Here is a 72089-nt window from a genome sequence, read left to right as displayed (position 1 = left end):
AGGGACAATAATTCCTGTTCTCCCTTTTACCCAGTCCCTGGTGATTATTGCTCTACTTTCTGTCTCCATGGAGTTGCCTGTTCTGGACTCTAATAGGTGACGGCAAAATAGTGCCTGTGATAGAGGCTTGTATAGCTTTCTGAGCAATTATTAACTTTTTCTGTCTCAGAATCTATCTTAGAATTTTGATAATGTGTTATGATAAATAACTGTTACCCATTTTAAACTTAGTAGACTACACAGACGAGTCTAAAAATGCTTTTGAGTCATCGCAGGGACGTGCCTGCTAAATAAGGACTGAAACATTTAGATACAGCAACTTTTGTGGCTATCTCCTAAGTTTGATCATTGAACTCATTAGGTGCTCTGTCTTCAAAGAACAGCATTGTTAATTGCGATTTTACCTGCTAGAAGAAACGTATGTCGGACCAGGCAGTGTAGTTAGTAATAAAATGTCCATGTCAATGACTAATAAAATTACATACAGATTAATGAAATAAGACTTTGTGTATCTGCTGATATTAATCTAAAAGTCTAATGAAGGGAAATGCTATATCTAGGTGAATTCAAGAGTGAATATTCACTGACAGTCATTCTAATAAACGGTATCATTTGGGAAATAGTACTACAGTTAATACCTAGGACATTTACTCACCTTTGTAGTTTTCAAAAATATATTGGTGATCCAAGGAGAATCAACAGATTAAATATTAGGAAGGAGAAGAATTTGCCAAGTTCTTTTTTTTTTTTTTTTTTAGCAGCAAAATAGTATGGACTCATGAAAGAGGAGTAGGGAATGTTCATAATGGAGTAGGATCCAAGGTGTTGGAAGCAGCTGGAAATGTCCCATTTGGGATAGGACTGTGTTAGTATATGACTGAGGAGAAGAAACCTGGGAATCACAGTTCACTGAAGCTCCTGGGCCTCAAAGTCCTCATCACAAAGGAAGAACTTATTTTGAAGTGGTTTCTGAAGGTGTCTCTCCCAAGTTTGGGTCTGTATTTCAAGAAAGGAGTCTAGATCTCAGCATCACTTAGATGTGTTGTAAGAGGGTAACCACCTCACCGTCCCACTGCAGGCACGAAAGTTTAAAAATGTTCAAAAGTAAGAAGTAAATCTCTCATCCACTTTCTGAGTCTGTTTCTGGGCTGTCTCTTTCTAATCCTTATCTTTGAAGCTACAATCAGCATGGAATTGATTTTTGCTTATGGTGTGAGATGGCAGGGTATCTCTTTTCTTTCCCTTTTCATAGGAAAATCTAATCCATCACCACTTTTGCAGTGACACCTTTGTCATAAATCAGGTGTCTGTATATGGACTCTACTCCATTCTGTGATCTATTTGTCAGTGTTTTCACCAATATCATACTGTATTAATCAGATTTACATCTTAATATTCAGTAGAATTTGTCCTCACACATTTTTCTCAGGAGTGCATGGTTATTCTTGACCCTTGATATATTCCTTATCCCTCCACTTCAGAAAAAGTGAAAGTCGCTCAATCATGTCTGACTCTTTGTGACCCCATGGACACATACAGTCCATGGAACTCTCCGGGCCAGAATACTGGAGTGGGTAGACTTTCCCTTCTCCAGGAGATCTTCCCAACCCAGGGACTGAATCCAGGTCTCCAGCATTGCAGGCAGATTCCTTACTAGCTGAGCCACCAGGGAAGCCCAAGAATACTGGAGTGGGTAGCCTATCCCTTCTCCAGTGGATCTTCTTGACCCAGGATCAAACCAGGGTCTCCTGCACTGCAGGTGGATTCTTTACCAACTGAGCTATCAGGGAAGCCCATTCCACTTCAGAATCTACCTGTCAATTCCATAAAAATTAACTGATTGCAATTTTGATTGGGACTACATTGACTCTACAGATAAACCCAGGGAGGAATGACATCTTTACTAATTTGAATCTTCTAATACATCAACAGAGTATATCCCTCCATTTATTTAGATCATTTTCAATTTCCCTAAAAATGTTTTTAGGTTTTCTGTATAGAGGCATTCCACATCTTTCTTTAGATTTATTGTAGGTGATTGGTATGTTTTAATCTTATTGTAAATGGTGTCTTCTTAGATTTCATTTTTTAATGGTTTGATGCTCAACAAGGACAATTTCATTGACTTTTGCATGGCAATCTGTATCCTGTAAATTTGTTAACTCACCTAATAATTCTTTTTATCTAGTTATTTTTATTTTTGGCTATGCTGAGTGTTCACTGCTGTGTCCTGGCTTTTCTCCAGTTGTGGAGACAAGGGGTTACTATTTATTGCAGTGCATGGGTTTCAGTAGTTTTGGCTCCCAAACTGTAGAGTGCTGGCTCAATAGTTGTGGCACTCAGGCTTAGTTGTTCTGCAGCTTGTGGGATCTTCCCCGACCATGGATTGAACCCGTGCCTCCTGCATTGGCAGGTAGATCTTAACCACTAGATCACCAGGAAAGCCCTCACCTAATAATTCTAGTATCAATTTGTGGATTTAATTGTCTAAGAATGCAAAGGATTCAATTTTATTTCCTCTACCTTTAACCCTGTTATCTATTTTTCTTGCCTTATTGTATTAGGTAGGACTTTCAGTATATTCCTTGTTTCAGAGTGAAATATTTCACTATTAAGTACTGTTTCCTGTAGTTTCGTTTTTCCGTAAATGTGTACTTACATGCTAAGTTGCTTTAGTTGTGTCCAACTCTGTGTGACCCTGTGGACAGTAGCCCACCATCTCCTCTGTCCATGGGATTCTCCAGTCAAGAATACTGGAGTGGGTTGTCATGCCCTCCCCCAGGGGATCTTCCTGACCCAGGGATTAAACCCGCATCTCCTGCGACTCCTGCATTGTAGGTGGATTCTTTATCACTGAGCCACCAGGGAAGTCCCTTTTTGTTGGGGTCCTTTAATGGACCGGAACCTGGTGGTCTGGAGTCGACGATAAGAAAGTGAAAGAAGGAAAGAGGCTAATATTCCCTGGGTTACGCAGCCAGCCTCCACGTTCCAGGGAATCAGCCAGAAAGAGAGAGAGAGAAGAACACGGGGACCCAAGTCTCTGGTGGAACAAGGGTGCTTTACTGAATTCTGTGAGTATATACATCATATTACAAGGTAGCTTCTTCAGATAAAGATAAAAAAACACAGACTTTACGAGTTACTGAGCAAACAGGGAGCAATAGAGGCCATAAAGTCAAAAGGCAATCCATATCAAAAGAGGGTCGTGAATAACCCCTTTCACCAAATGGAAAAGCTAATGAAGGAGATCTTATGCAAGCATCCCATCTCTAAGATCTCAGTTCTGGGAGTGGCTTGCCAGCTCCTCTTGCTCCTGACAGGAACTGATAAGGAACAGAGGGCTCAAGAGAGATAGGAAACAGCACACAGGAAGCCTACTGTTAAACATTCCCTGACACCTTTTCCATAAATACCCTTTAACAGTTTAAAGATGTTTCCTTCTACCTATAGTTTGCTAAGAGTTTTTTTATGACTACATATAGAATTTTATCAATGCTTACATTATTAAAATAATCATAAATTTTCCTAATTTCTCCTGTTAACATGGTGAATGGCATTGATTAATCTTTTATGTTGAAACAGTCATATTCCTGAAATAGAGTCAACTTGGTTGTGATATATCCTTTTATATTTTGCTGGATTCAGTTAGTTTGTTTAATAAAAACCTTAACTTCTAGGTAGGGTATGTTAATTTGCAGTATCCCAATGTTTTTGTTGCAACAAGTAGAAAATAAAATGGATAAATTGCAAATTTATATTTATAAAGCTATCAGAGAGTTGAGGAGCAACGAAGAATGGGTAAACTAAAATTCTGCAACAGTAAGAACCCACCTAGGTGAATTAGTGATTGTCTTTTTTCCCCCTCTGGTGGGCTTGATTTAGTCAGGGAGACTGTACTAGAAGAAAAAGAAGCCAGCAGAATTTTTGACAGTTACACAGAGCTGGTGTGACCAATTAGAAACCAGAAAAGCCCAGATGCAAGGCTAATTTTCCCCCTGAGACATTTCCTGAGGGTGATGTGAGGCTGGGCGCTGGTCAGAAAGGCAGGTTTTCATTTCCATTGTCTTGTGGTGCTTAGGGGAAAAAATTAGGGGAAAAAATCCTACTAGAGGCTTTCACAGATTCACAACTAGGCTCTCCCTCAAGTTTACATCCATGGGTGTGTAGCTTGCTGTGTTTAGTCATCAGTCGTGTCTGATTCTTTGCAACCCTTCGGACTGTAGCCCACAAGGCTCCGCTCTCCATGGGATTTCCCAGGCAGGCAAGAATACCAAAGTGGGGTGCCATTTCTTTCTCCAGGGAATCTTCCCAACCCAAGAAAGAACCCCTGTCTCCTGTGTCTCCTGCTGAGCCATTGGGGAAGCTCAATAAGATTGCTAAATGCTGCCATAACAGACTACCACAGACTGGGTAGTCTAGAAAAGTTTATTTTCTCACAATTCTGGAAGCTAGATGTCCAAGATCAAAGTGTTAGCAGGGTTAGTTTTTTATAATGTCTATTTCCTTGGCTTATGGATGGTGGTCTCCCTGTGTCTCCACATGGTCTTCTTTCTGTGTGTGTGTCTGTGTCATAATCTCTTCTTATAAGGACATCCATCACGTTGCACTAGGGCTCACCCTGATGAACTCATTAACCTCTTTGAAGACCCTCTCTCCAAATGTGGTCACATGCTGATGACTGAGGGTTAGGACTTCAGTATAAGAATTTGTGGTGGGTGGTCGGGTGGGGTGGGGGAGGCACAATTTAGTCTCTAACAATGGGGTTGGATACTGAAGAGCTAAATTCAAACATCTAAAGGACAGAGCTACAGGGCTGAGGAAACAGAGATTATACAAACTCTCAGTTAAAAGCTCTGAATCAATTCAATCACTGATTGGATCGAGGTGATCTGTTCTTCAGTCTTTCTGCCTAAGGAAGGTATCAGCTGGAGCCTTCTTTTATATACAAAGTCTGTCATATAATAAAAGACTATTAGACATGTAAAGGAGGAAAAGGTGACCAATGACAGAGACAAAATACTAATAACAGAAGCAAACCCTTCCTTTCATTGAGAAGGTTTTAAATTGCAGATGCAATTTCAGTTATTGAATTACCTGGTTTCTTCTTGTATCCGTTTTGGAGAACTGGGCCTTGATAGAAATTTGTTCCTTTCATCTAATTTTTCAAAGTTATCAAGTCTCATAATATCCTTTTGAGATCTTTTAATATCTAAAAGATTTGTAATAATGGTAAGCACGGATAAAGCACCAAAAAGTTCAGTTTGCAGCTGATCCAAGCTGTGGTAAGATGAGATGTTTTCTGTTTTTTCCTGGTCACTCTCATAAGAAGTTTATTATGGTCATTAGCTTTTTTCAAAGAACTATCTTTTAGCTGGCGCTTCCCAGGTGGCATCAGCGGCAAAGAACCAGCCTGCCAAAGCAGGAGACATAAGAGATGCAGGTTCTATCCTTGGGTCAGGAAGATTTGCTGGAGGAGGTCATGGCAACCCACTCCAGTATTGTTGCCTGGAGAATCCCATGGACAGAGGAGCCTGGTGGGTGAGAGTCCATAGGGTTGCAAAGAGTCGGACACAACTGAATCGACTTACCACACAGCACACATCTTTTAGCTGTGTTAATTCTTTCCATCAAAGGTATGTTTTTATTGCATGAATTTCTGCTTTTATCTTCATTTTATCCTTCTTCCACTTTCTTTGCATTTTATTTCTGCTATTTTTCTTTCTTTTTTTGTTTCCAGGTGCTCAAACTTTTAATTCTTACAAAATATCATAGAAATGAACCCAAACTAAACAGATATGCACATGAATGTATGTACAAAATTTTACTTCTGAAAAAAAAAAACTTAAAATAGGCAGTTAAAAAAAAGGATTTAAAACCAATACTATGAAATTGATTTTTGTAAAGTAATTTTAATTTGCTGATTATAGTTGGTTTTCTAGGCTTATTTATATATTTTATTCTGGTCAGATGCATAAAAGAGCTTTTTATTTTAGAATATCTTTGGTTTCATTTTATTTCATCAAATAGTGCTGAATTTTTTTCCCTTTGCAAATCTTTCAACATGAGGACACAGCATCTAAGTTACAAATCAACTTCTGTCTAGTTTCTATTGAGTCACAGGTGAGAAAGGCAATGTGATTTATCCTCTTTCAGGATCAGACATTCAAAGAATTCTCATCAGTTTACTTGACAGACGTGAGCTTGTGCTTTGAGGGGTAAGCAAGATAAATCGAAACACTGGGAATCTGCTGTCTTGAATATCATATTCATTATGTTCTTTGGTTAACCGTATCATGTAGAACATCAGACTCGTCCAGGCATCTGAAAGGAGATTCAGCAATGGACCACAGGGAAAGAATGAAACAAGCCATGGGAAAAACAAAAACAAGAACATTCACCTCTAGATAAGGCCTTCCTCTTATTGAAAGGAACTTTGTTTCTCTCCCCAGGAGGAACTGATACAGTAACAGCCTCATTCTTGTGGACAAAATTCATTTTTCCATAAATAGGCTGGCTGAGATAAGACCAAAGATACAGGCTGAACATGCTAGTTGCAAAGACCTCCTAAATTATTGATGTGCTTTGTATCTATGAGTTCTTGTTTCTTCTAGTAATTTAATAAACCTTTCAAAAGTCCTTACATTATTACCTAGATCAAGATATGTTTCTCGTGCTTCTCAGTACTGCCTCATTATTTCCTCTTGATCTCCAAAACTAGCATGTTCAGCCTGTATCTTTGGTCTTAATCTATTCATTTCTTTGTCTAAACTTTTTTTTTCAGATTTCACCCTATGTTTTACTATGATTTAGATTTTCCAAAAAGAACAAAATTATACAGAGTAAAAATTCAGGTGTTAGAAAGACTCAAAAGGCTGTTTTTCATTTTGTTCAAGTTTTGTTTCCAGGCACTGTGTCATAAAGTTGTTGCCATTGTTGTTGGTCTCAGCATCCTCAGACTAGGATTCTTTTATATTCTCAAGTTCCCACATTTTAGAAATAGTTTTTCTTAATTTCATCTTAACACTTTGTAACATAGCTGGCAACTTCTAAGAAAATTTTCATTGTGTTTAATATACTCTTCAAGAATAGACAAATATTGCTGAAAATTTGTTATCTGGGCTTATGTATTTTTCAACCTTCTTCTCTAAGTCAGTTTGAAATAAATCCACATTTCTGTTTAGAAACTCAAGTCTTATTTCAGGTAAATAATAGCACCCCACAAAGACTTGATCACCATCAGCAGTAAAAGCTACAATTCTTGGGTAGCTTTGGGACTGCATTACTGCACAAGCTACACAATTATTTTTGATTAGCAGCACTGTCTCTATGTCTCTCATGTCAGTTAGGCTATTTGTAACAACTGCATTTCCTGTTTCTAAAGCTGTCAGAACTGTTGGAAACTGGATGATAAGCAGCTCTATCTAACACTACATGTCTTATTCCAAAACTCAGAAACTATTATCTGTGGCTGTGAGGTCCCTAGTGAATAAAACCTTTTTATCTGTGCCTGAAGCATTCTTTCCTCAGCATGATTATGGCAACAATAGGCTTGCAGAAGTCCTTTTAAGCATGATTCAATAGCCAGAGCAAGCTCAGTGTCCCAAAGATGAATGAAAGAGTCTGAAGAGCCTACAGGTTTATAGGTAAAATGTTCACATCAATAAGCATCATCTCTCACTTCAAGAAGGGTTGGAACATGAGGGCCAAATCCTTTTAGTCAACCGTTATTACTTTTTCAGTTGCCTCTGATTATATAGTTCAGTATATACTTCACATCTCATTCTTCTCCCTAAATTCTGGTATGTTTCCTTTGGCTTGCTGAAACTGTTCAATCTCTTGATTGACTGAACTTCTTTGAACCTATAAGGCCTTTACACGCTTTTCTGATATATATAATTTTTATTCAAATATAGTTGATTTAAAGTGCTGTATTAGGTTCTATATCCACTTTTTTCTTAGCGTCTTTTCCCATATAAGTCATTTTGGGGTTTTGAGAAGAATTCCCTGTGTTGTGCAGTAGATCCTTATTAGTTATCTATTTTATATATAGCAGTATATATATATTGATCTCGATCTCCCAGTTTATCCTTCCTCCATTTCCCCCCAATAACCATAAATATGTTTTCTACATCTGTGACTCTATTTCTGTTTTGTAAATGAGCTCACTTGTACCATTTTTTAAGATTCCTCATATAAGCAATGTCATATGATATTTGTCTTTCTCTGTCTGATCTACTTGACTCAGTATGACTAGGTTACATTCTTTTTTTAACCAAGGTAATTTTTTTGCCTTTCAGCTCAAGTTGCAAAGATTGATTGTACCTTTTTTTTTTCAGTTCTTCAATTCTTTTGAAAAGTTGCTCATCATCTTTCTTTAATGTTCTATACGGATTTGGAATTTTTTTAGGGAATGGTTGTATAAAACTTTAGTTTCATTATAGGCTCTTTTCGTAGCAGTAACATCTATCTGCTTGCAATACCATACATTCTGGTGTTCATGCATTTGTCTCCTCACTAATCTTTTCTGTTTTATCTTGAATATCCTTGTATTTTTTTTCTGCTTCATTAAGTTTGACCTGCTGTTCTTCATTTTCCTGTCAAGTCCATCAGCATGATCTTTTCTAATTTTTATATTATCTTTCATAGCATTCCATTGTTTTCCTGTTTCATTGACCACTGCCCAAGCCATTTCATGTTTCAAGTATCTTAAATTAGCCTTCAATGTACTTAAACCAGCAGTACTTTGAAAACATTCTTCTTTCTCTAAATACTGGTAGTTCAGTTCAATAAATTACTCTTCCTTGATCTATCTACTCCTTGTTCTTTCTTTTTTTTCCATAATGTATAAATGATCTTCCTTCATCTGCCCAAGTTGGGTTGCTCTCATGGAGAATTCATATTTGTTTCCCTCAATTCAGACAGCTATAACTGGTTGCTCATCTCTTGTGTTAAAATGAAACGAGATTATCCACCTGTATGTTGAAATGATCAAGAACTACACTCAGCTCTTCTTTCCTAGTAGAAGCCATGGTTCGTGTTTCACTTTTTAGTTTATAAGACTGACTTTCTGTCCATGCTGCTGGGATGTCACACAGCTAGAGTCACCAAACACATTTGGCATCACCTCCACTGTTTCTTAATGTTATTGAGATAACGCTGAGTTCCATTGTTGCCAACAATAAAGTTGATATTAGAACCAAATTTAAAGTGTCTAAGTATCAAACAACACTTGAAGTTTCTTAGCTGAATACTCTCAATTATCCTAATTTCTGCTGCAAAGTAGAAGTGTCATTAGTGGGAGAAACTGTACATTCATCTTCCTCACTTTATGTAAATCCTCCAACTCCTGTCTCAGTCTTTTAGCATTTTTAAGAGAGAAGAAATTTTCTTCCTCTCACTAGGCCATCAAGTCTCAGACAAGTCAAAGTGTCCTCAAGGAACAGATTGGAGGGACTGTCATGGTGCAACCAGATATGAAGGCCACCCTGAGGATGTTTAGGCCTTGCCTGGCCACCTCTGGCCCACGAGGAACCACATGCCTGCTACACGGTGCTCTGCACCTGCGTCTGCTGTTTTTCTAACCTCGTGAGATATTTTTAGATCATAAGTTTGTCCATCTTCCTTCTTTCCTAATATGTGCATTTTATATGCTGTAAATATCCCTCTCAACATGGCTTTTACTGCATCTCACAACTTGTGACAGGTGGTATTTTCAGTGTTACTCCGTTTAAAATATTTTCTAGCATCCTTAATGATTTTTTTGTTTGAACAATGGACTATTTAGAGATGTGTTTCTTAATTTACAAATGTGTTAATTTTCTACTGATAATTTTATTTCTAGCTTAATTCCACTGTGGTCAGAGAATATGGTCAGTATTATTTCACTTTAAACTTTGCTGAGACTTGTGTTGTGGCCTAGCTTTTGGTCAGTTTTGCTTTAATTGTCCATGTATACTTGAAAAGTTTTACTTTCCCCTGGAATTTGCCTATTCATTCTTGGTACTTTCTTGTGGCTTGTTTATCTTAGTGGTGATTTCCTTTAGTTTCTTTTCTGAAACATTAAACTGTGAAGTATAACATGCATTGTGGAGAAAAAAACATAATTCAAAAAATAACCACAAAACAACCACAAAACCCATCCTCCAAGTCAAGAAATAGAATAGTATCAGCACTTGAGAAGCCCACATGTGTGTGCCTTTCTGATCACAGTTCTATCTATCCCCCAGGATGTAACCATTATCCAATGACTGATAGTAATTTCCCTGCTTTTCTTTATAAATATACTACCTTACTACCTCTGTGTGCATTTTTAAACAAAAGGACTTACTTTTGCCTCTTTTTAAACTTAAAGAATATAATCACATTGAATGTACTGTTTTGTATCCTGCCTTTTTTTTTTTAACTCAACATTAAGTATATAAGATTTGTTTATGTATCTCCAGCTTATTCCTTTTGCCTGCATTTTAGTTGATATTTATTACTGTATAATATTCAATTGTATCAAAATTTTATTTATCCATTCTGCTGTTGGTGGGCTTTTGGGTTATTTCCAGTTTGGGCCAATTAATAACAATACTCCTGTGAACATTCTTATACATATATTCATATGCACATCTGCATGTATTTCTCTAAGGTAGAGATCTTGAATTTAAGTTGTTGGGCCGGGGGTACAAATATGTTCAACTTTATTGGATGCCACATGATATTTTGAGAAAGATGATACCAATTTACATCTCACCAGCATTGTTTGGATGTTCCTGTTGTCCCAGTTTTCTCTCCAACACTTAATATTGTCAGACTTTTAATTTTTTTCCAATCTAATAGGTTTGTAGCCCATTGTAGTTTTAATGTGTACTTCCCTGATTACTAAGGAGAATGTTTATTGATCATTTGGATATCACCTTTTGTACAGACCTGTTAAATAAAGTCTTACCCATTTTTCTATTTAACTGTTTTTGCTATCAGTTTGTAATAGTAATGCTCACTAGGCTTTGCTGATTATACGTACTGCAAATACCTTCTCATGACCTTTCTTTTTTTATTCTAATAATACCTAACAATAACTAAAAGTACTGTCTTTTGAGGAACAAAAGTTCTTAATCTTAATGTGGTTAAATTTATCAATCTTTATTTTGTACTTGCAATTGTTTGCATCGTCTTTTATAAATTCTTTACTCTTTGGGGGCTATGATAAACTCTCCTCCATTCTTCTAAGAGCATTATAGTTCTGTCTTTCTTATTTAGGTTTTAATCTACCTGGAACTTATGTTTGGGTAGCCAAAGAAACCATCATTCTAGGACCACTTCAGGGTCTTGGCTCAGTTCATTCTTTTCAATCTTCTACTAGCCAAAGCCTCAGTATTCTGATAACAGTGTTACTACTATCATCATTTACCTCAGAACAACTCTAGTTTTATTTTGATTTTTGGAATGAGAGGGTCTTCAGAGACCTCCCCAATCTCTTGAGAGACCAACAATGCCTCAAAAAGTTGTGTCCTATCCAAGGTCTAGCTGTTCCTTAGCAGAAGGGGGCCTCTGTGCACCTAATCAGTCATAACACCAAGTCCTTAAAAATATGTTTGCATATTGTTACAGATCCATACATACAAAGCATTTTCATTCTTTTAAAAGGCTGCGTAAGGATCTATTATATGAAATTTATTTAACTGGTCCCCAAAGATGGGCCTTTAAATTCTATCCAATTATTTGTCATTACAATATTGCAGTGTCATTTCACACCGGAGTATATCTGTATTACAAACTCCTAGAGATTGAACTACTAGATCATATGCCCTCCCCCAACTCCTAGCATAGAATTTGTATCCGTTTAAACTCCAGAACTGTAGGAACATGCCTATATTTTCACATTCTCACCACATGCATTTATACTTATCTATCCAATAGTTGCAAATAATATCTCATAATTTCAATTTGTATCTTTTACTAAGGGTAAGACAATGCCTTTTATACATCTAAGAGAAATTCGTATTTCCTTTTCCTGGAACTGTTATGATCTTCTGCTGTGCTGTGCTTAGTTGCTCGGTTGTGCCTGATTCTTTGTGACCCCGTGGACTATACCCCACCAGGCTCCTCTGTCCATGGGGATTCTCCAGGCAAGCATACTGGAGTGGGTTGCCATGCCCTCCTTCAGGGAATCTTCCCGACCCAGGGATTGAATCCAGGTCTTCCTCATTGCAGGTGGGTTCTTTACCATCTGAGCCACAAGAGAGGCCCTATTCTGATCTTGGTCTTTGCCTTGTTTTCCAGGTGGTTTTTAAGAATCCCAAAGTTTGCAAGGTCTTCATGCTTTACTGCCATGTTTCTATTCGAAAGAATGCTGTTTATAAATAATGAAATGTTCATAGAATATTTGCTTTATGCAACTTAAAGGAAATATACTACAATTTTTTTGGACAAAGTAGAGATGCAGTGTTGCAATTTAGACATTTTACCAGACTCATTAAAAAGAAGATTTTATGGAGTTTGGGGGAAAATTAGAACTTTGTAAGTACACATAGAATATTAAGCTAAACTGGTTTTCAACTGTCCCACGTGTTATTCTTTACATATGAAAGACTGTCTTGTTTTTCTTTCTCTATCAAGAACCAAACTTTATAAAGACTTATTGCTGCCAAAATTTTAATCTACTCAATTTGTGAATTGTTTATTGTAAATTAATTTAAGTAAGTATGTAAGCCTGAAGTTCTTTTATATTAATAGATTAGATGTCATTGTACACAGCTAAAATGAGCAACAGATTACATTATCTTATATCCTCTGCACTTTAACAGCACTTTCCAATGACATTTTTCTAATAGAAAATTAGCCCAGCTTCTTTAAGATTCATAAACTTTAAAATAGCTGAACCTTAAGAATATAAACACTAATCATTAACGTGCATGTGTGCATATGCTCGGTCATATCCAATTCTTTGCAACCCCATGTACTGTAGCCTGCCAGGCTCCTCTGTCCCTGGGATTTTCCAGGCAAGAATACTGGAATGGGTTGCCATTTCCTACTCCATGGGATCTTCCCAAACCTAGGGATCAAACCCATGTCTCTTTTGTCTCCTGACTTTGCAGGCAGATTCTTTACCACTGTGCCACCTGGGAAGGCTAATCATTAATTTAGGACATTGTTAATTGAAACTGAACTCTGTTCTTGTTTTAAAATTATAGTAGTAAATTCCTCTGGAAGCAAACAAGGGAAAATGATTTTTCACGTCATTCAGGTTTTCTAATTCAGGACACTAGCATATCAAATGCAGAATATTTTCAAAGTAAAACAATTCACACTCTCACATTACTTCAAAGACTTTTAATGTCTTTGGGGATTAGATCATTTATGTATATTTGACCAGCAGAATATATTCTTATACTTTTTATGTTTGAGCCATTGACTAAATTATGTTTAATTAAACTGGACAAGTATTTGACTATTATCCTATAGAATATATCCAAACTAAACCTATAGCCTTAACACTATGTTAGAAAATCTGATAGTTAAAGTTATTGACTTTGGAATGTATGTATTCTTTAGAACTTGCCCTTGAAAACACTAACAGACACTTTAAATATTTGGGCCACAGGTGAACATCATTTTTAAAGATTAAGTTATTTTAGGATTGGAGGAATTACAAAGAATATCTGGCTTAAACCCCTACTTTATCCTAAATAAAAAGTGAGACACAGGAAAATTGTGCCTCTCCCCCATGGATAAAAGCAGCTGAAATGCACAAAACATTCTGATTAAATCTGCTTCCAAGACATCAATAGAATTATCATTCTGTTCTAAGTTTCACTTTTGATGTATTAAAGATGCCAGTGATGGAAATCATTCAAAGAAAACATCCCCTCAGTCTTTGGAGCTGGATTTTAGTGATAAGGAGAATATTCTGAACAACTAAAATAGTCATACTTACACTTATAGAGAAGCATCACTTAAAAGGCTTCCTCCCCAGTTTTAAGGTTGATGGCAAAAATCCTTGCCCCCCAAATCATACCACTCTAGAATCAATGTATAGTGTTCTAAGTTTTATCTTGGAAAACTATTTAAGGGCAAAGTATATGGAGTTATTCTTCTCAGTTTTTTATTTTTATAATTTATTTATTTTTTGGCTGTACTGGGTCCTCTTTGCTGCACAGGTTCTTTGTCTAGCTGTGGTGAGTAGGACTACTCTCTGGCTGCAGTGCCCGGGCTTTTCACTGGAGTGGCTTCTCTTGTTGCAGAGCACAAGTTCAAGGGCACACAGCTTCAGTCATTGCAGCACTTGGACTCAGTAGTTGCAGCTTCCGGGCTCTAAAGCACAACCTCAATAGTTGTGGCACATGGGCTTATTTGCTCTCCGCCGTGTAGTATCCTACCAAATCAGGGATTGAACCCACGTCTCCTGAATTGATAGATTCTTTACCACTGAGCCACCAGGTAAACTCTCCTCTCAGTTTTAATGTCCATGTCAAACTAGAGAGCTAAGGCTGGGCTTCCAGATCATTATACATTTCCATAAAACACTTTCCCATGAGTTTAGCCTGGGTGAATCATGCAAATTAAAAAAATCCTCAGTACCTAATTGTCCCCAAATAAAGACTATTCCCACAAAGATAGATATGGGGGAGATGTGAGTCAGTGCAAACATGAGAAACATGAAAAATAAACACTATACCTCATTTCATAGTTGTAGGTACAATTGAAATATCTTTGCCAGAAATTGTTGTTATAGTGGAGATCGCCAGCCAAATCAAAGTCCTCAAACCAATGACTTTTATGACTCTGTACATAAGCAAGGAAAGCCTTTATAATGTCACTGAAGGGGAGGCAGATTACTAGAATCTTGTTTTAGCACTTTAGATTTACATAATCATCTTGACACAGCTCAAATAGAAATTTATTACCTAAGAGATGGATTTGGAGGAGTTTCTAGAAGCTAAGTTTGTCATAGCTTGGAACACAGTCGGGCCTAGAGTGGCCTAATCCACAGCGGTCTGGGATGTGCTGATTTTATAGTTACAGGTTCCTAGAGTTAATCTGCCTTCCTGGCTGGGGAAGACACTGAGGGAATGGACCTAACTTATGATGGCCATGGATGAATGTCCAGCCAGCAGACAGATCATGGTATCTAAAAGCTATGGCCACAAACAATAGAAAGACGAAGTCAGCAACAGGAAGATACAACCTAGGGTAACTTAAAATTCATGAATATAATTGTACAGATCATGTGCTGCACAAACCTAGATGATGCCATTTATGTCAACGGTATGTCCCAGCAGGTGAATCAAGCACAGATGGTGGGAATGCAGGAATAATAGATAAACGGTTGTCCAAATAGGTAAACGGAGGAAGTTGGAATAAGCAAAGTCTACCAATAGTTAAGAACTCAGAGACAGGACTCCAGCCTAAGAAGACAGACCATAAAGGAAATATTCATGTCTCTAACAGAAAAAAGAATCTTAAAGGTTTTGTCACCTTGGAGTGCTATCAAAGGGTGATTCAGCAAGTGAGACTGACCACCTCCTTTTGAATTTCGTCTCCTCTAGATTCTTGCTACTGCCATGCCCACTGTGGCCCAGGGGTCCAGTGCTTTGCCATTAAAGTTCGGGTGCAAGCGTGGACAAAAATACCTTGCTTTGAGTCTTCCTAGTAGAGAAGAAACAAGCTAGAACTTTTCCAAAAAAGATTTCACTAAATAAAACACATGAACAAAAAAGAAATATTTAAGGAATGTACTATCTCCTCCCAGATTTCTAGGAATTTAGCCAAAAAAAGTTATGAAAGAGTATCATTAGGGTTTGATCAGAGAAGCAGAACTACTTATAAGTGATAGAGAGAGATCTGTGTAGAGATTAGACCTTCCACAGTTGTGGGAGTTGGTTGTGGAGTTTGTGTAAGACTGTGGCTCTTCATCCCGTGTCAGGCCTACAGTCAGCAGGGCAGCAGTTAGAAAGGGAAGACGCGCGTGAAGTGGGAGAGAGTGAGGACAAACTGGAACACGCAGACTGAGCTAACACTGAAAGAAGAGAAGTAGAACTTGCATTTGCCTCTCACAACTTCCAAACATCCTACTTCAGTGATGAGGAAGACTTCTAGAAGATCTATTGCATGTTTCCACAGGGCACACGTGAACCTGGGTCGATACATGGGGAAGTTGAAAGAGGAGATCTGGTGGGAGCTGGATTGGTTAGGCCCGGGTACTGTCCCATTGTCACCCTGCTTATATAACTTATATGCAGAGCACATCATGAGAAACGCTGGGCTGGAAGAAGCACAAGCTGGAATCAAGATTGCCGGGAGAAATATCAATAACCTCAGATATGCAGATGACACCACCCTTATGGCAGAAAGTGAAGAGGAACTAAAAAGCCTCTTGATGAAATTGAAAGAGGAGAGTGAAAAAGTTGGCTTAAAGCTCAACATTCAGAAAACTAATATCATGGCATCTGGTCCCATCACCTCATGGGAAATAGATGGGGAGACAGTGGAAACAGTGTCAGACTTTATTTTGGGGGGCTCCAAAATCACTGCAGATGGTGATTGCAGCCATGAAATTAAAAGATGCTTACTCCTTGGAAGGAAAGTTATGACCAACCTAGACAGCATATTAAAAAGCAGAGACATTACTTTGCCAACAAAGGTCCGTCTGGTCAAGGCTATGGTTTTTCCAGTGGTCATGTATGGATGTGAGAGTTGGACTGTGAAGAAAGCTGAGCGCCGAAGAATTGATGCTTTTGAACTATGGTGTTGGAGAAGACTCTTGAGAGTCCCTTGGACTGCAAGGAGATCCAACCAGTCCATCCTAAAGGAGATCAGTCCTGGCTGTTCATTGGAAGGACTGATGCTGAAACTGAAACTCCAATACTTTGGCCACCTTATGTGAAGAGCTGACTCATTGGAAAAGACCCTGATGCTGGGAGGGACTGGGAGCAGGAGGAGAAGGTGACGACAGAGGATGAGATGGCTGGATGGCATCACCGACTTGATGGGCATGAGTTTGAGTAAACTCTGGGAGTTTGTGATGGACAGGGAGGCCTGGTGTGCTGCAATTCCTGGGGTCGCAAAGAGTCGGACACGACTGAGCGACTGAACTGAACTGAACTGAAAAGTAGAAGGAGGCAGAAGAAGAGGGTCAGAGAAAGAAATGTGGTGGTGGAAGAAAAGCACATAGAGACATGTGACTTTGCTTGCTTTGAAGATGGAGGAGGGCACCATAACCAAGGAATCTGAGGAGTGGGTAGAAGCTAGAAATGGCAGGAAGGATGTAGGGAAAGAGTAAAGTAGCCAAGATGTCTCTCTCGCCCCCATGGCCTCTTGCTCTCGCCCCATGTTTTGTAGATACACGGTTATGTATCAGCTGAAATCATTTATAGCACTGTGCATGTGCAATCACCTGAATCATCCGAAAAGCTCTTGTAGTCGAGTCCAGTCGCCTTGAGTGGTGTGGAGTTACAGCTGTGTCCACCAGGTCACCCACTAGAGAATACAGCATGTCTCCTGCTGTTGCCTTTCTGCTGTGCCAGCCAGGAGAGAATAAACATGTTGGCAGTTCCTGTGGCTCCTAGCATCTTCTTACAGTTTTTTAGCTTGTACCTTGCCTACCCTGGGTTCCGCAAACAACATGACAGAGGGAATCCTCCCCTAAAATCTCCAGAAAGAAATGTGACCCTTTAATTTTAGGCCAGCAAGACCAATACCAGCCTTCTATCCCACAGAATAGCAATGTAATAAATTTGTGTTGCTTAAGCTGCTAAGAGTGTGGTGATTCTTTGCAGCAGCTGTGGAAAATGAATACCAGCTCCATAAAATAGTAGATGTGAAAAATACAAAGTGTGAAGCCAGAGACATCAAAGTAGGTGACGCAGGTCATGTTATGTAGCTCAAAAACCCACAAGGAAGCTGTACAAAGATTGTGGAAGTGAAGACAGACTATTTTATGAGGAAGCTTTCTTTGCACAGAGCTGGGCAAAACTTGTTCTCTCCTTTTCCAGGGAGAGGCAGAAGGAAACTGTCCCTTCACGTCAAGACTAGTTAGAAGGGCTTAGAGAGCTTGATGTGTATCTTCTTGAGTTTAGGGCCACAAAGGACTGAGTCTAACTGTGGCTCAGGAAACTTAAAGGGCAAGAGAGATGAGTCGGTGACCAGCTTTGGTTTCAGAGGATGAAGAACTACTGTTGCAATGGAATCAGTCTGTCTTCCCAGACTTTTTCCTCCAAAATAAACAAATATTATCTGCACAATTTAAAAATTAAAAGGGTGGAAAGAAAGCAAGAAAAAAAAGTCACTTGGCTTTATATGATAATTATCCTACCTATCTTACCACCTGGGTTCACAAGCCTTGCCCCAATCCCATTATGTAGCTTACTAGGGGCATGAGCCAGATTCCTCACTCTCTAGCCTCTGCTCTGTGCCCACATTGAGGGCGCTGTTTTGTGCCCTACCAGAGGGCAGATGGACACTAACACAGTCTCTTTAAATATGACATTGTCTGCTTAGGACAGCCTTGCAGCTCTAACTCAGGGCTTCAATCCTGAGGTATTTGGCAGGAACATGGAGATTAACATATTTCACTCTTTAGGAGAAACCTGGATTCCCCCAATCTCCATCAACTAGAAGGTGAGCTTTAAGAGAGCACTGGTTTTTGTTTTTTTTTTCCTTTTCTTTTTGGTTCACCGATGTGGTCCTAAGGACTTGGTACATAATATGCTCTTAGAACACTGAACAAATTTTTTTGTCCTGTATAGCAAATGTCTTAGTCTTTTATAGGCAACACAGAAATCTCTTATTTTTAAATTCTAGACAAGGACATCTGTGATTCCTCTCTCAACCTTCCTCTTTATCTCCTCCCTTAGGAGAAGTTGCTGACTGGTTAGACAGATACCCAGACAACAACTAGGCTGAGTTTTCTAGGGATAGAGGTTTCAGATGCTAAAATCTCAGTAAAATATCAGTTCTTAAGGAAATGATCCTTCCTCAAGTATCTTCCTTTTACATTTTCACCCTGTGGCTCCATCCCCCTGCTGCTATAAGCAGGCACTGGATCTACCTTTCCTCAGATCTGAAGTGATTTCAGGTCCAGGATTCAAGTTTAGTACTTGGAGAGGACTGTGAGTTCGATGAGGGCAGAGATCTTCTTAGTTTTTGCCTAATTATATTCTCAGCACCTAACATAGTGTCTGGCATCTCTATTATAGATAGATAGGTAGAGAAATAGATAGAGCTAGGTAGATACAGATAAAGACATACAGAGAGAGAATCTCTAAATATTTCTATAAAAAGGTTGTTTTGATTGAATGAATGTGGAAACATAGGACTCAAAGCATACTTTGGCTAATTTAGGAAAAAAGAAACTTTCACATCATCTAGCTCAGCATAACAGATTTCTGCTTTGATTGTCAGGTTATAATCAGCCTATTGCAAAATGCCACTGTTCCTTCTGTATGTTTGTCATTGTCCCATGCATCTATTTTCATCAAGAACCTTAACATTTCTCTGGTGATTCTCTGGTGATAAACTAGGAACCCCAAATCTCACCCTGTTTTCCAACATAAGTCAATTTTTTTTAAGCCATAGTATTTATGAAATTAATTAACCATGAAATTAAGCTATGAAATTAAAAGACACTTACCCCTTGGAAGAAAAGTTATGACCAGCCTAGACAGCATATTAAAAAGCAGAGACATTACTTTATCAACAAAGGTCTGTCTAGTCAAGGCTATGGTTTTTGCAGTAGTCATATATGGATGTGAGAGCTGGGCTATAAAGAAAGCTGAGTACCAAAGAATTGATGCTTTTGAACTGTGGTGTTGGAGAAGACTCTTGAGAGTCCCTTGGACTGCAAGGAGATCTAACCAGTCCATCCTAAAGGAGATCAGTCCTGAATATTCATTGGAAGGACTGATGTTGAACCTGAAACTCCAATACTTTGGCCACCATGATGCAAAGAACTGACTCATTGGAAAATACCCTGATGCTGGGAAAGATTGAAGGTGGGAAGAGAAGGGGACAACAGAGGATGAGATGGTTTGATGGCATCACTGACTCAATGGACATGAGTTTGAGTAAACTCCGGGAGCTGGTGATGGACAGGGAGGCCTGGTGTGCTGCTGTCCATGGGGTCGCAAAGAGCCGGACGTGACTGAGAAACTGAATTAAACTGATAGTATTTATATAAGAATTATACAGAGGCTTCTTAGAGGAAGCCTATCAGGATAACTGCTAGCCTTCCAAAACTCTCACTGATTTGAGATACAGATCCTCGGAGAAGCACAGACCCGTGTACCTAGCACTAGATGAGCATCTGGGAGGGTCACAGCTGACCAGACTGTGGTCATTAGGTTGTGATTATCAGGTGTTAAACTCCTCAAAGTGGTGCTTTTCTCCTAAGGTAGTGCTTCTCAAACTTAAATTGCTTGCTAATCACCTGAGAAGCTTATTAAAATGCAGATTATGATTCAGGAAGATTGCATTGGAGCCTGAAGTTCTACGTTTCTCACAAGTTGATCCAAGGACCACATTTTGAGTCTCAAGGACCTAGGACACTGGCCATCTCTTCTTTCCATGTGCAGGAGGTGCTTTTGCCTCATGATAGTGGAGAAAGATGAGGTTTATACCAAATAACTTGAAGAGTCTTCCTTATAGTATTTATAGCCACTACTGGCCTTCTCAATCTACTTTTGAGTAACAGCTCAGTTTTGTTGCCTGGAGCCCGTTTCATGCAGAGGTTGTGTGCGTGCCTGCGTGCTCAGTCGCTCAGTCATGTCCTACTCTTTGCGGCCCCACGGGCTATAGCCCGCCAGGTACCTCTGTCTGTGGAATTTTCCAGGCAAGAATACTGGAGTGTGTTGCCATGCCTTCCTCCAGGGGATCTTCCTGATCCAGGCATTGAACCTGCGTCTTTTGCGTCTCCCGCATTGGTAGCTGGATTCTTCACCACTAGTGCCACCTGGGAAGCCCCTTTAAATTACCTAACTCCCCAAATTCTAGGGGTTCCCAGACAGTTTATCTCTCACAAAATGCTTTAGCAGCAGCTCTGTGGGGTACTGCAGTCTCCCACTGAGGTGATACCGACGCCTGGAGTCCGGACTGCGCCAAACCTGCCCTCAGAGCTGAGTTGTTCAGGTGGCTGCTAAGTGTCCTGGGAAGACAGGTCTTACTCACTTTGTATCTCCACACTCCATGCTCTCCACAGAGCTCAGACAGAAGGCTTCTGGGGGCCTGGAAACTAATCCACACAGAGAGATTTTGCTACCCAGGATCCCTCCTGACTGCCAAGGCTTTGTCCTCTACCACCAGGCTCCACAGCCGTGTGCGCAAAAAAGATTTTTAAGCAAAATAATCACCAGATTGTGAAGAAGTCACTTTTTCTAGATTTATGTTTCCCCTCTATGAATCTGAAAATATGTAGGATGCAGTTAACTGACCAAAATATGACCAAAAAATCAAACTCAGAAATGTCAGCTCAATATATATTATGCAGCCACCCAGGAGCAGAGTGATTTAAATATATATATATATATATATATCGCTTCTTCTGAAGATACCTGGTTTTGAAATCTTAAACTACTTAATTATCCCAAGTTTCCATCATAAACATAATATAAACCCAAACCTGTGAGAAGCTGGAATGTTATTTCTTTGTTTCTGAGTTTGGGGTGAGCACCATGCATATTCAGCAAGGAATCTGATCTGAGATTAAAGGACTCTTTTCTCTCAGCACTATTTTTATCATGCTTCTCATTCCTCTTTTCTTTTCAATATTATTTCATCATTCTTATAATCTTTTTTTGTTTGTCAAATTGATTTTTTTGACCAAAAAAAATCTGACAGTTCATCTCAGTTTTTTCCTTGATTATTTTACTATAGGCCTGAGAACTGTATAACTTTAGAGTGGCAACAAACATGATTATATTTGCAAGAGATTCCTGAGTTAATATTAATGGCTTTTTATGATTTGCAACTTCCTAGGCTGGACTGAGTCATCATGCAGAAGAGGGGCTCATGTGGCTACCAAATCCTAGTATGCAGCAGCAGTGCGTGCAGAGGCAAGATCAGAAAGTAAGGGAGAAAACGGCATTTGTGGGGTGCCAAATAATTTAGGATGATGGCAGCAGAGATTCCTGGAGGAGAGTGGAGAGAGGTGAGAGTGGGGGGATTGACAAGCAGGGGCTGGGTCAGAAGGACCTTGCATGTCATGCCAAACTGCCAAAACTGGAGCCACTGGATGACTTTTAATCAGGGGAATATGCTGAGACAGGCATTTTTGGATTATCTTTAGACAAAATGTGAGAAATGCACTGCGTGGAAGAGACAGAAACAAGAAAACCAATTGGATGGTCGTTTGCTGATCTAGGCTTGATATGAAGGTGACTGAAACTAGAATAACAGTGAAATGGAGAGAAATGAATGGATTTCTAAGGGGGTAGAATAGACCCATTAATTGGATGTAGGGTCTAACAAGGGGAGAGAACCTCAAAAAACAGGTAAGTAATCCTCACCCCAGTGATTTCTGAAGCATATGGAAAATAGATCTTTATGGTATGCAAATTTGAGGTGCTGTGGCAAAGTGTAGTTTTAGGTAGCATGGGGAATAGTAATCATTTTTTGTTGTTCACTCAGTTGTGTCAGACTCTTTGCAACCCCATGGACTGAAGCACACCAGGCTTCCCTGTCCTTAACCATATCCTGGAATTTGCTCTAACTCATGTCCATTGAGTCGGTGATGTCATTCAACCATCTCGTCCTCTGTCGCCCCCTTCTCCTCCTGCCCTCGATCTTTCCCAGCATCGGGGTCTTTACCAATGAGTCATGTCTTCACATCAGGTAGCCAAAGTATTGGAGCTTCAGTTTCAGCATCAGTCCTTTCAATGAATATTCAGGGTTGATTTCCTTTAGGATTGACCGGTTTGATCTCCTTGCAGTCCAAGGGAGTCTCAAGAGACACACATGATTCTCAAAATCATATGTGTGCTAAAAAGTTATGACATATAAGGAAATTGAGAACAGAAGTGTGCTTAGCAGGAAATTATTTTTCCTGTTTTCTTCAATCCAGGATTGCAATCAGAAGAAAGGAGCTTGAGAATCTCAAGGACAAGATAGAGGAATGGAGTTTCCCTGCTCAAACCAGGAGGTACTCAGAAAGAGCTGAGAATGCTGTTGATGACTTAAAGTATCCCAGATAATCCCCTAGGTCTCACCACACTAAAACATTGTCAGATGTTGCAGAATCTCAGTTTTCTTATGCTCAGTGAAGAACTAACATTCTTTTTCTCCTCCATTCACATATGCATGTATTCTGTACATGTATATTTAAATTGAAGTATAGTTGATTTACAATATCATTAGTTTCAAGTGTTCAATGCCATATTAATTTCAGGTGTACAACATAGTGATTCAGTATTTTTACAGACTAAAGTCAAGGCAAAGTGTTAGTCAATCAGTTGCATCCAACTCTTTGCGACCCCATGGACCGTAGTTTGCCAGGTTCCTCTCTCCATGGGATTTCCCAGGCAAGAATACTGGCCTGGGTTGCCATTTCCTTCTCCAGGGCATCTTTCCAACTCAGGGATGGAACCCGAGTCTCCTGCACCTCCTACACTGCAGGTGGATTCTTTACTGCTGAGCCACATGGGAAGCTCATAGGCAAATGCATGATCATCATTAGTTCTGATCAAATTAGTATGATCTTTTATAAAGTATGTTAGCAATTTGTTTTTTTTTAATTAACTTAGCAGTTTAACGGTTAGAAATTTTCCCTAAAGAAACAATCAGAAATGTATAAAATTATTTATGTATAAAGACATTCATTCATTTTCTAGTAGTGAAAAACTATAAGCAACATAAATGTTAATATCAACAAATGGAGAATTTGTTAAATAAATTATGGCAGTTTAGCACAGTGTCTCTGAGTGAGGGCTGTAGCATCAGATTACTTGAGTTTGAAACCCAAGCCTCTCCTTCCATGCCATGGATACTTGTGCAGGTAGCTTACTCTGTGTTGCTGTTTTCCCATCTATAAAATAGGGCTGTTGTAAAGATTACAAGTATCTGGAGAGGTCACAGAACTGTGTCTGGCCCATACTAAGTGATCATAGAATTAATAAAATTCATGGTTAGTATGATCATCAGCCATCAATATTTAGCATGAAAGAGACCTGTACTCACTCCATATTGAAGTTCAGTTCAGTTCAGTTGCTCACTCAAGTCCGACTCTTTGTGACCCCATGAACCGCAGCACGCCAGGCCTCCCTGTCCATCACAAACTCCTGGAGTCCACCCAAACCCATGTCCATTGAGTCGGTGATGCCATCCAACCATGCCATCCTCTGTTGTCACCTTCTCCTCCTGCCCTCAATCCCTCCCAGCATCAGGGTCTTTTCCAATGAGTCAGCTCTTCACATCAGGTGGCCAACTGGAGTTTCAGCTTCAACATCAGTCCTTCCAGTGAACACCCAGGACTGATCTCCTTTAGGATGGACTGGTTAGATCTCCTTGCAGTCCAAGGGACTCTCAAGAGTCTTCTCCAATACCACAGTTCAAAAGCATCAATTCTTTGCGCTTAGCTTTCTTTATAGTCCAACTCTCACATCCATACATGACCACTGGGAAAACCATAGCCTGGACTAGACGGACCTTTGTTGACAAAATAATGTCTCTGCTTTTTAATATGCTCTCTAGGTTAGTCATAACTTTCCTTCCAAGGAGTAAGCGCCTTTTAATTTCATGGCTGCTAACACCATCTGCAGTGATTTTGGAGCCCAGAAAAATAAAGTCAGTCACTGTTTCCACTATTTCCCCATCTATTTGCCATGAAGTGATGGGACCAGATGCCATGATCTTAGTTTTCTGAATGTTGAGCTTTAAGCCAACTTTTTCACTCTCCTCTTTCAATTTCATCAAGAGGCTCTTTACTTCTTCATTTTCTGCCATAAAGGTGCTGTCAGCTGCATATCTGAGGTTATTGATATTTCTCCTGGCAATCTTGATTCCAGCTTCTGCTTCCTCCAGCCCAGCATTTCTCATGATGTACTCTGCATATAAGTTAAACAAGCAGGGTGACAATATACAGCCTTGACATACTCCTTTTCCTATTTGGAACCAGTCTGTTGTTTCATGTCCAGTTCTAACTGTTGCTTCCTGATCTGCATACAGATTTCTCACAAGGCAGCTCAGGTGGTCTGGTATTCCCAACTCTTTCAGAATTTTCCACAGTTTGTTGTGATCCACACAGTCAAAGGCTTTGGCATAGTCAATAAAGCAGAAATAGATGTTTTTCTGGAATTCTCTTGCTTTTTCGATGATCCAGTGGATGTTGGCAATTTGATCTCTGGTTCCTCTGCCTTTTCTAAAATCAGCTTGAACATCTGGAAGTTCACGGTTCATGTATTGCTGAAGCCTGGCTTGGAGAATTTTGAGCATTACTTTACTAGCATGTGAGACAAGTGCAATTGTGCTGTAGTTTGAGCATTCTTTGGTATTGCTTTTCTTTGTAACTGGAATGAAAACTAACCTTTCCCAGTCCTGTGACCACTGCTGAGTTTTCCAAATTTGCTGACATATTGAGTGTAGCACTTTCACAGCATCATCTTTTAGGATTTGAAATAGCTCAACTGGAATTCCATCACCTTCACTAGCTTTGTTCATAGTGATGCTTCCTAAGGCCCACCCGACTTCACATCCCAGGATGTCCGGCTCTAGGTGTGTGTGATCACACCATCATGATTATCTGGGTCATGAAGATCTTTTTTGTACAGTCCTTCTGTGTATCCTTACCACCTCTTCTTAATATCTTCTGCTTCCATTAGGTCCATACCGTTTCTGTCCTTTATTGAACCCATCTTTGCATGAAGTGTTCCCTTGGTATCTCCAATTTTCTTGAAGAGATCTCTAGTCTTTCCCATTCAGTTGTTTTCCTCTATTTCTTTTCAGTGATCGCTGAGGAAGGCTTTCTTATCCCTCCTTGCTATTCTTTGGAACTCTGCATTCAAATGGGAATATCTTTCCTTTTCTCCTTTGCCTTTCGCCTCCCTTCTTTTCACAGCTATTTATAACGCCTCCTCAGCCAGCCATTTTGCTTCTTTGCATTTCTTTTTCTTGGGGATGGTCTTGCTCCCTGACTCCTATACAGTGTCATAAACCTCCATCCATAGTTCATAGGCACTCTGTCTATCAGATCTAGTCCCTTAATCTATTTCTCACTTCCACTGTATAGTCATAAAGGATCTGATTTAGGTCATACCTGAATGGTCTAGTGATTTTCCCTACTTTCTTCAATTTCAGTCTGAATTTGGCAATAAGGAGTTCATGACCTGAGCTACAGTCAGCTCCTGGTCTTGTTTTTGCTGACTGTATAGAGCTTCTCCATCTTTGACTGCAAAGGATATAATCAATCTGATTTCGGTGTTGACCATTTGGTGATGTCCATGTGTAGAGTCTTCTCTTGTGTTGTTGGAAGAGGGTGTTTGCTATGACCAGTGTGTTCTCTTGGCAGAACTCTGTTAACCTTTGCCCTGCTTCATTCTGTACTCCAAGGCCAAATTTGCCTGTTACTCCAGGTGTTTCTTGACTTCCTACTTTTGCATTCCAGATCCCTATAATGAAAAGGACATCTTTTTAGGATGTTAGTTCTAGAAGGTCTTGTAGGTCTTCATAGAACCATTCAACTTCAGCTTCTTCAGCATTACTGTCGGGGCATAGACTTGGATTACCATGATATTGAATGGTTTGCCTTGGAAATGAACAGAGATCATTCTGTCATTTTTGACAAAAACGTTTTTCCCTTCTCCAGGGGATCTTCCCAACCCAGGGATCGAACCCAGGTCTCCCACATTGCAGGCAGATTCTTTACCAGCTGAGCCACAAGGGAAGACCCCATATTGAAAGGGAGTTAAAAAAAAAAAAAGGTCAAGTCTTCATCTGGCACTTAACAGTGGTAGGCAGGTCTGAGTACTAGGCGTTCTTGTTCAAAATGTAGCTGCTAGGAAAGAGGACAGCCAAAGTAGGGGAGAAAGGTATAGAGAGGCAACAGGGTACTCCTGGGCTTCCCAAGTGGCTCAGTGGTAAAGAACCCACCTGCCAATGCAGGAGACGTAGGTTTGATTCCCGGGTTTGGAAGATCCCCTGGAGAAGGAAATGGTAACCCACCCCAGTATTCTTGCCTGGAAAATCCCATGGACAGAGGAGCCTAGTGGGTTGCAGAAGAGTCAGACGTGACTTATCGACTAAACAACAACAGGATACTCATAACAAACAGGGCCTGCCTGACGCTTTTGCCTGACCTGGCTATGCTTATAGAACATATTTACCAGGCCATCAATATGTAAATTGATCAAGAGACAGACTTTTATTCTTGAGGACAACTTGGCATTTAACAATAGCTCTGGATTAAGAAGATATAAGGTTTTTCTAGGTTTGTTTTTAAAGAGATGTATCAAGTTCTTCAAGGGTTGTTTTTTGTATTCCTATCACGGAAAGATGGTGACAGCACTTCGTATGATGTGAGGTTGATTTAATTGATAGCCTTCCCCTGGCTTTCTGAATCCAACTATTCAAAATACAGATTTAAGGGCAAGTATAAGCCTTAGAGGTCATTTACCTTAGGGATTCTGACCTCTGTGCGCCATGGACTCCTTTAAAAGGCCTGATAAGGTCTGTGGACCTCTCCTCCAAATATTGTTTTAAAATGCATAAATATTTTTAAACATGGGATTACAAAGGAAACCAGTCACATTGAAGTGGGGTTATCAAAATTAAAAAGGAAACCATTTGTGATACAACATCATAGGTGCTTCATTAATAATGCATTATAAGATCTAACCATGGGTTTACTAACTGTTGTTATTAAACAGTTAGCTCATCTTGTGATGAGCACAAATGATGAGCTGAGATACCTGCAACAGCACTCCATGGGATGGGAGACTAACAGTGGTTTCTATTGGTGACAAAATCACAGTCACTGTGAATACTAGTGGAGCTTGCTGTCTGCATTCATAATGAAATAAATTGCTGAATTTCACTTAGAAATGAATGAAAATAAAGGTACAATTTTTCTCCCATTCAGGTTTTAGCCATAGACATTAGGTTAAGAATCCTGATCTAGTCTGAAACCATCCTGTCACAGATGAGCAAACTGTCTCCCAGCTTTTGACCCATGTAAATTGTCTGATTACACAGCAGATTGAAGTCCTGGAACAGTGTGTGTTTCCTCATTCCAAAATGCTTCATGTTGATTGGAATTTCAAGGATCGAGACTTGGAGCAATATATAAATGACTAAAGCCATACTAAATTATTCTGGAACAAAAGTAAAATTTGGATTTACACCATTTGGTTTGTCTCTCTAAAATAGAGCTTTACCTGCTTCCAGAAATTGTAATCAAGGCTTTCCATGGTTCAGTGAGGTCTGTCTAAGCTATTTGTAGGTAACATTTATTTAGTCAAATATTTGGCCAATTAAAAAAAATCTGTCTGGTCTACTTTCAGAGTTTTGTTTTGGACAAGTATGATCCCTTCGTACTTTAATAAAATCTTGACATCTGTGAGCCAAAATTCTGGAAATATATTTCTGAGACACTCCATCTGTGAACACCCTTTAAAAAAATGCATCAGTGAGAGAGAGGACTATAATTAGAGCACTTATTCCTGTTATTACAAAGCCAAACAACAAAGCGTCCCATAAAGTTTCCCAAAAGTAAACAATGTTTTTAGCTCCTCGTTAATAATAATATAACCTGGTTCTTCACATACTATAAAGTCCCATCCAAATAGTCCAAAGTGCTTATAAAATTTGATTTATGTGGAAGAAAGCTTGGTCATAAGTGTTCCAGAGCATTCTTTCCTTTGCTAATTCTCTGACTTGATTTTAAGCTCTCTGTTCTAACCTTGTCAGTCTGTCCAGGAGTGTGTTTTTAAACACCTTTTCTCTGTATTAACTATATTTTCTTCTTTTCCATATTCTTTTTTCTTCCAGTTTTATTGAGATATAATTGTGGTATACACTGTATATACATGTATATGTATATATACATAGCACTGTATAAGTTCAAGGTGTACAGCATAAGGATTTGACTTCCATACATCATGAAATGATTATGTCCATCATCTTGTATAGATCTAAAATTAAATAAACAGAAAATTTTTTTTCTTGTGATGAGAACTCAGGATTTGCTCTCTTAAAACTTTCATATATGATATACAGCAGTGTTAATTATATTTATCATGTTGCACCTTATAGCCCTAGTACTTATTCATCTTATAACTGGAAGTTTACAGTCTTTTTTATTGAAGTATAGTTCATTTATGATGCTGTGTTAATTTCCACTGTACAGCCAAGTAACTCAGTTTCACACCTATATACATTCTTTTTCTCCATTATGGTTTATCCCAGGATATTAAATTTAGTTCCCTGTGCTGTACATTAAGACTCTGTTGTTTACCCATTCTATAGGTAATAGTTTGCATCTACTAACCCTAAACTTCCAGTCCATTCCTCTGTTCTCCCCGTCCCCCTTGGCAACCACAAGTTTGTTCTCTAAGTCTATGAGTCTGTTTCATTTGTGTCATATTTTAGCTTCCACATATAAGTGATAATATGGTATTTGTCTCTCTCTTTCTGACTTACTTCATTTAGCATGATAATTTCTAGATGCATCCATGTTGCTGCAAATGGCATTATTTCATTTTTTTATGGCTGAGTAGGCTGAATAGTATTCCATTGTATCTATAGACACCACATCTTCTTTATCCATTCATCTGTTGACGAACATTTAGGTTGTTTCCAAGTCTTGGCTTTTGTGAATAGTGCTACTATGAACATAGGGGTGCATGTATCTTTTGGAATTATAGTTTTGTCTTACTGTTTTTAGTTTTCTCAGGAACTGCCACACTGTTTTCCATAGTGGCTGCACCAACTTACATTTCTACCAACAGTGTTGGAGGGTTCCCTTTTCGCCACATTCTCTCCAGCATTCGCTATTTGTTGACTTTTTAATGATGGCCATTCTGATCAGTGTGAGATAGTACCTCACTGTGGTTTTGATTTGCATTTCTCTAATAATTAGCCATGTTGAGCATCTTTTCTCTTCTGTATTCTTAATGCACTGGCATATGGGTCCTTGCAGACTGGAAACCACCCCTCCCAGGATTAACTAATTCCTGGAGATAATTTGCCCGCCAGCATGCCCTTTTGTGCAGACTGATTACTTTGAAGTCCATCCCCCAGCCCCCAGCTCCTTTTATCAAATTCAAAAATTAAGTGAAGGGTCAGGCAGATTTGGGGCTTCCTAGGTAAAATCCCATGGACGGAGGAGCCTGGTAGGCTGCAGTCCATGGGGTCACGAAGAGTCGGACATGACTGAGCGACTTCACTTTCACTTTTCACTTTTACGCATTGGAGAAGGAAATGGAAACCCACTCCAGTGTTCTTGCCTGGAGAATTCCAGGGATGGGGTCGCACAGAGTCAGACACAACTGAAGTGACTTAGCAGTAGCAGCAGCAGGTAGATTTTTTACTAGTGGTATAGAATTTGCCTGCCAATGCAGGAGAGTAAGAGATGCAGGTTCGATCCCTGAGTCAGGAAGATTCCCTGGAGAAGGAAATAGCAGCGCACTCTAATATTCTTGCCTGGAAAATCCCATGGACAGAGGAGCTTGGCAGGCTACAGGACATGGAGTTGCAAAGAGTCAGACACGACTGAGCAACTGAACACACACACTTTGTAAGGTAGATCTTACAAAGCAATGGCGAGTGGAAGCAATGCCTTGGTCTAACCTGCATCCCCTCCCCTGACACGGGGAAGGAGCTCTTTGGAGCTGAGCATTTCCTTGGGCACCTCTCCAGGTGCCCTCCTCACTCCCTCTACTCTCCCCACACATCTTCCTCTTCTCCTGGGTCTGCTTCCTCAGGAGGAGTTCCTTTCTGCCTCCTCCCACACTGGGGCTCCTTCGGCTGTGCCAGACACAGATGAAGTCCTTCCTTGCTGCCCTCTGAGCGCGGGGGGACTCTGGCAGCTTCGGCTGAGGGAGGTGATAGGGGCCGGCTCCCCTGCCAGAGCTGGGGCCAATCTCCTCAGCAGTTCCCTCAGAAACGCCTCAGAAAAGCAGACCTTTGGTTTGTGCCCTGAAGACAACACAGGAGGAAAGTATATTCCTCCCATTAACATGGATTTGACTGTGTTCCTTTCGAAACTGCAACCCTTGTTTTCTTTCGCTAAGGAGCCTTTGACTACTGCCTGGGCTTGGGTTATACCATGAGTCACTGTGTCAGCTGCGAGTCACTCTGTTTTAGTCATCTGAGACAGCTTTTTGATTCCCAAATCTCTCGCCTAGAAGGAGAGGAGAGAGGAAGATGTGGGAGTTCACTTCTCCTGCTTGTGATTTTTCTTCTTGCTTCACATAGTCCTCCTTTCTTAACATTTCCTAAGGAGCCACAGGCAGGATGGCTGGGGAAACAGGAGTGTTAGGCAAGAGTGTTTTTCCACTTGTCTCTGTCAAGATCCTGCAGGAAACAGCTGGTTTGCAGTCTTTCATTCGAGAGAGGGACTTGAATTAATACAGGCACTATTGACAGGGGGTAAATAGCAAGCAGACTCTTCAGTTTGTTGAGGTTAAGAACCCCACAAGGAATGGTGAAGCCCAGGAACACACACAAGCACATGCAGACCTGCAGAAGCAAGGGGACGTGGCGTTCCTGGTCCCGGGAGAGCTGTAGTCGGGGAAGGCAGCGAAAAGGAACACAACCACTGTAAAAACCATGGTCTGGCAAGGGGGCATGGTGGGATAAATGGGTTGGTGACCCCTCTTTCTTCCTGCCCTCTGATCTTCCAGCAACATCAAAGTCAGCTGGAAGCCAGAGGGCCAGGAGCCTCTTGGGGCCCATGGCAAGGCCAAGAAAGGTAGGGGGGTGGGGTAGAGGGGTAAACAGAGAGTAACCAACACACAGTCAACATTTGGAAGTTTAAAAAAATGGTCCACTTATTCCACAAAGCAAGCTACTGCTTGTAGTAAGCAAACAGCTTATTACAATTTACGTTGGAACACCGGACTTCGGTACACACCACCAAACTGCAACCCTGCCTCGCGGAAGATCAGCACATAGACGGCAAACAGGGCGCTGGTTCCTGATCTCTTTGTTTAGTGGGGTTTAGGTTTTCTCTCCCTCCACACCTCTCCACACTCTGTCAGCGACAATAAAAATCTGTGCCAATATATACATGTTTCTAGAATCACAGGTTTTTTGGAAGCCTGTCTTGTTTATGCCCCACCCCATCTCCCACACATCAGGAAGCCCTCTCATAGCATGGTGTAAAAGTACTTGAGTAAAGTATCTTTGGTGGCGCTGGTGGTAAAAAATCCATCTGCCAGATGACTGGATAAGGAAACTGTGGTACGTATACACAATGGAATATTACTCAGCTATAAAAAGGAATGCACTTGAGTCAGTTCTGATGAGATGGATGAAACTGGAGCCTATTAAACAGAGTGAAGTAAGTCAGAAAGAGAAACACCAATACATACTATCAATATATATGGCTATGTGTATAATAATATATACACAAGATATATTAATGCACATATATGGAATTTAGAAAGATGGTAACGACAATCCTATATGCAAGGCAGCAAAAGAGACACGGATGTAAAGAACAGATTTTGGACTCTGGGGGAGAAGGTGAGGATGGGATGACTTGAGAAAATAGCATTGAAACATGTATATTTCCATATGTAAGACAGATGACCATTGCAAGCTCGATGCATGAAGCAGGGCACTCAAAGCTGGTGCCCTGGGACAACCCAGAGGGATGGGGTGGGGAGGGAGGTGGGGGGTTCAGGATGGGGGCACACACATGCACCCATGACTGATTCATGTCAAGGTATAGCAAAAACCATCACAATATCATAAAGTAATTATCCTCCAATTGAAATAAATTAATAAATTTTTTTTAAAAATAAAAAAAAGAAGAATCTGTCTGCCAATGCGGGAGATGTAAGAGGTGTGGGCTTGATGCCTGGGAAGATCTCCTGGAGGAGGAAATGGTACCCCACTCCAGTATTCTTGCAAGGAAAATCTCATGGACAGAGGAGCCTGGCGGGCTACAGTCCACAGGGTCACTAAGAGTTGGACACCACATGTCTGAGCACACAAAATAACTTTATAGTACTTCACAAAATATTTGAGTAAGTACTTTGGTGGCAAACTGTTTACTCACCCCCAAGGGAAACTTATATGACAACTCTGTTTTTAAAAGTCATTCATACCAAGCCACAACAATCTTTTTATTTAAAAGTTTCCTCTTCAAAGGGACAAGTTTTATCAAAGTTAGGTCTTTAAAGGACAACTTAAAAGTTGAAAGTTTTCTCAGTTTAGCTGGTAACTTCAACGTGATTCAACATCATCCATATTATTTGGCCATGTTTTCATTCTCCTGAGGTGTTTTGTTAAATGGAGCCTGGAATTCTTCTTTGCTGCTCCTGCAGAGTAAAATCAAATCAAGAGTGGAGTGAAGGTGCTGGGCTCAGGGTGTGAAGAAGTTACCTGGGGACAAGAACTAGATACTTTTAGGGAGAAGAATAGGGACACAGTGACATTGTTGTTAAAGACGTACTAGTTAAAGGTCAAAGAGGAAGAGAAACCGGATAAAATTAAACAGGGAATCTTTGTAGCACTCGGGAACCCAAATGTTTGAAACAATAAAACCAGAAGATGCAGCGATGGTTTCTGTTTATTCCTAGGCATCTACTCTCACGTTTCTCCACTCTGCTGTGTCCTGAAGACGGACCTATGTGTGCTACATCATCTTTCTTCTGGGTTTCAGATTAGCTTCTGTCATTGGGGACCAGGCAGGAGACTGGAGGGGAAGAAAATAAGGCTGGAATATTCATGCCTCCTCTCATTCTTCCTCCCTGTGGGGTCCCTGCAGGCTGGCAGCATCCCTCAACTCAAGACCATGGCCCCAGTCTGGCTGCCCTTTTTACACTCTTCTCGTGTGTGTGTGTGTGTGTGTGTGTGTGTGTGTGTGTGTGTGTGTGTGTGTGTGTGTGTGTGTGTCTTTTCTGTCTTTGTCTCTCTCTGGATTTCAGTAACCCTCTCCCATTCAGGTCTGGGCACTGAAAACCCCTTGTGGTTTCCCACACCCTGCCCACAACTTTGTAAACAGTCCTGTTCATTATTAAATTGCCCAACAGGAATGATCCGTTTTCTTCCTGCCAGCACCCTGACTGCCTCAGTCAGTCCCATTCTTCCCCCAACATTTACTGTGTAGCTACTCTGTGTCAAGGTGTGTGTTCATTGCTCAGTGGTGTCTGACTCTTTGCGACCCCATGGACCGTGGCCTGCCAGGCTCCTCTGTCCATGGGATTCTCCAGGCAAGAATACTGGAGTGGGTTGCCATTTCCTTCTCCAGGGGATGTTCCACACCCAGGGATCAAACCTGCGTCTCCTACATTGGCTGACAGATTTTTTACCACTGAGCCATGAGTGAAGCCCCATACTGGAGTTAGGGGTCCTTTTTTCCCCATTTGTTTACTCTCTTTTTCTTCCTTTCTTTTTACCATCAAGGGAAAACTAGTGACAGCACTGAAGTCTGTAGCCTCTAGCTCTTAGACCTCAATCTTGGACCACCACCAGTTCGTGACACTCCTACTTCCTTGCCTAAAACCTGTCTTTTCCATTGAAAATCACACCCATACACCTCCTACACATTCTAAGGGCTTTCACAATGGCAACAAGACAGTATGGTAAACAATTAATAGTCTTTGGAGATGAGCCACAGGAGGAGCTAGAAGTGAAGATTCCTAAATGCATTCTAGGAGACCTTGCAGCCACAGCCCTGCTTTCTTTAACAAAATGATAATTCTGTCACTTTTCTTGTCCAGTGGAGAAGGGTGAAATGAATGTTGGAAAGAGGGCAGGGAGTGAGTAAGCTCACACCACCAAGGTGAGGCTTTAGTCCAAATACGTTTGAATAGGTGGCACTTTTAACATCCATTTTTATCACAAATGGGGAAGTCGAGGGTCCAAGAGGTGTCTGCTTTCTCTCTGTGAGGTGCACACGGCCAGTAGTCTCCTTGCTAGATGAGATCAGGTACACCCTGTCTCACAGGTTCCTCCTTGGCAGCAAAGACAACCAGTCCTTTAGGTCTGCAGCTTAAGAGTCTTCGTAAGTCAAAATCACACACACAAAGCCACCCGACGGACCCCTCTCTATTTTAACCGATTGTGCACATCACTGCCTTACTCAGCCTCCTCTCAGAGAAAGAAGAGACACGGGGAAAGTTAAAAGAAAGTGGTGGGTGTGGGACCTTCTGGACTCTTGCTCTCAACAACTAACCAGATCGGTTACTCGAGCTCTCGGCAAGCGCAGACGCCGACCACGAGATCCCCAGGGTGGGGCTAGTCTCCGAGCTGAGGGCCAGCTGCCCCCGCCCCGAGGCCCCGCATCCCAGGCAGGCCCGCGACAAAGCCCCTCCCCGGGGCGGAGACAGCTCCTAAAAGTCGACGCCGCGTCCCGCCGCGGGCCAGTACCCAGGGGCCGCCACCCCGCGGAGTATGGGGCGCTGATGGCCATGGAGGGCTACAGGGGCTTCTTGGCGCTGCTGGTGTCGGCGCTGCTCGTCGGCTTCCTGTCTGTGATCTTCACCCTCATCTGGGTCCTCCACTACCGAGAGGGGCTCGGCTGGGACGGGACCGCGCTCGAGTTCAACTGGCACCCGGTGCTGGTGGTCACCGGCTTCGTCTTCATCCTGGGCATCGGTACTGGCACCTCCTGGGAGGCGGCGGGGGAGGAGGGCCCGGGGTTCCCGGCAGAGCTCCAACCGATTGAGGCTGGGCGAGGGAAGGGGTGAAGGAGTAGCCGGGGCCAGGGAGCCGAGTCGGCAGCGCGGAGGGAGGTGGCTGGTCCGGCGCCCGGGGCCCGCGGGCCGGGCGGACTTGGGCGAGCGCGGGAGCCGCGGCGGTGGGGCGGGGCGCGCGAGACTCGGGTTCGCTGGAAGACGCGTAGCTGGGTCGACCGACCCGGCTAGGTTAACTGTTTGCTGCGAGTGGCTGGGACGCTACTCCAGACTGCACCAAGCTTGGGAGCAGATGGAGAGATGCAGGAGTGCCGTGCGGCCAGGCAGCCCGCGAGCCCCCCGAAAATCGCCCCCGTGGGACGAAGCCTGCGCAGTCAGGGGCGCGGAGATCTCTTTAGGCAAGGCCTGTCGTTGAACTTGCTTTGAGGCTGCGGGTTAGGAGAGGAAGGCAACGGTGGGGGTTGGGGGGGCGGGGGGGAATGGAGTGGGGGAGAACTGGCCTCTTCTTGTCTCATCTTCTCTAATTTTCTCGAAAGCCCTGAGCGAAGGGGCCCGTCAGCGGGTGGCCTCACGGGTGAGTGAAGGAAGCAACTCTGGTTTCACTTCTAGAGCGTTAAACTCAGTCGAGCCCAAGAAGCTGCCAGGATTCAAAACGGTGTTTCGCTGCATCTCCGGGTTACTGGACAGTCTTGAGCCCGACTTGTTTTTGTGACTGCAGACTGGCGAAAGTTCCCCTGCGGGACTTCCTGTTGGGCACTGGCCCGGATTGTGGGGCCAGAGATGCCCGCAGGGGTCCCGTGGCTGCCTGGCTGAGTGAGAGAGATGCTTGTGCTTGGGACTTCTTTGGGGTTTGCTGCCTCGGCCTGCATTCTCTGGGATGAGGCTGGCACGGAGGGAGGGCTCAGTGGATGGTTGTTTTTGTTTTGAGCTATAATTGACATATTCGTTTCAGGTGTATAACATGATTATATATGGAAATACCTATTACTAGTTAACATCCATCACCTCACATAGTTAGTTTTTTCCCCTTTGAGATGGGATGAGAACTAGATCTCATCTCATTTAGCATTTAGAACATTGCTAAAGAATCCTCGTTAGCATTGTTCAGATCTACAATATATTATTATTACTTGTCACCACCGTTCTGCCACATTGCATCCCTTTAGAACCAGAGACTTGTATCTTGTGACCACCTTCACTGTTTCCCCGCCTACCTCCTCTCTCTCCATCTTGTCTTTCTGTAGTGCTACTCAGTATGTCCTGACAGCTTTCTTTTCTTCCAGCTGCTGTCAGGCTGGAGGAACCTCTAGCTAGTGGTGCAAGCGCCCTTTATTTGTAGCCACTTTCCAAAAAGTGAAGTCAAGGCCTTGGCAGACAAAGCATTTAGAAAAAGGCAGGAGTAGTGCACTGGGGTTATGTCACAGAGAAGAGAGGAGAGGAGAGGAAAGGACTGGGAAACAGAGGCCTCCCAGCTGAAACCACTAGCCTTGCCTCCCAGCAGGCTGCCTTTTCTCCACCAGTGTTTAACTTTCCCCAAACAAACAAGAGAACAAAAAAGCACCGACCTCATTCCTAAAGAAAAGATTTTTGTTTCCGTTTAAAACTTGGGCAGCAGCCTTGGCCGGTGTGGCTGGGTAAGTGGCATCCTCCCTCTCTGGAAGGTAGAGGAGGCTGCTGCCAGTGTCCAGCTGTGGAGACGTCCCTGGTGTGGATGGGCATCCACCCGGGTGTGCATACCACTGGACGGCTGAGTCGTTCGTTGCGTAAGTCTCAGTTATTTTGCCACTAAACTAAAATGAGAAAAACATACTCGAGTTCCAAAGTCACTGTTGGCAGAAGCACTGTTTCCTTCCTGGTGGAGCCCTCAAGTTTGGCCGGAGCTGTCAAAACCTTCTGTTTGCTCAAAGCAGTAGAAACACTGTCTTCATCTCTTCCAACCCAGTCCTCTGAGCAGTGCCTAATACTAAGAAACTTTCCTGGGGGCTACAATATCTTCTCATAATTTAAGGTAATGGAAACAAAACAGATGATAATACTTGTTTCTTGACTTCTAAAAAGGAGATGGCCCATCATTTATTGAGTGCCTCTGTGCACTCACTCAGGGAATTAATTCACAGATATGTAAAAGCATAAACTGAGGCACGGAGCAGGTAAGTAATTTGCCCGTAGAAGTAGTATACATGTTTTCACTGGTTTTATTTTCAAGGTTCGTTTCTCTACTCTTATGGCAATATGCTTATTTTCTGTAAAATATCCTTTTTAGAGAAGCAAAAAGCTTCATCTAAAAAACGCTTGGAAACTCTTTGTTGATGATAGAGTCCATTACAGTTTTCCTAAAAGAATTTATAGTCTGTCTAAACTTTGGGCTTTTAAAAGTCTGTTTATATTCACTTTACAGCAAAAAAAGAACATGGATATTTTGGAAATTTTCATCTGCTGCCTTCATTTAAGCATAACTCCTGTATTTGTATTAGTTTTGGAATGTTTGTCCTGTCAACATAACCCATCCTGTTTATTATTTGGATTCCAGGCATGCAAAGCACTTTAATCATATGACACATTTATTATTTTTAAAATTTATTCTATTGAAGTATAGTTGACTTAAAATGTTGTGTTAATTTCTACTCTACAGCAAAATGATTCAGGAATACATATATACATTATTTTTCACATTCTTTTCCGTGGTTTATCACAGGATTTGTTTGTTTGTTTTTATCACAGGATGTTGAATACAGTTCCCTGTGCTATACAGTAGGACCTTATTGTTTATCCATTCTATATGTAATAGTTTGCATTTGCTAATCCCAAACTCCCAATCCCTCCCTCCCCACCCCCTGCCCCTTGGCAGCCACAAGTCTGGTCTCTATGTAGATGACACATTTAATTAACATGAATGTAAACTTTCTTATACATACAGGTACATGCATAGACCTCATGAATTCTTGCAAGTTTTGGCCCACCTGCACTTCCTCACATCCAGCAGTAGAAAGCCTCCAGTAGAATGAGGAGTAAAGAGTTGACTTTATAGGCCGGGAGGGTGGGAGGGGGACACACATGTTATAGACCATCCGTGTTATAAAAGCCTTTCGTACTGTGTGTAATTGCTTCAAGGAGCAAATTTTTAGGCTATGTTATTTCAGATCTCTAATAGTGAACATGATGTAATTGAGTTCTGTGATACACAGATGTTTAGAGGTGAGAAAAGTGAAAGTTGCTCAGTCATGTCCGACTCTGTGCAACCCCTGTACAGCTCATGGAATTCTCCAGACCAGAATACTGGAGCGGGTAGCCTTTCCCTTCTCCAGGGGATCTTCCCAACCCAGGGATCGAACCCAGGTCTCCCACATTGCAGGCACATTCTTTACCAGCTGAGTCACAAGGGAGGCCCAAGAGATTAGAGATGAGAAAGGAAAGCCAAAGTAGAGTTATTACTCTAAACATAAAATGCTTCACAAATGCAAACAGCCAACAATATTTAAAACTGTATGAGAACTGTTATATGTCCTTTGAAACACTTGTAAGAAGTAAGCTCTGAAGAAAGCAAGGGTGATACAAAAGTTACAAAATATATATCTGTGTGTGTCTTTTGGAAAATATACGTGTTCCAAAATAAAGTATAACAGACTATAGGATATTTAAAGCTGAAATAAAATTTTAAACTAGTAGGAAATCTAGCAAACATGAACGAGGAAGTTTCAAAGAGACCTTTACAAGAGCTTTGTGCTTCTTTGAAAGGAATGTTTCCCATGAAATAAGTATACTGCCAGGAAATCAGAGAAACAAAACTTGAAAAGGCCACAGAAAAGACTGAAACAAAAATGCTCTCAAAGTGGCAGCTGACCTTTTAAAAGGTTCAGCAAGGTGGAATGTGTTTTTTAGAAAAAGGCAGAAAATTCAGGTATATAAATTTAGTGAAAAGTCTCAGCAATCCTATACTCCTTAGTTTTCCATGTGTAGAACTCTTTTGACTATATAAACTGAGGGAAGAGAAATTCAATAGTGTAATGATCTCAAGTTGGTTTTGTGAGAGAATATAACTTCATTTAAGTCACATTTAAAAGACTCACAAGACGAAATTGAGTCATTCTTAAAAGGCAAGTGCAGTATCCTATTAACATACCTAAAAGTGACCAAATTCCAAGACCACTTAAATATATTTGGAAAGGCTCTCGGGGTAAAACCTGGCAGAGAGTGGAGAAAGTGCCTCGGATACCTATTCCAAAACCAGCCTTTGGGACACCATAGATAATAAAGCCTCATAAAGAAACGGGGCTTTTTACAAAGCATGAAGACTCAATTCAAGACAACCCCAATCACATTTTTCTTTTTTGTTAAAAATAAGTACATACAGATCTCTTTGTAATATAACTAATAAAAATGTTTCAGACATGAATATTTCACTTGCTGTTGTGTCCCCAGTGTCTAGAATAACACCAAGAACTGGCATAAGGTAGGCCAATAAATAGTTGTTGAATGATGGTTCTCAGTACCATTGTTAATTGTAACAATGCAGTTTTATAGCCACTCATTTGTGGAGATAGTAATGCGTTGTTGGGTGTGTGTGTTCAGTCATGTTTGACTCTTTGAGACCCCGTGGACTGTAGCCTGCCAGACTCCCTGTTCATGGGATTTTCCAGGCAAGAATACTGGAGCAGGTTGCCATTTTCTACTCCAGGGGATCTTCCCAGCCCAGGGATCAAACCCTCGACACAGTCTCTTGTGTCTCCTGCGTTGGCAGGCAGGTTCTTTACCACTGCACCACCTGGGAAGTCAGGGATAGTAATAGTAGCATCTAAACGAGATGCTACTCCCTTCTTTTCAGTGATTCTGCTGTTTATAGTTGGTTTGGAAGCACCGATTAAGTCAGCCTCAGGGGAGAATTGGCATGATGGTGTACTGGAATTGCATCTCTACTGTAAAGGCCTTGAGCTTATTGGAGTGTTACTGCCTGCACTTCCTCACTCCGGCAGTTCTCCCTTTTTCCTTGCGCATCAAGTTCCCACCCCATTGGATTATCTCCAATGTGTTATAATGTCTGTTATCTTAAAAACAACCACACTCTTGACCCCATATTCCCCTTTCAGCTACTGCCTCAAATCTCTGCTTGCCTTATCACAGAACTTTTAGAAATATTTGTCAATACCTGCAGTCTCCAGTTCCTTTCCTATTGTCTCTTGACCCCACTCCAATCAAGCTTCCTCTCTACTGCTGCAGCAAAATTGCTCTTAACATAACCAGTTGCCTCCAGATTGCTAATTCCAGCCGTCATCAATTCTGTCTTCATCTTGCTTGACCAAAAAGCAACATTTGGCACAACTGACCCATTATTCCTCCTCGGGGCACTTCTTCACTTGGGCTTCCAGGATACTTGACTCTCTTGGCTCTTCTCTCCTCACTGCCCACTCCTTTCAGTGTCCTTTGCTGGCTCCTCCTCATCTCCCTGATCCGTTGAGGTTAGCAAGCCTGAGCTTCAGTCTTCTGACCACTTCTTTCCTGATCCACTCATAATCTTGGTCATCTCATCTAGTCCTGTGGCTTTAAACACCATGTATCCCCCTGAATCCTCCTATATTTATGTTCCACCTGGACCTCTCCCCTGAACTCCAGACTCAAATATCCATCTACTCAAACTCTCAACTTGTATGTCAAATAGACATGTCCAAATCTCAACTCTCCATCTTCCTCAACCCCCAAACCTCTCCTTCTATAGGCTTCCCCATCTCATTAAATGGCAACTTCATCCTTCTAGATGTATGTTCATGTCAGAACCATATAGTCATCCTTGATGCCTCTGCTTCTTCCATACTTCTCATCCAACCCATCATAAAATCATATCAATTCCAAATTCAAAATATAATATTAACCAAATTCTGACCACTGACTATCTTCTCCCTCCCTCCCTACTTCTGTTCCTCCCTTTCTTTCTTTCTTACCTTCTATTTGAATGTAAGCTCTCTTGTCTGTTTTCTTCACTGCTGTATCCACGGTGGGCAGAAAATTACCTAACATGTAATTGGCACTCAATAAATATTCACTAAATTAATGAAAATTTGGCCAGTCCTTTAAACTGGGGGCCATACATAGAAGGATGGCATATAAAGTGAATATGTGAAGTGGGTTGGGTGTGTAGCACCCACCAGAGTGTCTTCCTGGCTTTAACTAAACGTTCAAACACACAAATTCCTGGTCCACACTGGACACCAGTCTATGCAGGAGGAATGTAGGACAGGAACTGGAGTTTGCTGTCAGGGCAGTGACAGGTGCTTCTTAGTGGACATCCTTGCAGCATAAATCCCTCCATCAGCTCTCCTGTCCCCAGGTGACTGTCCAGACATCAGGAGATGAGATCTCCATTGATGGGATCGGGGCTTAAGGTCTCCATGACCCGCAAGAACCAAAATCTCTTGTAAATACTCTATGGACCTGGTTTCTAGTGCCCCTGAAAACAATACATGCTGAGTTGAACAGTGACTTCCAAAAAATATGTTCAAGTCCTAATCCCAATGACCTCTGAATGGGGCTTAATGGCTTCGCAGATGTAACATTTTTATAATTGTTTTAATTTTATAACATTTGTATAATTTTGTTTTCTTTTTTTTACTTATCTTTGTGCTGGGTCTTTTCTCTAGTTGTGGCAAGTGGGGGTCTATGCTCTAGTTGCAGTTGGTGGGCTTCTCACTGTGGTGGCTTCTCTTCTTGCGGAGCAGGGGCTGCAGGGCACAGGCTCAATAACTGTGGCACATGGACTTAGTTGCTCCATGGCATGTGGGATCTTCTCGGATCAGGGATCAAAAATGTGTCCCCTGCACTGGCAGGGGCTTCTTTACCACTGAGCCACCAGGGAAGCCCTTTGCAGATGTAATTAAAGATCTCAAGATTAGATCAGCCTGGGTTTAGGATGGGCCCGAAACCCAATAACTGGTGTCCTTTATTAAGAGAAAAGAGAAGGAAATTTGAGGCACAGACACACAGAGGGGAAGGCCTTGTGAAAATGGAGGCAGAGATTGGAGTCATCTGTGTACAAGTCAGGGGACACCAAGAATTGCCAGCAGCTACCGGAAGCTACGAGAGAGGAATGGAATGGATTTGCAGAGCCTCCTGAAGGAACCAGTCTTGCCAGCAACTTGATCTTAGACTTCTGGCCTCCAGAATTGTGAGGGAATACATTTCTGTTGTTTGAAGTCACTCAGTTTTTGGTACTTTGTTATGGCAGCCCTAGGAAACCAATACAGGATATGACAGAGTGCACTCTAGGAAGCCCAAAGTATGGCATTTTCTTCAGCTCTTTGTAGACTTTTTCATTGTTCTTCTCAGTCCAGATGCAGTTTACCAATCAGTGGTCCATTTTATTATAAGCAGTGTTGCCTAATAACATTGGGAGAAGCCACTCTGTTTACTAGCACAGTTAACCAAAGTTCAGATCTTTATGCAACAGGGTATAGATGTGGGCTTTGTGTGAGGGGTGGGAACTGTAGGGAACTAGAGAGGGCCTCCTTCTGGCAAAATAGAAAGCTCTTGGCTCCAGCAGGTTGGGGCAATATGGGGATCCTCTCAGAGGTCAGAGCTTCTCATTATCCAAGAGAATCCAGATTTTAAAAAAAAAAAACTGGTTCAGTCTAAAAGTAAACCAGACACAAAACCAAAGCCCCCACATCATCATGCTGATCAAACAAAACGTTTCTGTGGACCAAATCCAGTTTCTATCTTCCAGTGACCTCTAGAGTTTTCTGTTTTGACTTAGTGGGCTTTTCAGCTTTTCCCTTAAAAAGTAAAACAATCTTCCCTTTTAAGAAAAATAGACCAGAAATCTTTGTTATAACTATTTTTTTTTTCCTATAGAAACTTTCTTAAAAAGTCAAAACAGGCCTCGAAATGATTAGACTTCAGCTGTACTTTTCTGTTTATTGATTCATTCAATTTCTTCACATATTATCCTATTTATTTAATTAGTATACATTATTTAAACATTATTTGAGTTTGTTAGAGCTGAGCTATCGTTTTCTTTTAGAAAACCTGAGCCCTAAATATTTAGAGCTGTCTAGGACTTGAAGTTCAACTCCTAATTTTAGAAGTCAAATGCTTGACCAGGGTTAAACTTATCACCAGTGATATCAGAGCCAATACTATTTCTAATCTGTCATAATATTGATATGAGGCACAAGAAAATATAGCTAGTGTTTTTAACAATGCAAAATTTCTGGATATTTGTAAATGTCTAGCCAATTAATTGAATTTTTCTCTTTTCATACACTATTTGGTACCAAGAAGGTGCCTTTATGAGGATTTTAGTCACTTCAAAGAGATGCTTCTAGTGCCAAGATGCTAAAACAAATCTTCCAAATTACCCAGATCACTTCCTTCATTTTGATTCTCCAGAGGTTTTTAGTTTCATGATATTCATGCTGTGAGACAGTCTGAGTACACAGGCATTTTTCAGACCTCAGATTCTCTTTGATAGTCGCTGTAGGAATCTTTTTAGGAAGTGTATTTAAAGGGGGTTCTCTGCTTGTACAAACTTGAGGTCCTTTGGATTGAGTCTGGTACATTCTGGGGTACACAGGGAAATAAGTTATAAATCTTGATAGTCCTGTTCGGAACATTCTACCAAGGAGGTCAAAATAATATTTTATTCAAAGAGTTAAGAAAAGTGTGATGGGCACACCATATTTAAGCAGAATTTATAAAGGTCTTCAAATTCCAGTGTACTTCACTTTCAATAACTTGTTTTATTTTGCGGTTCACTTAAAGCTAACCTAAAGCTATTAAGTGGGTCCAAGGGCAGAATATTTTTTACTGATTTGAAAGGACCATTTGGTTTTATATGAGCTAACACTTGGGTCAGCAATTAGGTCTGACTGCCTTTCCTGGAGAAGGAAATGGCAACCCACTCCAGTATTCTTGCCTGGAAAATCCCATGGACAAAGAAGCCTGGCAGGCTCCAGTCCACGGGGTCTCAAAGAGTCAGACACGACTGAGCATGCACACACAACACTTGGGTCAGCAGTTGAAGTTTTGATTTGTGCATTTTAAAAGAGAATCTGCTCATTTTCTGAGAAATAATATATTACTGTACTTCATTAAGATTTATATATTCAACACATACTTATTGAATTTCTGCTATGTGCTAGGCTCTGTGAGCTCTGTGCTAAATGCTGGGATCTGACCGTGACCTAGACAGATGTGCTCCCATCTTCGTGAATCACAAGATTTAAACACGGAAGAACTGGAGTCAAATTGTTTTCTATGTATGGGGACATTTCTCTCCCTCCAAGTGCTCTTCTCCCCACATTCGCTTTGACAAATTCTACATTTGCATTGTCTGCTATGAGACACATTTGTGTATGTGGATAGTTTTGTAATGGTATATGGATGGAAAGCTGGTGTCAAACCAGAGATTACATCTTGGAGAATATGTATTTCACATATCCCTGAGTTGATTATGCTGCTTAGGAACTGAGAAAATTTCTAATAAGTAAATACAATTCAAGTTACTGTGTTTCCCTCGTCATTGTTGAAAGAATAATTGTACACAGGTCTTCCTTCCTCCCTCCCTTCTTGCCTTCCTTCCTTTCCTCCTTCCTTCTCAAGTTTATCACAACAGCATGTTCCACCATCAGCCAGCCTGGTTGGGAGGGGTGTTTGGGGGAGAATGGATGCATGTATATGTATCACTGAGTCCCTTCATTGTTCACCTGAAACTACCACAGCATTGTTAATCAGCTATATGCCAATACAAAATAAAAAGTTTAAAGTTAAAAAAAATTTTAAACGTATTTTTCACATACATATGTTCGTGTTTCCCCTCATTTTCTTGCCCCAAATGGTTTTGCCATCTCGGGCCTGTAACAGAAAACCCTTGTTTCAGTCACAAGTAGCTGTTTGATATCATTTCCCCTCCTCATGGGCTTCTGAGACCTTTTTCTTCCTTCTCACTGAATCTCAGGAATGGTGTCTAGGTAAGTGCCAAGCCAGAGAAGCAAGAAATATTTAAATTCCACTCTACAGGCAGTTTTTACTGCTATTGAGAAAAGCTTCTTGTTGAAGAAATGTGGTCGATTTGTTAAGGTTGCCCTTTCTCCTGAAGTCCACCATATTTGGGTTATTTATGCATTTTAAAAGGCACGTAAACACATTATGCAAATGCATCACTTTGGAGTTATCCTCCATTTATCCAGAGAGCATTTGAAACTTAATCAGCTACCCTGCAGAATTTCTCTATCACCAGGACAGGTACTGAAAACTCCATGCCTCCCTCCTATGAGAGAGCCACTGAGGTTTCCACAAGCTTCCTGCTTAGAAGGTGAGACTAATTGCCTATTAGGTTTGCAGGCTTACAGAAATTTTATTCATGAACTATTTCAACCATACAGAAAATAATATAACAGATCCCCGTGTACTCACCATCCATATTTAACAGATTTTAAAAGAGTTTTGCCATCCTAAAAATTTATCAACTAGAGATTAAAGCTGGTAGGAATAATAGTGCAGGCTGATGAGAGGAGAGGTTGGAGGCAGGCACCCTAACCTGGATAAGAAACTAAAAGAGGAGACAGAAAATTCTAAAACTAGACTCAAGGACTAGAGAAAACAAAAATATAATTGTCTGGGCCCACTTGGATCAGAGGTAAGTACCTCTCCTGCTTCATAGTAATAGGACAGTATGTTTTACTGATAACCCCAAACCATCAATAAAAGATTAGATTATATTCCACTCATGCTATTGCTAGAGAAGGAAAGCTAGTGGGCAACCAACTTGAAAAACATTTGAGTAAATGTGAAAAGTTTAAAAATCAAGTTTTGACACTCAAAGAGGGTAGACTTTCAGTTTTGTGAAAATTTGACACATTTTTCTGGGGTTCTTGTGTTGAGAAGAGTGAAAGTTCTTTACTGGGAACATAGTTGTCTTTGAATTTTGGACATTTTTAAGGTGTTTTTTTTGCTCAAGAACCACATACATGCAGAAAAGTACCTAAATCATAAGGGATATGTTTTCATTGCATGAGCACACTCATGCTCGCATCATGAAACAACATTCCCCAGAATCCCCCCGGTAACCCTTGAACTCTCCTCAGCCTTGATAACTATTCCTGATTTCTAGCATCTGAGCTTAGTTTTGATTTTGGAAATTTGGGGTATAATATGACCCAGATTAGGGAGGAAAAGCTGTCGTGATTCATGGCTCATAATTTGCTTTTCAGGGAAACATCCTGAGTATTTCCTTTATGCATGTGGATGCATCCATTCAAGTTCTGCAATCTAAGAGTCCTTCCCCCTGGGTGGTGCCTGGAGGTTATGATGATGGTGACAATGATGATGGTGATAACAATAATATTAATTTAAAAATACATTGATATTGAGCAAACCACTTCACCTCTCTGTGCCTCCACTTCCTCCTCTGTGTAGTGGTAATAATCACTATGCCTTCCTCACAGAGTTGAGTTGATCATTATAATGTAGACAAGTAAAGCACTTAGTATGATGCCTACTACCTTGCAAGGGCTCTGGGTTTTGTGTGTGTTTCTGTGTGTGTGTGTCTGTGTGCCCTCATATTTCTGCCCTCAAAGACATTGAAGTAGGGATGAGAAAGGATGTTGAACTAGCTTTTATTTTTTAAATTTCATTTATTTTTTTTAGCCCTGCCATACAGCTTGTGGGATCTCAGTTAACCTTGGCCACAACAGTGAAAACCTGGAAATCCTAACCACTAGGCCACCAGGGAACTTCCCGAACTAGCTTTTAAAAGCATACCTTTTGGGAATTCCCTGGTGGACCAGTGGCCAGGACTTGGTGCTTTCACTGTCAGGCCTGAGTTTAATCCCTGGTTGAGTGACTTCCCTGGTAGCTCAGACAGTAAAGCGTCTGCCTACAATGCGGGAGACCCGGGTTCAATCCCTGCGTTGGGAAGATCTCCTGAAAAAGGAAATGGCAACCCACTTCAGTATTCTTGCCTGGAAAATCCCATGGATGGAGGAGCCTGTTAGACTATAGTCAGTCCATGGGGTCGCAAAGAGTCGGACATGACTGAGCGATTTCACTTTCACTTTGGGAAACTGGAATCCTGGAAGCTACAGGACAAACATATATCTTTAAGGTGTTGTATTAAATGGTTTGAAAAGATTTATTGACTATAGAAATGATTACCTGCAAAGTTTCTATGTCCTCAAGGAAATATTGATATAATCAATCAACATTTATAAGATAGCCATATATGCACTAAAATGAGTAGATAGTCAACCTTCAGAATTTGGATTAGATAAAAGGAATACTGTCCTAACTGTGATGCCTGCCTCTCAAGTGTTAGACTGGAACCAAAGAATAGGAAGATTGGCATCTTGTGCTGAAAGCTTTAAAGTGGCTGAATTCACATCTATTAATATCTTTGTAGGTTTTTTGTGTTTCTGCCTGAAAATGGACAAGATAATCTTTTACATTTTATGATCCAATTAAGTTTCTTGTACTCAAAATATAAATGTCTTTGAAGGGAAAAGGCAGCAGCTCCTGCTTCTACTTCTTTTCTGGAATTAAGAAATTTATGTGACCCACATTTTCCAAGAGAGTATTCTTTAAACTTTTTCAACCTGCCATACATTTCCAGATATTTAAATTTTCCCTGAAATCAACATAAGGAGTGAGATGAGGGTAGGTTGGGGCAGGATATTGCCTTCCGAACAAAATTAATTGCATGCTGGATAGGGTGGCCATACAATCTATTGATTAAGCCAGGACACTAAGAAAAAGCTTTTCAAGAATCTTTTTGCTGAAGTTTACTCTACATGCAGAAAAGCATATGTATAAATGTATAGCTTAATGCATCTTCCCTCAGTGATTGATTACCTGTGTAACCAGCACCTAGGTTGAAAATCAGATTATTAGCAGGAGCCCGGAAATCCCTCATGCATTCCTTTCCAGTTGCTATACCCATTCTTCACAAGGGCAACCACTATCATGACTTTTCTATTTTTTTAATCTTTTATTTATTTATTTTTTAAAAGTATCTGGCAATTAATTAATTAGATTTTGGCCACCTGGGGTCTTAGTTCCCTGACCAGGTATCAAACCCATGTTCCTTGCTTTGGAAGCATGGCGTCTTAACCGCTGGATTGCCAAGGAAGTTCCTGTCTTGATTTTTCTTATTGCAAAGATGAGTTGCCTATTTTTATATTTCATATCAATTGAATCATACAGTGTATATTTGCTTACATCTAGTTTCTTGGCATTGACATTATAGGTTGATCCATATCATTGAGTGAAGTTCTAGTTTTAGATCATTCATGCCATGGTATGAATATATCACAATTTATTTATTCAGTCTCTTAATGATGAACATTTGGGAATTTCCCAGGTTTTGGCCACAACAAATAGTGCTATAATACTACTCTTAATACATGTCTTTTGGTGAACATATGTATATGTTTCTTTGGGGTGTATGCCCAGGAGTAGAATTAATAAATCATAATGGCTCAGTGGTAAGAATCCACCTGTCAGTGCAGGAGACATGGGTTTGATCCCTGGGTTGGGAAGATTCCCTGGAGAAAGAAATGGCAATCTACTCCAGTATTGTTGCTTGGGAAATCCTATGGACAGGGGAGCCTGGTGGGCTACCGTCCTTGGGGTTGCAAAAGAGTTAGACATGACTTAGCAACTAAATAACAACAAAAGGTACACATAAGTTTATCTTAAGTAGATACTGCTAGTTTTCCACAGTGTTTATTCTCATTTAAACTCTTAGCAGCAGAGCATGAGAGTTCTTGTTGTTTCATAGCCTCTCCACTACTCAGTATTTCCTGTGTTCAGCCATTCAGACATGTGATAGAGGTATTCTCATTTCTCTGTTGACCAATTTAGTTGATATCTTTATTATGTTTACCAGTCACTTGGATATACTCTTTTATGAAATACTTAGATATACTCTTTTGTCTATTTATATCTTTGCGCTTATTTTTTTCTATTCTTTAGCCTGTCTTTTTCTTGTCAAATTAAGGTGCTTATATGAAAAAACCAGACCCTAAGATTAAGAATTTAGTTTTGGACATGTTGAGTTTGAGATATTTGAGAGGCATCTATGTGGAGATGTCAAGAAGCCATTGGAATATGTAGGTCTGGAGTTCAGAAGAAAGTTCTGGGCTGGAGATGAGAATTTTGGAGTCCCAACCATGGAGGTAGCATTTTAGTGAGAGACTGAATGAGATCACCCACAGAGAGAGGAAAAATCCTAAGACTGAGCCTGAGAGGCATCAAGGTTCATTCGTAAGTTGGGAGTAAAGAAGATGCCAGCAAAGAGCTCAAGAAGGAACCACTGAGAGGCAGGGAAGAGAGGAGAAGCAGAAAAGGGTTTCAGAGAAGGGAGTGTTCCATGTTTCAAAATGTTCATCATGCGTTGGTTAAAAGAACAGCAACACTACATTCTGTCCCCTTTTTTCTCTTCAGCCATCATTGTATACAGACTGCCATGGACCTGGAAATGCAGCAAGCTCCTGATGAAATCCATCCATGCGGGGCTAAACACTGTTGCTGCCATTCTTGCAATTATTTCTCTGGTGGCTGTTTTTGATTTCCACAATGCCAAGAAGATCCCCAATATGTACAGTCTGCACAGCTGGGTTGGACTGACAGCTGTCATTCTCTACATCTTACAGGTCAGTATCTCAGTGTATTTCTAAACAAGATAAAGCAGTTCAGATACTGTTGATGTTTTCTGTTCATTCATAGTTTCTTGGAAATCATTTCATTTCCTCTAGTCATCATTCAGTTTGTTTCTATTATAAGTATTTTCCCTTGAGGGGGCACCAGAATACAGAATTCAGTTATGAGCATGATAGTGAGGTTTTAAATATGGACATATGTAAGTTGAGAAAGTGCCATCTCTTCATTTCTAGGCTGCCATCGTTTGCACTTTAAATTCCATGTGCTGGATTAACTAGCACAGGCAAGAGCTCTATATTTCTTTCCCACATTCCCTGTCATTTCTATTTTCTAAGTTTATGAGTAAAGAGATGAATTTTTACATCTTTGTTAGATTTTGAAGGCTCAGTGATTGTTTTATTTTCGTTTCACTTATTAAATGTCTTTATTTATTAAAAACACATACTCTTGAGAGCACTGTTTTTAAACATGTTAATGGAGTGAGATAGGAATTTGTTCAAGGTCACAAAAGTAAAGGTTAATTTTTAAAGTTTTTGGTGTTAACCATTTTGTTGAAAAATCTTTGTAAACTGTGTCAATTCATTTCCCTTCCTTAGTACATATATCCAACTCCTGATTGGGACATCATTGTGAACTTACTTTCCTATTGATATAAAAGATGAAAAGGGAGTGAGTTTGTAAAACAACTGAAGCAATTTGCATACATGCACATTTATTTTATTCTACTTGTTTTAAAGAACCAGCTTTTCATTTTATCTATAATTTCTTCTATTTTTCTTTTTAAATTTATGATTCTGATAGGCTAAATCATGCCCCTTCCCAAAGATGTCTACAACTTAACCCTTGCAAGCTGTGAATACCTTATGCTACACTTTAAATTCTAGTTGATTATTTTTCTTTTCACTTTCTGTATCTTCTAAATATACATGCATTTCTTGTATAACAATAAAAAGCTTTTAAAGTGAAAACAAGGTTTCTTATACTAGATCCTTTAAGCTGGAATTTCTGAAAACCAATTTTATGCTGTGCTCTATATCTTAATATGTAAGATTAAGAAATATATAGGAATTAGCAAAAAAAAGAGAATATTTATTCTAAAGTTTATGGGTCTTAGATAAAATGGTACTCAGAGGAATATAGGCTTAAATGTGTTTGTTTATTGGAAAGAAAAACTTAAAATATATAAATGAAGTATTCATTTAAGAAAATAAAAGATTGATTATATCTCAGTAAAACAAGAAGGGAAAAAAGAAAATAAAAAAGAACAGCAAAATATACAAGGAATAGTAAAGACCCCCTCCCTCCCATCCAAAAAAAAATCTGTGAACAATTATATTATTTCCTGTTGTGGCCATAACAATGGGGGCTTAAACAACACAAATATATTACCTCACAGTTTCTGTACATCAGAAATCCATGTTGGCTTGGCTGGTTTCTCTGTTCAGGGTCTCACAAGGCCAAAATCAAGGTGTTAGCTGGCCTGGGCTTTTATAGAAAGACTCTAGGGTAGAATCAAGTTGCAAAATAGTCCAGGTTGTTGGCAGAGTCTAGTTCCTTGTGCTTGTACACCTGAGGTCCCAGTCTCTCACTGGCTATTAGCTCAGGGTTGTCCTTAGCTTCTCACTCTGTGCCTTGCACATGGCCCCCGTCCATCTCACCGGCTTGGAATCTCTCTGACTTCTCCCTCTTTCTCCTCTTCATCTCTTCTTCCTCCAGCCAAAGTTCTCTGCTTTTGAAAGGGTTTATGTGATTAAATTGGGCTGCCCATATAATCCAGGGTTTTCCCCCAATCAGGAGAATCCATAACCTTCATTACATCAGGAAAGTGTCTTTTGCCTTGTAGCATAATGTATTCACAGCTTGCAGGGATTACGTTGTAGACATCTTTGGGAAGGGGAATGATTTAGCCTATCAGAACCATAAATTTAAAAAAAAAAGAGAAGAAATTATAGCTAAAATGAGAAGCTGGTTCTTTAAAACAAGTAGAATAAATGTGCATGCATGCAAATTGCTTCAGCTGTGTCCGACTCTTTGCGGCTATGGACTGTAGCCCACCAGGCTTCTCTGTCCATCGCGTTCTCCAGGCAGGAATCCTGGAGTGGGTTGCCATGTCCTCCTCCAGGGGATCTTCCCGACCCAGGGATTGAACCCACATCTCCTATGTCTACTGCATTGGTAAGTGTGTTCTTTACCACTAGCACCTCCTGGGAAGCCCAGGATAAAAATAGATAAGCCACTGCAAATCTGACTGAGAAAAAGCACAACATACACATCGTTCAGAATTTTAAAAATATAATCACAGACACAAATAATATTTTAAAATTATGACAGTTTATTAAATTTTAATAATATGGTAATATTCTTTAAAATCTTAAAGAAAAAAATGGTTATTTTCTTGCCAAGTATAAACTAACAATTTGACCCAAAAGGAATTAGAAAACCTAAGCAGACCAATAACATTATAAGCAATTGGTAAGGTCATTTGAAATCTGTCATTAAAAAAGACATTAGTCCCATGTTGTTTTATACTTTGACCTACAAGGAACTAATACTTAAAACTGATCTAGTACACTGGGAGAAAACAAGCTCCTCTTAGATGTGGTCCCATTGTGTACTGCATACTTCATATCTAAGAAGGCAGCTTTAATAATAAACACCTTTACCAACATCTAACAGCAAACATAAGCTTAAACTCTGAAATACTGAAGACATTTCCATTAAGTAAATAAAACACTGATGTTTGCAACCTTTGTATTCAATTTCATTTTAGAGGTTTTAGCTAATGTACAGCTAATGAAAAAAATACATATAAATAATAGAAAATTTGTGACTTTTTTCCCTATTTGCAGATCACATGAATATCTAGAAATCTAAGAGATGACTAAATTATGAAAGAATTTGGAAAGGTATCTGGATAAAAGACAGCCAACAGAATCCAATGACTTTTCCTTGTACTAGAAATAACCACTTAGAATAGGAAGTAGAATCCTATAAATCATACAGTGCAGTACTATAAAATTTTACTGAAAAACAGAAAATATGGTATGAAGAGAGGAATACCATGCTACTGAGAGAGAAAAATTAATATAGAAACATTCTTCCTTCTTCAACTGTATTTTTATTTATTATAATTTTAAATTCAATGGGAGTTTTAAACTTTATGCAAAAGAATAAGTACCCAAGGATAACCAAGGAAATTTTGAAGAAGTAGAGGGAGACCTGCTTTATTCAAAACAAGGTATTCCCACAGGAATAAACAAAATATATTCATGGCAAGAACACAGAGGACAGACAGTATATATAATAACTTTTTCTATGACATTATAGTATTTTAATTTATCAGGGAAAAAATGCTTATTTAATCAATGTTATCATCATAACTGGCTGTCCATTTGAAGGAAACCAAACAAAAAGACTATGTACATCACACAAAAGAAAAAGAAAGATTCCAGATACAATAGATTAAAGATATGGATATAAAAAAATCCAAAATCAGACAAAAGAGAAAAAGAAAATTAAAAAGCATGTAATCTGTATAATACTGAGGTGAAGTGAAGTGAAGTTGCTCAGTCGTGTCCGACTCTTTCCGACCCCATGGATTGTAGCCTATCAGGCTCCTCCATCCATGGGGTTCTCCAGGCAAGAATACTGGAGTGGGTTGCCATTTCCTTCTCCAGGGGAATCTTCCCCACCCAGGGATCGAACCCAGGTCTCCCACATTGGAGGCAGACGCTTTAACCTCTGAGCCACCAGGGAAGCCCCATAAGGTTGACAAGAAATCTAGAGACCATGAAGGAAAAGAAAGACATATATGACTACATAATTTTTTTTAAATTATTTTCATCTCTTAGTATCTTTGGGGGATTGGTTCCAGGACCCTCTCAGATACCAAATCCCAAAGATGTCCAAGCTTCTTGTATAAATTGGTGTGGTATTTGCATATAGGGCTTCCCTGGTGGCTCAGATAGTGAAGAATCAGCCTGCAATGAGGGAGATCTGGGTTCAGTCCCTAGGTTGGGAAGATCCCCTTGCAGGAGGGCATGGCAACCCACTCCAGTATTCTTGCCTGGAAAATCCCCGTGGATAGAGGAGCCTGGCAGGTACAGTCCATGGGGGTGCAGAGTCGGACTCGACTGAGTGACTAAGCACACATTTGCATATAACCTATATGCATCCTCCCATATACTTTAAATCGTCTGTAGATTACTTACAATACCTAATACAGTGTAAATGCTATGTGAATACAATGTAAATCCTAAATAAATAGTTCCTGGTCTATGGCAAATTCAAGTTTTGCTTTTCGGAACTTTCTGCAGTTAATTTTTCTGAACATTTTTTTAAATCTGCGGTTGGTGGAATTTATAGATTCTGAACCTGGGGCTGTAGAGGACTGACTGTATATGTGACAAAAGATAATAAAGTCGGCAGGAACTGCACAAGGAGATGTGGGGCATAATCCTGTCATGTGTTAAGGGTTAATGTGTTTAATATACAAAACAACTCCTAAATATTAATAATTAAAAAGTCAACCTAATAGAATTATGAAATATCATTTTCCCCCCATGAAATAGAACAATAATGATATCCATTGCTGGCATACAGGTGAGGTAAGGGTACTCCTACACTGCTCATGGAAAAGTGAATTGCCACCAAATTAGGGAAGTAGTTTGTTAATATCTATTATTTTCTAAAATATATATATACTTACTCTTACACAACATTGTAACATATATACTTACTCTTTAACCTAGCAGTCCCACATTTGGGGAGAGCAGAAATAAAATGCTGTCACAAAAGGAACTCTAAAAAGGATTTTTAGTGCAGCAGTGCTTGCAGGAAATGGGAAGCAAACTAAATGACCATCAATAAGAACTTGTGGTAAATTTGTTGAATATGACACAGCTATTACAAAGAATGTAGTTCTGTCTACTCTGTGGTATGTGTGCATGCTCACTTGTATCTCTTTGTGACCCCATGGACTATATAGCCTGGCAGACTCCTCTGTCCATGGGATTCTCCAGGCAAGAATTCTAGAGTGGGTTGCCGTTTCCTTCTCCAGGGGATCTTCCTGACCCTGGGATTGAACCCAGCATCTCTTGCATCTCCTGCATTGGCAGGCAGATTCTTCACCAGTGAACTCCCTGCGAAGCCCCTATGTCTACTGGGTAGAATTATATGTTCTTCAGTGTGAAAAAATACTGAAGAATAATGTGTATAGTAAAGTGTTATTTGAGAAGGGGGGAGGAAAGAAAGGAAAAAAAGCATTTATGTGTAGATGGGTAAAGAAAGTTATGGGAGAATGCCGAGCCAGCCGGAAGATTTCAGCGAGCAACACGACGCGTTCCTTTAGGCTAAGAAATAAAGACACAGAACAGATGGGGTCGAGAGGATCGCTGCAGTCAGCGATGATTCTTTATTTCTCAGGGTTACATTTATACTAAACCAAGAGGAGAATCTTAAGAAGAGAAAATATTTTTCCATAAATATCACTTTGAGATAACAATCACCAGAACTCTCTGATAACGTCAAGGGATAAGAAGGGCATCCCGTTTATCTTAAGGGTGGTCGTGAAAGGCTTATCCATCTGCGTCATGTGTGCATTCAAGGCTTGCTAATGTTCTGTTAAGATTTAACTTGGATAATAAATTCCAGAGAGGGGTGGCGGGACAGAGAGCTATGTCTGCGAACAGACCCTTGAGGATCAAGGCAGCTCCCAGAGTCAGCCTTTTGGTTCAGGCCGCTCCCCACAGGAGAATATACCAGAATACCATTGTGGGGTTGTTAGTTGGGGAATTATTTGTTCTCAGGGAGGATATTAAATTTTTAAATGCATCTTGTTTTTCTTGCTTGAACTTGTGGCTCTTTTGTCTTAAATATAAGTAAATCACATGTCACAAAAGATCACATATACACAATTTTCAAAACTAAATAAGCAAGCAGTGTCCCCTCAAGTCAGGTTGTGAATATTCATATCATGTGTGGTAACTTCTGGTTGTTTGTTTTGAAACCAGATGAACCATTTCCTTCCTATTCCTTTTCTGGGAAAGATGACTACATTCCAACTTTATTCAGTTATTGCATCCAAGCTGTTTTTAAGTTACTTGCATTGCTTCCCTGAAGAAGTGACAGAAGAGATCACCCAGATGTTTCTCAGGAAGAAATTGAACGAAAATATTTCCTTTCCCCATGGAAAGAAACCAATTCTAAGCTTGCTTTCTTCACTTTTGGTAGGAGCTAACCCTCTTTCTTAGGCTTCCCTGGTGGTTCAGACAGTAAAGCATCTGTCTGCAATGCAGGAGACCTGGGTTCCATCCCTGGGGTTGGGAAGACCCCCTGGAGAAGGAAATGGCAGCAGATTCTAGTACTCTTGCCTGGAAAATCCCATGGACGGAGGAGCCTGGTAGGCTACAGCCCATGGGGTCACAAAGAGTCAGACACTACTGAGCGACTTCACTTTCAAGCCTCTTTCTTATTAAGATTTACAAAGATTCCTCCCTATTCTTAGTTGTAAAAATTCATGAACCACGGAAACATGCTTTGACAGAGATGTGCCTCTGTCAGATTAAGTTAGAAGTAAAAAGGGGAAGCATTTTCTCCGTGAATCAGGACGAACGCTCCGTCAGTGGAGGTTCTTGGAGCTGCCACGTGTAGGCGGAGAACAGGAAGTCCCACCCTCTCGGGGCAGCTACAGCAGTCTGCCTGCTGCTCGCTTGCCCAGCTGCCAACTGTTGTGCACTTCAGTTGCAAAGTGTAATTTCGTGCAGGCCATTCATCCGAGTTCGTGAGGTCTGCATTCTTCCCAAGACCAACTCAAGAAACAAACCTACCACAGAGTAGGAAGAGCATGGGAGAGATTGTCAAGAGATTACCTTAGCGATCTTGGACTTTGATTTAACCACTTTGTAAAGTCAAGATTTACCGGCCCAAGAAGCCAGGGTGCAGGCTGTTTCAATAAATGAAAGGAGGAAAGAAAGGGGACTAGCAACAAAGCAAATACAACCAAACCAAGCTGTAAAGTCTTCACGCTTCCTGTATTTGTCTATGAATTGCAAAGCATTTCAAGTTGTAGGCATTTTTTTCTACTTGTGACATCTAGCCTCTGGGAGATTTAAAAAACAAGCCTGTGTGTGTAGAAGTTATGAATCATAATAAAATTAACTCTCATAATTCCACTATCCACCTTAATTTAGAAAACATAGAACTCCTCCTCCCCCCAACTTGATCCCACATCTTTCTAAATATTCCAACTCCTGCAGGTAACCATTCTCCAGAAGTTTTTTCTCATTCCTGTTTTTCTTTGTAATTTTACCACATGCTGTAAATTCCTGAACAATATGTTGTTTAGTTTGTATTTTTTACTTTTTAAAAAACAGTATCATAAGTATTCGATTACAATTTTCTTCATTCTGTCGATTCAACTATATTGATTCCTCTGGCTGTAGTTTAATCATTTCTACTTTTGCATTCTGCTGCATAAATAGGCCACACAGTTACTTATCTATTCTCCTGCTATTATACATTTAGACAATTTTGAGTTGCTTTCTGTTTCTGACAGTGCTGAGTTGCACATTCACATACACATCTCTTGGCCCCCATATGCAAAGGTTTCTCTGGCAGTGTTCTTACAATAGCAGTTGTATCCTCAATCTAAAATAGTGTCAACTTGTTTTCCAAAGTGTTTCCAATTATGTCCCTGTCAACCGCAAATAAGAGTTCACATATGGCACATTGTTGCCAACATGCATCCTCTTCAAACTTTTTTAAATATTGCCAAACTGGTGGATAGAAAATGATGTCTTGTGATTTTCTTATTTCACTGGTTACTCATGGTTCACCTCTAAAAATAAATACCTGTTCGTGTCTTTTGTGCATTTAAACAATGAGTTTGTTTTCCTTTTTCTTAAAGATTTGTAGGTATTCTGTGTCAGATTCCTTTTCATTTGTATGTATTATATATATATCTTCAAACATTGAGACTTGTATTTTCTCTTTTCTTAGCATTTTTTGGCAAATAGAAATTCTTCATTTTAATGAAACAAATTGATCATCTTTTCCTTTAAGGTCATCATTTTTTGTTTTGTTTTGATGACTTGTTTATGAAATCCTTCTGTACCCTGACGTCAAAACAAACCAGTTCTCAGGTTCTACTCCAGACCTCCTAGATCAGAAACTCACGATGGACAGTAGAGGAGGGGCAAGGTGGGTGGGCCCAGCAATATGTGCTTTCATTGTCCCTGCAAGTGACTCAGATACACAATAATATCTGAGAACAGTTGGTTGAAGAGAAAAACCTATGAATAGCCAAGAGGTTACATTACAATAATATTGTTGGAAATATTAATTTCTTTTATGTTTTCTATTAAGAGTATTAAAGTTTTGTCTTTGATATGAAGTACTTAATTCATCTAGAATTAACTTAGTTCATGATGAGATATTGTTATCTAACTTCATTATTTCTCCATATTGATAAACTCTTTCCCCAGCACCATTTATTTAATTATCCCTATCTTTGCCATTTATCTGCACTGCCAGTTTTGTCTCTTTTTCTGTGTATCCAAGCCAGTGGAATTGAAGGGTGTAGAAGTATTAAAGTATATTTTTGTTGTCGTTTGGTCATTAAGTTGTGTCCAACTCTTTTATGACCCTATGGACTGTAGTCCATGGGATTTTCCAAGTAAGAATACTGGCGTGGATTTCCATTTCCTTCTTCAGGGGATCTTCCTGACCCAGGGATCAAACTCACACTTCCTGCATTGGCAGGCAGATTCTTTACAACTGAGCCACCAGGGAAGCCTGTTAAGGACACAGAAGTATATAGAATTATTTACAGGGTATAAAATAGAGGTAGAGATAAGAATCTTTGAACTGTTCTTTTTTTGAAGAGGATACTTCTAACATTTCACTATTCAATACAGATGCTTCACATTTTCTCTTATTCCAGTTTGTGAATTGGTTTTGTTTTTCTTTTGAAATCATGAAAGTGAAAGTCGCTCAGTCATGTCTGAGTCTTAGCGACCCCATGGACTACACAGTCTATGGAATTCTCCAGGCCAGAATGCTGGAGTGGGTACCGGATCCCTTCTCCAGGGGATCTTCCCAACCCAGGGACTGAACCCAGGTCTCCCACGTTGCAGGCAGATTCTTTATAATCTGAGTCACCAGGGAAGACCTGAAATCATGAATGAATGTAGAATTTTATTGGATATTTTTTGTGTATGTTGAGATGTGACTTCGGTTTTTCCTCTTTAATCTGTTAATATAGTCAATTACATCAATGGATCTTCTAATATTAAACTTGGGTAAATTGAAAACATTTTTAATTGTTTCAAGATTCTCCTTTACTCCCTGAAGTATTCAGATTCTTATCTCTTATTGTTTTATCTGTGTACTAACTAGGCTTCTCAGAAATGTCACATCACAACTTTTTTTTTCTTTTTTCATTTATTTTTATTAGTTGGAGGCTAATTACTTTACAATATTGTTGTGGTTTTTGCCATACAGTGACACGAATCAGCCATGGATTTACATGTATTCCCCATCCCGATCCCCCCTCCCACCTCCCTCCCCATCCCATCCCTCTGGGTCTTCCCAGTGCACCAGCCCTGAGCACTTGTCTCATGCATCCAACCTGGGCTGGTAATCTGTTTCACAGTTGATAGTATACTTGTTTCAATGCTATTCTCTCAGAACATTCCACCCTCGCCTTCTCCCACAGAGTCCAAAAGTCTGTTCTGTACATCTGTGTCTCTTTTTCTGTTTTGCATATAGGGTTATCGATACCATCTTTTTAAATTCCATATATATGCGTTAGTATACTATATTGGTGTTTATCTTTCTGGCTTACTTCATTCTGTATAATAAGCTCCAGTTTCATCCATCTCATTAGAACTGATTCAAATGTATTATTTTTAATGGCTGAGTAATATTTCATTGTGTACATGTACCATAGCTTCCTTATCCATTCGTCTGCTGATGGGCATCTAGATTGCCTCCATGTCCTGGCTATTATAAACAGTGCTGCGATGAACATTGGGGTGCACGTGTCTCTTTCAGATCTGGTTTCCTCAGTGTGAGTGCCCAGGAGTGGGATTGCTGGGTCATATGGCAGTTCTATTTCCAGTTTTTTAAGGAATCTCCACACTGTTCTCCATAGTGGCTGTACTAGTTTGCGTTCCCACCAACAGTGTAAGAGGGTTCCCTTTTCTCCACACCCTCTCCAGCAACATCACAACTTTATAACTTTTTGGTTTAGCAGGAGAAAATGTGGTCCCTGACTTTTTCCTTGCTTACATCCAAAGAGCTAGTAGTATTTATAAACACAGGACTTGGAATCCAGAAGACCTCAGTTTGAATCAATTTCATTCATTTGTAATTTGTGGCCTTTGGACTTGTTATTGAGCTTTTCTGGGCTTAGTTTGCTCACTTAGAAATTAAGACTTTCATACATCCTTCACAACATCATAGGAACCAAGGACGAATAATGCATCGAAAGGCTCTGCCTCGGGCTTAGCATACTAGAATGACCCAAGTCAAGTCTTGTTAAAGTGGAAGCCTTGTGGTAGGCTCCTTTACAACCTGAAGATGACATTTTTCATTTCAGCTATAGATCATTAATACCTTCATGTTTGAGAATATCATTTTATGTCATTGAAATTTTATTCATGACTTACCCATGGAAATATATTTTTTCCATATTCCTATTCTCCTGCCTCATCTGAGATTCCTAAGATTCTTATTATTTTGAATGATTCTTACTGTTTTCTCTTCTTTCTTTCAGGATTTATCTTGTGTGTCTCTTATAATCCCGTAAAGCTCAATGATATAAGTAGATGGGACATCAGAAATTTGCTTCAGGACCCCATTTAACTCTGTTGAAAAATACTTATCCATTTTTCAACAGAATTAAATACCTATTATGCATTGGCTACCTGTCTAACTTGTGGGGGATACATTGTTTCACAAGACAAGCATGGACCCAAAGAGACATGCTTAGAAATCAAAGGAAATAATGATTAATATAAACTGTAAGTCTTTATCTTATAAATTTGCATAATTTGGAACACTTTTAATCAAAGATAAGCATCCTGTAATTTTTGTTCCTTTCCTTTTAAAAATAACTTGATGTTGAAAAAAATGTTTTCATAGCAAAAGTAAGACTTAGGAGAGCAAAATCACCCTGGAGTCCTGTAAGTCTGATGTCCCATCTACTTAGATCATTGAGCTTTATGCGACTATAAGAGGATACACAAGATAAGTCCTGAAAGAAAAAAGAGAAAACAGTAAGAATCATTTAAAACAATAAGAATCTTAGGAATTTCAGAAGAGACAGGAGAATAGGACTATGGAAAAATATATATTTCCGTGAATTAGTCACAGAAAAGATAGTGTGACTTACTCATAGAAATGTATTTGTCCTAAATCCTTGGCAGTCACTCACCTGAGCCCCATTTTTGTATAGAAAGTACAACCTATACATGAGGATGCTTGCCCTTTGATATTAATACTGAAAGAATCACTGAAGAGCACTGCAGGAGGATGAGGAACACTCTGAACCACCAAGGAGGACTCTCTGAACCATTTCTAATGTATTCAGGCGTTTGTGGCATTAATGAAAAATAACATATGCAAACCAGCCTATAAAATGCATTTTCAGTTACTTTCCATTCATTACTATTGCCTTTATGCTGATTCTAAATGTGTTTTAGGGTGTCAGACCCCTTCTGTTTTCATTCCTCTCTATCCCCCATTAGTCCTTTGATCTCAATCAGGGAAAATGAACAGTGATGCTAGTGTTTCTTCTCATTCTTCTCTCTTCTCATAGTTGTTTTGTTATGGTGGTAGATCCCAAAGAGATAGCTGGAAAAAAAAATCCCTCTAAACTCAGTGGTCATTAAGTCATCTTTATTTTCTGGAGGAGAAGTGATTACTTAATGGGCAGGGGTGTGGGACAACAAAACAAACTGTGAAAGCATTAACAGACTTCAGTTTCTGTAAGAATCTTATTGTCTTCACTGCAGAGAAATATCCCAATAAGGATTTAATTATTGAGGAGATGGAGAGAATTTTCTGCAGAACTCATTTCTTTCTCATTAGCTTTCTTTAGGTTGTACTGACAAAATGTGTCCTATTGTACTTAGATTTAGTGACTTAAAAATCTTTTACTTCCTTTCCTACTTGGCAATCTTATGGAAACTGATAAGAACAATTAAGTATCAGAATGTTCACTGTAGCCTTATAAATGGCAGCAAAAAAACTTGAAACAGAAATGTCCATTAATAGGGAACTGAATAATTTGTTAGTCTTAAAATATTATCCATTCAAAAGAATAAACTAGATAAATATGAGTTGATATGAAAAGATCTCCAAGATATACTGTTAAGAGAAAAAAGCAATATACAGAACAAATATGTACAATAAAACCCCACTTATATTTTTAAAAGCTCCCTCTTTCTCTCTCTGAAAAAAATTTTATCAAAAGATAGTTGATTTACAATGTTGTGTTAATTTCAGGTATACAGCAAGATGATGCAGTTATATGTAAATATGTGTGTGTGTATACACACACACATACACACACACACACACACACACACACACACGTGCTGTGCTGTGCTAAGTCACTCAGTCGTGTCCTACTCTCTGTGACCCCATGGACTGTGGCCGGCCAGGCTCCTTTGTCCATGGGATTCTCCAGGCAAGAATACTGGAGTGGGTTGCCATGCCCTTCTCCAGGGGATCTTCCTGACCCAGGGATCAAACCCACATCTCTTAACATCTCCTGTATTGGCAAGGGGATTTTTTTTACCACTAGCGCCACCTGGGGAGACGCACGTGCATGCACACACACACACACACACACACATTATTTTTTAGATTCTTTCCATTTTAGGTTATTACAAAATACTGAGTATAATTCCCTGTGCTATACAATAGGTCCTTGTTGGTTATCTATCTTATGTATAGTAGGGAGTATGTTTTAATCCCATCCTCTTAATTTATTCCTCCCCACCCTTTAACCATTGGTAACCATAAGTTAGACAAGGCTGTGGTCCACGTGATCAGATTGGCTAGTTTTCTGTGAGTATGGTTTCAGTGTGCCTGCCCTTTGATGCCCTCTCGCAACACCTACCGTCTTACATGGGTTTCTCTTACCTCCGACGTGGGGAATCTCTTCACGGCTGCTCCAGCAAAGCGCAGCCGCTGCTCCTTACCTTGGACGAGGGGTATCTCCTCAGGGCCGCCCCTCCGGACCTGGAACGTGGAGCAGCTCCCTCGGCCCTCCTGCACCCGCGCAGCCGCCGCTCCTGGGACTGGGGTAGCTCCTCTCCGCAGCCGCCCCTGACCTCAGACGTGGGGTAGCTCCTCTTCGGTGGCTCCTGCACCATCGCAGCCTGGCGCTCTTGGTCGCCGCCCCTTGCCTAACTCAAGGAAACTAAGACATGCCGTGTGGGGCCACCCAAGACAGACGGGTCATGGGTGGAGAGGTCTGACAGAATGTGGTCCCCTGGAGAAGGGAATGGCAAACCACTTCAGTATTCTTGCCTTGAGATCCCCATGAACAGTATGAGAAGGCAAAAAGATAGGACACGGAAAGAGGAACTCCCCAGGTCAGTAGGTGCCCAATATGCTACTGGAGATCAGTCGAGAAATAACTCCAGAAAGAATGAAGGGATGGAGCCAAAGCAAAAACAATACCCATTTGTGAATGTGACTGGTGATAGAAGCAAGGTCTGATGCTGTAAAGAGCAATATTGCATAGGAACCTGGAATGTTAGGTCCATGAATCAAGGCAAATTGGAAGTGGTTAAACAGGAGATGGCAAGAGTGAACGTCGACATTCTAGGAATCAACGAACTAAAATGGACTGGAATGGGTGAATTTAACTCAGATGATCATTATATCTACTACTGTGGGCAGGAATCCCTTAGAAGAAATGGAGTAGCCATCATGGTCAACGAAAGAGTCTGAAGTGCATTATTTGGATGCAATCTCAAAAATGACAGAATGATCTCCGTTTGTTTCCAAGGCAAACCATTCAATATCATGGTAATCCAAGCCTATGCCCCAACCAGTAATGCTGAAGAAGCTGAAGCTGAATGGTTCTATGAAGACATACAAGACCTTCTAGAACTAACACCCCAAAAAGATGTCCTTTTCATTATGGGGGACTGGAATGCAAAAGTAGGAAGTCAAGAAACACCTGGAGTAACAGGCAAATTTGGCCTTGGAGTACAGAATGAAGCAGGACAAAGGCTAATAGAGTTTTGCCAAGAGAACACACCGGTCATAGCAAACACCGTCTTCCAACAACACAAGAGAAGACTCTACACATGGACATCACCAGATGGTCAACACCGAAATCAGATTGATTATATTCTTTGCAGTCAAAGATGGAGAAGCTCTATACAGTCAGCAAAAACAAGACCAGGAGCTGACTGTGGCTCAGATCATGAACTCCTTATTGCCAAATTTAGACTGAAATTGAAGAAAGTAGGGAAAACCACTAGACCATTCGGGTATGACCTAAATCAAATCCCTTATGACTATACAGTGGGAGTGAGAAATAGATTTAAGGGACTAGATCTGATAGAGTGCCTGATGAACTATGAACGGAGGTTTGTGACATTGTACAGGAGACAGAGATCAGACCATCCCCATGGAAAAGAAATGCAACAAGGCAAAATGGTTGTCTGAGAAGACCTTACAAATATCTGTGAAAAGAAGAAAAGCGAAAAGCAAAGGAGAAAAGGAAAGATATTCCCATTTGAATGCAGAGTTCCAAAGAATAGCAAGGAGAGATAAGAAAGACTTCCTCAGTGATCAGTGCAAAGAAATAGAGGAAAACAACAGAATGGGAAAGACTAGAGATCTCTTCAAGAAAATTAGAGATACCAAGGGAACGTTTCATGCAAAGATGGGTTCAATAAAGGACAGAAATGGTATGGACCTAACAGAAGCAGAAGATATTAAGAAGAGGTGGCAAGAATACACAGAAGGACTGTACAAAAAAGATCTTCATGACCCAGATAATCACGATGGTGTGATCACTCACCTAGAGCCAGACATCCTGGAATGTGAAGTCATGTGGGCCTTAGCATCACTACAAACAAAGCTAGTGGAGGTGATGGAATTCCAGTCGAGCTATTTCAAATCCTGAAAGATGATGCTGTGAAAGTGTTGCACTCAATATGCCAGCAAATTTGGAAAACTCTGCAGTGACCACAGGACTGGAAAAGGTCAGTTTTCATTCCAATCCCAAAGAAAGGCAATGCCAAAGAATGCTCAAACTACCACATAATTGCACTTGTCTCACATGCTAGTAAAGTAATGCTCAAAATTCTCCAAGCCAGGCTTCAGCAATACATGAACTGTGAACTTCCAGATGTTCAAGCTGGTTTTAGAAAAGGCAGAGGAACCAGAGATCAAATTGTCAACATCCGCTGGATCATTGAAAAAGCAAGAGAGTTCCAGAAGAACATCTATTTCTGCTTTATTGACTATGCCAAAACCTTTGACTGTGTGGATCACAATAAACTGTGGAAAATTCTGAAAGAGATAGGAATACCAGACCACCTGACCCACCTCTTGAGAAACCTGTATTCAGGTCAGGAAGCAACAGTTAGAACTGGACGTGGAACAACAGACTGGTTCCAAATAGGAAAAGGAGTACGTCAAGGCTGTATATCGTCACCCTGCTTGTTTAACTTATATGCAGAGTACATCATGAGAAACGCTGGGCTGGAAGAAGCACAAGCTGGAATCAAGATTGCTGGAAGAAATATCAATAACTTCAGATATGCAGATGACACCACCCTTAGGGCAGAAAGTGAAGAGGAACTAAAAAACTCCTAGAAAGTGAAGGAGGAGAGTGAAAAAGTTGGCTTAAAGCTTAACATTCAGAAAACTAAGATCATGGCATCTGGTCCCATCACTTCATGGGAAATAGATGGGGAAACAGTGGAAGCAGTGTCGGACTTTATTTTTTGGGGCTCCAGATTAATTTTTTTGGGTACCATCACTGCAGATGGTGATTGCAGCCATGAAATTAAAAGACGCTTACTCCTTGGAAGGAAAGTTATGACCAACCTAGATAGCATATTAAAAAGCAGAGACATTACTTTGCCAACAAAGGTCCATCTGGTCAAGGCTATGGTTTTTCCAGTGGTCATGTATGGATGTGAGAGTTGGACTGTGAAGAAAGCTGAGTGCCGAAAAATTTATGCTTTGAACTGTGGTGTTGGAGAAGACTCTTGAGAGTCCCTTGGACTGCAAGGAGATCCAGCCAGTCCATCCTAAAGGAGATCAGTCCTGGGTGTTCATTGGAAGGACTGATGTTAAAGCTGAAACTCCAATGCTTTGGCCACCTCATGCGAAGAGTTGACTCATTGGAAAAGACCCTGATGCTGGGAGGGATTGGGGGCAGGAAGAGAAGGGGATGACAGGGGATGAGATGGTTGGATGGCATCACTGACTCAATGGACATGAGTTTGAGTAAACTCCGGGAGTTAGTGATGGACAGGGAGGCCTGGCGTGCTGCGATTCATGGGGTCGCAAAGAGTCGGACACAACTGAGCGACTGAACTGAACTGAACTGAGCCATAAGTTTGTTTTCTAAGTCTGACTCACTTTCTTTTTAAACACACACACTCATATGCTTGTTTAGTCATAGAAATTTTGTGAAAAAAGCTTGAGATAGTGATAGTAGGTGTCACTTTTGAGTGGAACTAGAATGGGGAAACTTCATTTTATGCCCTTGGTTCTAAATGAAATGTTTTGTCATTGTGCACATATTGCTTTTCTAATAATAATTTTAAAACAGTTAAAACTTAATTAATTGATAACCTCTGAATTAATTGATAACCTCTGAATTTTTTGATGTTCAGCTTCTCCTAGGTTTTTTTGTCTTTCTGCTTCCTTGGGCTCCACTTTCTCTCCGAGCACTTCTCATGCCCATACATGTTTATTCCGGACTTTTCATCTTTGGAACAGTGATTGCAACTGTACTTATGGGATTGACTGAGAAGCTGATTTTTGCATTGTAAGTTTCATAGTTTTCTTAACTGCAATTCTTCAGCTACAAAATATTAAATACTTGTTCATTGGACAAATATAAATGGGACAACATTTTTTAAATGGTGAAAATAAAAAATTTAAATATTTATTTTTAAAAATGTGTTATACACGTAATATAGCATTAATAACGCTTGAAAGAAAAACCAAACAGTCAACAAATTATACCACTCTTACAAAACTACCTTTGAAGTTCTGCATGCTCTTTCAATTGGTTTGATATACATATTTTTATATTAACTGTAATTATGATATACCTACATTTTTGTATCATCCTTTTTTTTAATTTTAAGTGGTACAGGTGCTATATTATTTCCATACTTTATGAACTTTTTAAGTTTTGTACTAATCAACTGAATGAATTATATGAATTTCTTAATATCAAGCTTGAAGGGAATTTATGTTGAATTTACACACTGTACCAGTGTGCCTTTTGAGCAGATAAATTCAAGACTGTTTGGCATGTTGCTCTATCACCCTGTTTGTAACTGGACACACTCTCTCTTTTTCTATAGGAAAAGTCCTGCATACAGTTCATTGCCACCAGAAGGTGTTTTCACAAACACCCTTGGCCTTCTGATTCTGGTGTTTGGGGCTCTCATCTTTTGGATAGTCACCAGACCACAATGGAAACGTCCTAAAGAACCAAACTCTGTCTTTTTTCAGCCAAATGGAGGTGCTCCAGAGGGAGTGGAAAGTTCCGTGGCCATGAACTTTGGCAACGTGGACAAATCAGATTCGGAGTTAAACAATGAAGCAGCAGCAAGGAAAAGAAACATCACCCTTGATGAGGCTGGACAGAGATCCACCATGTAAAATGGGCTAGCAATGTAGCTATATAACTCCAGTTTAAAAAACTAGCTCTCCAGTTTAGCTTCTCCTATTTACCCATGAGATGATTGAGGTCCACAGAGTCAATATTTATTCTAATCAGAAAATAGGATGTCTTCAAAGTGTTTATATTGATTGAGGCTTATGAACTTACCCAAATTGAAAGGGAGATGATCAATGTAAATATTAATAACAGTAGATATAAATTGTGCTTATATTACCTCTTTCTCGTTGAGGACCAAAGCATTTAGCACAGTGCCTTGCATAGAACAAATGATCAAAATATGTCTACAGTGGGTAAATCTGATAAACTGGCAGCTTCCCTGGCCTCTAATCATGTAGTCATTTTCTGTTTATTCTGGGAATCCAGTTATAAAGTTTTAGAATCAGATCATGAATATCTGGGACAGAGTTAATGCTACACCGGTATCATGACTAGAGCCCAGAAGAAAATGTAGGAAAGCAACTGGCTCCCTTTTCCCTGTATCTGCCCTTTGCTCCCTCCCCAGCTGGTTTGTCCTTAGATTGGCCCTGGAGACCAGGGTTTATTTTAGGGCACTTTGGAGCAGTGACAGGACTGTAGGTAGCTAAAGGTCTCCTCTGGTAGGACTTAGAAGTTTTTCCAAATTGACTTAATCCCAAGACTTCCTTGGGTTTGGTGTACTTTATGATCCAGATTCCAAACCTAATTATGATGAGAATATACCTGAATACATAGGCAGTATAAACTGCTCTACGATCCTCAAAGAACACTTTCCCCTAAGTTTCTGGCGTTTTTAAACATGGAACTCACTAAGTGCCAGTACTATCCTAAGCACTTTATAAATCTTAGCTCATTCAATCCTCAGATATCACTTTTGCAGTAGGCACCATTAAAATCTCCATTTTACAGATGAAAGATCTGAGAGAGGTTAGTAACCTGCCTGACAGTCACACAGCTAATGAGTAGTGAAACTGAGACTCCAAAACTGGCATTTTGGCACCTCAGGTCAGTCCATGATTCACTATGTTGTTGTCTTCATGCGTGCATCCTAAGTCGCTCAGTCGTGTCTCTGCGATCCTATAGACTGTAGCCTGCCTGGCTTCTCTGCTCATGGGGTTCTCCAGATAAGGATCCTGGAGTGTGTTGCCATTTCTTTCTCCAGGGGATCTTCCCAACCCAGGGAGTAAACCCAGATCTTCTGCATTGCAGGTGGATTCTTACTGTCTGAGCCACTAGGGAAGCCCATGCTAATTTACACCTGTTTTGACCCCACTTGGATAAACCTCATTTGGTGGAATGCAGTAGAGTTTTCAAAATTTACCTTCTGGCTCTGTTTACAAGGCAGATTCCTCAAATGAACAAGGAAGAGGGCCTACCCTTACCTGGAGATTCACCATGGGCACCCTGCCACTGCCAACAAGCCATGACTTACCTTGATGCCCCTTTGATGTTAAAATTGTGTCTTGGTAATAAAGAGAGGTTTAGGCAAGAACATCTATAGCTTTCAAAGTTCATCAATTATAATTTTGGTTCTTCAGAATCTTAGCTGCTAAATAGCTTTGGATTTGGAGGTAGGAGAGAAGAACTTCACGGAGAGATGAACTTCATGGTCTGCCCTTCCCCAGGGGCAAAAGCTAGAGTCCTTCCTGATTTGAGTGGAATTCTGGGATGGGGGGGTATCTTGTGTTTTGGGTTCTCAGTAGTGAATTAAGACTCAGAGATGACAATTTTCATGAATGAGATCTCTATCTAGGCTCTGAGCTGACTTAAAACCTAGAGGGGTGCCTATGCTGAAACAATGCATTTTATCTGAGGGTTGATTTTTGGTTTCCCTGCAATTTTAAACTGTTTCTACCAAATAAACTTAATGTTTTTGGTGTTTAGCAAATTTCCTTTTAGGGTAACTGGTAATTATGCCCATAGAATGAGTATGAGCTAGTCTCCATCACATCTCTGAAGTTTGATGATCATCATTTGAGTTGCTTGCCAAAATACTGTCGTCTTCTTCATTCTGTTTCCAAAATTTTGGCAATAGTCATAGGGATCCCCAGTGCCCAGCGCAGTGCCTGGCGTATATGTATGTGATATGCACATAAATTCAATAGAAGTAGAGCCTGCTGCAATTCAGGTCCTAAGTGGAAGGAGGTATTGAATTGTCACACAGAAACATATTTTGGTAAATGGATGTTTCATTACATAGAGGTGCACAAAATTCCAGGTATTTGGGGGGGCAAGGGCTTAATGGCCACCCCAAGGATTGAAGCTGCCATTCCATTTCATACAGGCCAGGAAAGAGAAAATGAAAAGCTAATTATGGCACTAGACTGTGCTGCTCCCTTGAGAAGTATTCGAGCACTCCTCATCTCAGCCCTTTATTTTATCCCTCTTGTGGGCTAATGTGAGGTTCATCTTACAGATATTATAGGAACTTCTTTTCTTTCTTTTTCAACCTTTGTGAAAACAATGCATAGTAAAATATATCTAGAAAACCTTTCTGTTTGAGATTCTTTTAATGGACCTTTTATTCTAATGATAATTATACCTTTATCTTTCAAAAGCTGGTATTTCCTACCTAAAGCATCTCCCCCCAGAATATCTCATTAAAAAGTCCACAAAAAGAACACGGGAGAAGAAAGCCTTAGGTATCAATTCCAAAACAGTGATTGAAATCTTACCAAATAATTATAGCTTATATCATCTACAGAGATGGTCTGGCTTGCCTTACCCCATAATCTAATTTCAGGAAAAAAAGCTTTATTTTAACACGCATCTAAATCAACACTAAAGGCTTTTGTCTCGAAGGGTTTATTGAGAAACTCAGACGATTATACTTTTTGAATTAATGTTATCAAAAGTGTACAGCTTCCTGTGCTCATTATGTCAAACTGAATCCACCCTCAAAGTCCCTCCCTCCCTTTCCTCTCCTGGTTTCATTTAAGCTGTGTGGGTTAGAAACAGTAGCTCAGACCTTATGATCAAATGACAAAGGAGGTAACTGCACTTTTTAAGGAATACTGACAAGTGATTTTTGTTTTCTGAAGGACAAAATAAAGAGGATGTCTTGCTTTTAATTAGGCTCTTTCCCTGCTGAGTTGGAAATTCCAGTGCAAAACTGACCGCAACTGCCAAATCTGAAAGCCTGAAGTGAAGCTTTTTGCTAATTTTATTGAAGCATGATGGAATTTTTATCTTTGTATGTCCTTTTTTAGATAACTCAGACAGAAAACTGTAACTGCTGTCTTTAAGCTACACATAGGAAAGTATAGAAGAATGAAAACTTCTTTATCCCCTACAAAGTACCTGAAAACTTTAAGTGGAAAAGATTTCTCTGTTTAAATCTACCTTTTTAATCTCAATACATTTATGCAAAAATGTTAAATAGCCTGAATATTTTATAATTTTGTAGAAAAAATATGCATCTATTTTTTTCTTGTTTTTATATAGTAATAAAAGTTATTTTGGAAGCTATTTGTGTATATTATGATTTATCTAGACAAGAAGTTGTAACCATTGTTCTGAAAGTCTCTTTCCCAGGTCTTTTTGTTAGTTTTTCAATAGGGAAGAATTTTTTTTTTTTTTTTAAGTTTTGTGAAATGGAATATCAGTAAACAAGGATGTAACAGCCATCAGCGATTTCGGGCCTCCAAATGTGAATGAAGTCTCCCAAGGGGGAAAACAATCCAGCACATGCCTCCATGCCCGCTATGGTGATTGCCAAAGAGCTGGGTGGGAGTGGGGAGAGGGGGCAGTGAGAAGTCAAAAAACAGATAACAGATGCTGGCCCAGATAGC

At 40.2% G+C, this 72089-nt stretch overlaps 1 protein-coding gene and 1 pseudogene across 1 annotated transcript; one reads left to right on the top strand and one right to left on the bottom strand.

The window, feature by feature from the left end:
* Positions 1-6106: 6106 nt before the first annotated feature.
* Positions 6107-9406, bottom strand: LOC122688503 (annotated as a pseudogene).
* A 26051-nt stretch (positions 9407-35457) lies between these two features.
* LOC122688403 (plasma membrane ascorbate-dependent reductase CYBRD1) lies at positions 35458-71766 on the top strand. Its single transcript, XM_043894398.1, has 4 exons — positions 35458-35733; positions 50199-50407; positions 67298-67452; positions 68000-71766. The coding sequence occupies exons 1-4, from the start codon at positions 35541-35543 to the stop codon at positions 68298-68300; spliced, it is 858 nt and encodes a 285-aa protein (XP_043750333.1). The 5' UTR covers positions 35458-35540; the 3' UTR covers positions 68301-71766.
* The last annotated feature ends 323 nt before the right edge of the window (positions 71767-72089 follow it).

Source organism: Cervus elaphus, chromosome 33, assembly GCF_910594005.1.
Source record: "Cervus elaphus chromosome 33, mCerEla1.1, whole genome shotgun sequence".
NCBI lineage: Eukaryota > Metazoa > Chordata > Mammalia > Artiodactyla > Cervidae > Cervus > Cervus elaphus.
The sequence above is the reverse complement of the archived record's forward strand: the minus strand, read 5'-3'. Positions and strand labels throughout refer to the sequence as shown.

Bases quoted from the DNA above. Each gene is read 5' to 3' on its own strand.
- LOC122688403 (XM_043894398.1), top strand. From the start codon at position 35,541: ATGGCCATGGAGGGCTACAGGGGCTTCTTGGCGCTGCTGGTGTCGGCG. The intron at 35,734-50,198 runs GTACTGGCACCT...TTTTCTCTTCAG, and splicing joins CGTCTTCATCCTGGGCATCG to CCATCATTGTATACAGACTG. The intron at 50,408-67,297 runs GTCAGTATCTCA...TTTGATGTTCAG, and splicing joins TCATTCTCTACATCTTACAG to CTTCTCCTAGGTTTTTTTGT.